Source organism: Artemia sp. Qi Xiang Cuo, chromosome 3 (genome assembly GCF_049724085.1).
Source record: "Artemia sp. Qi Xiang Cuo chromosome 3, ASM4972408v1, whole genome shotgun sequence".
Lineage (NCBI taxonomy): Eukaryota > Metazoa > Arthropoda > Branchiopoda > Anostraca > Artemiidae > Artemia > Artemia sp. Qi Xiang Cuo.
Window position 1 is genome coordinate 8816991 of NC_142796.1, and position 72089 is coordinate 8889079.

General features: G+C 34.7%; 1 protein-coding gene across 1 annotated transcript; it reads right to left on the bottom strand.

Moving 5' to 3' along the window:
* Positions 1-23589: 23589 nt before the first annotated feature.
* Positions 23590-32398, bottom strand: LOC148953727 (sulfotransferase 1C4-like). The gene is made up of 3 exons (XM_089086982.1): positions 32227-32398; positions 28252-28350; positions 23590-24575 (listed from the first exon to the last, which is right to left on the bottom strand). Exons 1-3 carry the CDS (start codon positions 32396-32398, stop codon positions 23755-23757), a joined length of 1092 nt encoding a protein of 363 aa, XP_088943108.1. The 3' UTR covers positions 23590-23754.
* Between the last annotated feature and the right edge of the window lie 39691 nt (positions 32399-72089).

Genomic DNA, 72089 nt, shown 5'->3' on the forward strand with positions numbered 1-72089 from the left:
ATTGTCAAGCCATTATCTTTACCACACGGCAAACAGTAGTGAGACATTGCCGATGGGCAAAGAAAATTCATATCCAAAAAAACTGCGTCTGACTTTTCATCGGTGTGCTGTCCGGTCTGATCAGTTTTCATGATTCAGTCCCCATGAAAAACATACCCACCCCGCATTGAGCTCTCTACAAACAGATGCTGATCCACATCGGCAATCAGACCTATTTCTTATTTACTGATTTTAAGTATCAAGTCCATCACCAGATGAGGAGTGGAAAAATAATAACATATATCCAACCCAAATTCCCCATTGATTTTATCCGTATTTTTGCAGACAATGTCCAGAAGAGTGAGTACGTCACTGGCCAAGTATAGTTTACAATAATCCCACTCATTTTTACATCCGCCCTTTGCCCAAACCCTCTTAGCAAATTTGTAGTCACTAGTGGTGCACTCACTCTCAGTAAGAGAATTGTAAAAAGCTTCAATGGAAGGTAATGACACCTCATCTAGCCTCGAGCCAGAGTTGTAATAATCATATGTATATATACCCTTACACGTTAATAAATCATGCATTTCATAATCGGGGAAGCGCTGTTTGAGGAGGGGGAAGCTATCAAAATTGTCACTTTTCTGTACCTGAATTAATTGACTTAAGGATTTGGGGAAGAAGCTGAAAGAGTCTAAAAAACGGATTTTATTCAGGCACGTCTTACCCTTGTCAACTGTTTTCCATATGAATTCTAGCAGCAGTAGCTTCTCCGATGATTTGGGTATTATATTATATGAAAAAGAACCATCTATCCATGCGTCATCTACAACTCCACCCTTGACAATGTGGGTGAACGCCGGTAGAACAAACTTTAAGTCGTAATTGGAATTGTGTATAAAAGCAGGTACGAAATATTGCTGTCTAGCGTTTAAATTGCACGACTGATGTGCTACCCCTCTAAAGTTACTCCCCCCGATGTAATTTCCTGCCACAGATGATCGTGGTCGATCACCTTCCTCCTCCCCTCATTCCCAACACTATCATCAAATTTCCCCTTGCAAACCCAACATATTTTACGATTTTAAATGGCTAATCTGTCATCTGGTGATAGGAGCATAGGATAGTTTGTGTAACGAAGGCGCGAAATTGCACCGTTCTCTGTTTTGATTAGACTGACCAATGCCGAGCGCATGCAGTCTTCACCGTCGCCCAACATCTCAACTACATCCAGCACTTGCATGGTATTATTGGAATCTCATTGCGCGTGAGCGTAAGAGACCCCTATGGCTTCATGTATTTTAACACGATTTGGATTTGACGAATCGTACACGTCTGTGAGTCTCGCTTTGCAGTCCAAAGCAAACTTGTTGCTCTGTAGGAGCGTGTTCTGGAAATTCTTAAAATGTTAGATCGCTCTATCTCCGCTTACCGTTTCCACAGCCTGGTATACATGACGTTTACAGTGTTTGATGAGATGCTTTAACTTTAAATCAGTCCAAAATCTTGAGAGGCATGTCGGACAATAGTAAAATGCACCCTGTTTCTTACCTCCCCCAAAACCCTACTAATATCGGTCGTTGGATTAAAATGTCCAATTGAATCAGGCTCTGTGGGTGGCGTGTATAGAAGCCACACCCAATGTTCAACTGATTCAATTGAAGGGGCCCTCACTGGAAAAAATACGCCCTTCTTATCGGAACGGTGGCCCTCCTCAAATTCGGTTTCATACTGTAACACCGTGACACCAACCTTTAAATATGCATTAGCCCGCTTGAAAATATCTATTCCTTTTAGTTTCACGGTAAATTAATCATTTAAACAATTAAAATCTTCTTTTGGGGTCTTTGAACCCTCCCAACCATTAACTGCCATTTCATCCAACTTTTTCTTAGATGCATTATTGTGCAGAGGTCTGTATGCGGCAATTAAAAATACATACTTGAAACACTCTAGCCTCGTATCGAAACAGATTCGTTGTATCCCCCTACATCCCTCTCAATCTGAATGATATTTTAATTCAATTGCACTCTCCCCATGCTCACCTCTTACAATAAAATCCTTTTTAAATCTACAAATACTAACGTTTAAACTTTCAATAAATAAAACCACCGACCCACTACCCCCCTTGGTACAATTTTACCACTTAGTTTGAATGCTATTAACCCAATTTAGAAAAACATTCCCAAAATTTTATAAATTTGGGCGAATTGCCATCATCTCTGTTTGCAAGTATTTCGAATACCGCTCGCTTGCATTTTCATTAAAAAATATTTTTAGTGCTATTGACGCTTTTCCACTGACCCCCACCCCCACCCCCATCTGTTGTTCAAGAATAGCTCGAATCTTATTAGTATATAAATGTGTAATGGCCAGGGGATCTGTTATTATATCCCCTGACACTAGAGTGTTAAAGTGATCAGTAAATTTTGTGCTGTAGACCTTTGTGTGGTGCAAGGCAGAGTTTGAAAGAAAAAAATCTAGAAGTGGGGATACTTGTGATGATGTTATAACATTCTTAGTACTAGCTGTATCATTAACAAGAATAGTGGGGTTGGTATAGAATTGTCATTAGCACCACCCCCAGTATAATTAGGTGAAATACTCGGAGGTGGCATGAAACCATTTACGTCTGTTAGTATAGATTCTAGTGTGATTTAGAATAGCTGAGCGAGCCAGCTCGTCTTGTTCTTTGGCGGAATTTACTTACGATCAACTGATTTATATAGGCTAGTACTACTAACATCGCCTAAAATCTCTCACATAAATCTATCTGTCCATTCCGGGTCCTCCACCATGTCAATGTCACAAGTTAAATCGTTTAGGCTGGCAATGTCCCCAAAACAACCATTTAAAAAACCCCTATGCCACTCCATATTGTCAAGAACTAGTGTAGGCTCATCTCTAAACTCCATTGGTGGTGCGAGGATTGGTTCAGGTCTACTAAAAATTGATGCTTCATGACCTGATGAAGATGGCGCTGCTAATTTATTAATCTATAGAAAAAAGGGTTTATTTTCTATGTGAAATAACCATTATTGTATAAAGTTAAAAAACCATGTTCATTTTCACCCCATCCTCAAAACTCGTCTCCTAGCATTATTCTAACTAAATACTCGCCCCCACCCCCTCCTCAGAAAGTTAATAAAGATGCAATAGTCTATTTATGCTGAAGCATTTACAGTCAGGTGTTTACCAGGATATTGAATAAGTACCATTTTTTACAACTCCCTCAAAACTTAATTTCCCCCCTCCTAGCATTATTTAAGTAAATACTTGTATCCACCCCTTCCCCCAGAGATTCCAGAAAGAAGCGAAATAGTGCTTTCATTTACAATAAAAAAAAATACATTATATTCACGTATCTATGAGGGGGGCAGGGAAATTTATAAAAAAAGTTGGGGCGGGGGATTTATATTTTAATCACTTACAAACACTCTTATAGTGTTGAAAAAAATGGCGAGAAAAAGGACTAAAAAATGGTTGGAAAGAAATAGGTAGATATTTCTATAATCAGGTAGAAGGTAGAGGTAAAATGCTCACATTTCCAAATTCAGACTGACTGCAGTTGAGTGCCGGATGGTCCTGGCAAAGCATGATTGGGGATAGATGGGACGGTGATGTCTGTTTCTTGCATAGATGTGGTGGCGGCTGCGATGTCACTGGCTTGGGGGGTTGGAGCAGCGGGGCTCACCAACATGTGAGCAGCCATCCACTCTCTTTTCAGCTTTCTACCTGGCTGCATAGGGGCTGGCACGGATGGGGCTTGGGCAGGCAGTATCGGTCTGGAAGGGATGTGGGTGGTTCTCGATGGGCCAGCTATCTCCAGTTGTTTAATTGGAGTAGCACCATTAAACTAAGCTCTCTTTTAAGGGGAGGCAGGCATTCTTCAAAATTGTCCTTAAAAAGAAGACAAAATTTAGTATGAAAAAATGATCTCCCTTTTTACAGAATAAAAAATTAGTACCCCCGCTGCATCAAATCCAATACAATGATTTAAAATATAGATCTAAAAATAGTCAGCCATAAATATGGTATAATTAAAAGCTAACCAAACACTAAACTTCAGTGATGCGTGTCGGAATGACCACATTAGTTTTCTTGTCAAAGGGTATACGTGTCTGCACAAAGAATCCCCCCTCCCCCCTTACTTTTCATGCAAAGAAATAGTTTGTTTTTCACCTTACAACGAAGGTGTTAGAATTGATATATTGCCCCCCCCCCTCCCCGCCTTATATTTTTATAAAAGCCTCTTAATCATCTATGAAATCCATTTGCTTTCATCAAATACAATTGAAAATAGAATATCTCGTTTAATTTAACCAAAAAACAATCTCTCTTTCAAAGTGTCTTGAATTACACAAACGCATGTCGCATTAATCTATGGCGATAAGACAAGCGTGTGAAGTCTATTTCTAAAACCGACCCTTTTTGTAACAGGATTATAAACACAGGTGGTTTTATTTAGACCGGAAAGGAAAGTACACTCTATTTTAATAATGGGGAAAGGATATTTTTTGAACGGAAGAATTATTTGTAATGAATGAATTAAACTCGTAAACAGAGGGGGGGGGAAGATGAGGTTTACGTAATGTAAAAAAGAGGGTATTTTACGTGTTCTATTGACTATAATCATCATATTGTAGTAGTGGGATTGTTGGGGGGAGGGGTGGGGATAGGCCCCTGAAGTTGCATTTAATGAAGGGATGACTATGTAAAATGATTTTATTTAGAAATATATTAAGAAAATTTACTAGACTGAACTCATACTGTATATCGATGTATCCATAGCTTCAAAGTCAATAATATCAAATGTGTTATCTATGATGTGTTAACACATTATGAAAATTTAATCGTAAGGCATGAACATTATATACAAAATCTCAAGGACGAATGAAAATCATTCCTTTTATTTGAATCCAATCACCAATCAAGTTATCGTATATAGAATGACCTCCACTCTCTCTCTGATTGGCCCTAAAAAAATGGATGTTGTCTCAAGAACTAGTCTGGCTGTGTTGTATAGTGGCAATTAAATTCTTAAAACGTGTTTGACCACTTTATAGATTAGTCCGCCTTTTAAAATGTCCGCGTGAAACTGTACCGAATATTCTTGTAAAATTCCATATGTAAATGATATATATAGCAATAAACAGTCTGATTGTTATATACAATACTGACTATACTCTCAAAACGTGTTTGACCACCTTATAGGTATAAAAGGTTTGGTCGCTTTTTGCAATGTGCACCTGAAACTGTAGTGTATATTCTTGTGAAATTCCTTGTGCAATTGATATATATAGCAAAAACCAGTCTGATTGTCTTATAGAATTTCGATTATACTCTCAAAACGCGTCTGACTACTTTATAGGTTTGCACGCTTTTTGCAATGAGCACGTGAAACTGTAGTGTATATTCTTGTGAAATTCCATGTGTAATTGAAATATATAGCAATAACCAGTCTGATTGTCTTATACAATCTCTACTATACTCTCAAAACGTGTTTGACCACTTTATAGGTAAAGGATTGCTCGCTTTTTGCAATGTGCACGTGAAACTGTACTGCCTCTTTCTTGTGTAATTTCATGTATATTTTCAATCAATAGATAGGTTACTACTCGTGAGGTAAGCTGGTTACGCATATGAAAAGAAAAGACACACTTCAAAAAGGAAGCATTCCGAGTCAAGGTGAAGAATTGTTAAGTAAAATTATTTGTCATGTCAAATGACACTATAGCAATTCTATTAAAAGTTTGGTGATGAAGATGGTGAATTGAGAATATGGGAAGTGAAAAATAAGCTTATTTATGGATCTAAACAGCAATAACTCCGGCATTAATGTTTCATATCATAATATTTATAATAGTTTTGTATTATATTAATATTAATTATACGAAATGGTAGTAAAGGCAGTCAAATTTTTTACATCCTAAAAAGTTATAATTCTCACATAAATCATCTTAAGCTAGAGAACCAACCTTTAGAAGTGTTTTTCTACGAACCTTTATAAAACTATTGTCACCCGAATTCTTAAAAAAATTTGTCGCTATAAATGCGAATTTGTTCAAAAATGCAAATTTGTTCTAAATGCGCAATTTGTTTACGGTCAAACCTTAATCTCAGAAAACCTTCACCTGAATTTCTTTATTTTTTTTTACATTTTATTCTGCTAATACACCTTTAGTCTCATGCAGGGACGCACTTAAAGAAGCCTCACCCCCCTCCCCAGAAATGAAAAATGTTCTTGAATTTCTCGGCACTTATTATTGAAGTTATTAAATTAAATTGTTTTTTTTTTATTTCCTCCGTATTTTTTTGTTTTATTCATCCCCCCCCCTGAAAACAATTCTGGGTACATGCCTGGTATCACGTTCATAGAATCTACAGGAAGCTGTATCGATATCATATCTGATATCGATACATTTATCTGTTATTGGTAGTATAATACCAAATTATAGCTTTCGTCAAAAGTGATACCACAATAGTGCTTACAACACAATCAGCATTTGAGCCGTTCAGAAGCCAAATTAATGTTATTTTTTCTATATTTATGCGTTAAGTTTTAAAAGGCGCCTCCTAAAAGGAAGTTGCAAGATAACTTAAGATGTGTTTAGTATTAATTACTAAATAACTATAATTCATTCACGAATTGATTAATAAAAGATCTAAAGCCGAACTGGCTAGCCGTGACAAAAACAAAGAAATAAATATAAAGACGACAAAATGGGTATATGGCCGGTATATGAAAGTGAAGAGAAACAACAAAAATCCAATGAATATTTTACCCGTGTGTAACAAGGCGTCTTCAGCTTAAAAAAAAGAAACTAGAAGCTAAAACTAAAAAATATAAATAAAAAACATATATAAAACTGAAATAAATTAAAACAAATTACATAATATATCATTTTTTACATTTACAATTTGCAGCTACCTTCATTAAGCCACGAAAGTAACTCAAACTCTTGGTGTGAGTTACGTGGTTGGATCTTTCCGACATTGTTGGATTTTTGGCCCTCTTGTCAGACCAAAAAAAATTGTGTCAGACGTCAGAATTTTGTTGGATTTTTAGTAAAAAAAAATGGATATTTGTCGGATTTTTAATTGTTCTAGATTTTTTTTTACTAGATTAGAGTTTTCAAACTAGCGAAATGGTTGGACCGTTTTCTTACTGATTAAAAAAAAAACGTATCACTAGTTTAAGAAAGGCAAAACTTTTGAAAATTTGTTGCAGTTTTGTTCTACAGGAGTTTGAAATACAAGTAGACCTCCTTGATATGGTTGAGTGTTGTGATGGGAAATCGGAAACCATTTTCAACCTTATTTGAGATGTTCTTCAAGAAAAAGATATGCCTACAGAGAACTGGGTTAGAATCTGTGCAGACAATGTAATACTATGTTTGGGTGTGATAACTCGGTTGTTAGCTGAATCAAAGACAAATTTCCATATTTGATATGTGTCAAGTGCAGCAGTCATTCAATTCATTTAGTTGCTTCTTATGTTTGCCAACAGTTGCTAAGCCAATTGGAAGATCTGAGTTACGCAATATATAATTACTTCAGCATGAGTGTCAAACGACCCTCTAAGTTCGAATTGCACCAGAAGTTTAAAGACACCCCAGTCTTAAATGTGCCTGCCTCAGGTTAGACACGTTAGCTGTCTCTTCGGATATCCGCTTAGCGACTAATGCATAATTGGGATGCACTTAGTAGGTACTTTCAGGGAGTAACAGCTGAGGATCCAACTCACGTGAATGACAGGGCATCGAAAGCCCTAAAAAATTCACTGCTTCGGATTCAATTTGAGTTCCAGCTCTATATGCTGGAGCGGTCTGGAGACTTTAATCTTTTTTTCCAAAGTGAAAAAGCATTGTTTCACAAAATAAAATTAGAGGTGGAGATACTTCTAAGAAATCTGACAATGAATTTCATGAAGACTAGCTACATTAGATCAACCTTGCTATTGAATCTCGACCCTGAAAAAGCAAGTGAATACCTTCCAGCTCAAGATGTGTTCTTGGGGATGAGAGCTCACGAGTCTCTTCAAATCTTGCAGTCAAATCCGAGCACAAAAGCAGATCAACGTGAAGTGAAAGTCATCTATGAATGTGCTCGTAAGTTTTATGTGGAGACGATGAAGAAAATCAAGCAGTGATTCTCGGTTGAGGACGAACTGCTTACGTTGTGTGGGATCCTTGACGCTGCGAAAGCTTTGAACGTAGGTGCAAATGGTCTTCTGCAAAAGATTCTACTGAGATATAGCGCACCGTCGTGGGATGGAAGAAAGATAGTAGAAGAATGGTGGAGTTCACTGCTTTTTGATCTTCTAAATGTGACACATGTCTGTGATTTTTGGCGTCACAAGGGTTCTATAAAAACACCAAATTGTACTCAGCGGTTCTTTAACATAATCTGCATTGTCCAATACCTCCTGACCTTACCATTTTCGAACGTTGTTGTAAAGCGGTTCTTTTCAACCTTGAAAGACGTTAAAACAGATCATAAAAAGTCGCTCAAAAGTATGACCCTTGCCTCAATTATGCAGGCCAAGTTTGGCCTGAAAAGAAAAAGACATGTGTCCCATGATTTAGAGGTCTATGCCCCTCTCATAAAACTAGTCAAAACTGTAAAAGCCAACGCGACGGCCAAGAAGTGCGTTCAGTGTAGTTAAAAAAGTGCAGCTAAAAAAAGAAAAAGAATGATGAAAGTTTGTTTTGTATTTGAGGAAAAAAAGGGTTTTTATATGAATTTTTTTTTAAATATATGAGTTGATAAAGACTAAAAGTGACTGTGAATTAGGTGCGTTTTTTTTTTGAATGGTAAAGATACATTCCCATTATTCCCATCATTCCCGGTTATATTAGTTCAGGTTATATTAGTTCAATTTGTTTTTGTGTCGTAACTTACCTAAACTTAAACTTGGAGCATGACCAGGCGTTTTCCGCCTTACCTGGCATCCGAAATTCAGATGTTTAGAGGGAATTTATTTCACCCTGAGCTCCCCGAAATCACATGTCGCAATTTTGGGAAATATTAAATATAAGTTGTGATTGCTTAACATGCTTGACATTTTTACGCTCATAAACATAAGCCAATCGGGCTTAAATTGATTTAAAACCAACATGATTCTAATTTTAAGAAAATATGTGGCTTTTAAGACTTATTTACTTAAGATGAGGCACAGACTATTCAGCCCAACTCGGGACCAAGAAGCTGATGGACTAGATTCTGCCAAAGTGATTTGTCCTATTTAAGCAGCTGAATGAGTTAAAGGCATTACTTGTCCCACTTTAGCCATATTTCCGGAGACCGCCAAGTAGTTCGACGTCCTATTAGTCACTTGGACATCGCCAAGTAATTTTTTTTTATAACGTTAGACTTGATATGGTCTCCTGGTTTTTCTTCGAGGGGGAGGGAGGCACCACAGTAAGAACTTGGCGTGTTTGGGTCTCCTCCGGGCGTCGCATTATTGTAGCCACCACTATTTTTAGTATTTATTCCGCTTTCGGTGCTGAGTCAAATAAGAGAGCACCCTCATCAGCATATTCGAGGTCAGCAACACTTTCTTTGGCTGAAAATGCCAAGCTATCTTCTTCGTTCAATGCTTTCTTCATAATTCAATCTACCGTAATATTAAAAAGAATTGGGGACCCCGGATAGCCTTGGCGAACACCGTACTCCATTTCAAAGAGCTCTGTCAACTCTTCATATATTCGGATGCTGTTCTTCGTATCTTCATAACAAGTTTTGAACATGTTAACCAATTGAATTTGGACAGCATCTTGAAGCACTTTTGCCAGAGTATAGGCTGGAGTATAGAATCAAATGTGTTGACGAAGTCGAGAAAGATGGCGATGGTTTCTTGTTCGTGAATGAATCAATGATGAAGGAGCAGTCGCAGGGTAAAAATAAAATCAACACATCCCATTCCTGGGTCGAACCCAGCCTGGTTATTTCTTGTTCGATGTTCTCGCTCCTTTCGGAAACGGTTTATGACAACTATTGTAAAAATCTTCACGGCTTTGTCAATCACTGAAACTCCTGGTAATTCTAGCAATCGCCTTTATCTCCTTTTATGAAGATAGGAATTATAGTGGTGTTGCGCCAGTCCTGGGAGACATAATCCGCATTCCAGATTCTTCTGAATAGGTTCGTCAGGGCTTCCACGACTGTTGGGCTTGCTTTATAAATTCTACAGGTAGGAGGTCCTTGCCTGAGGATTTGTGGTTTTTCAAGTTTTCTATGGTATTTGTAATTTTTTCTGTTGACGGTTGGCATGTATCACATTGGTACTGTTCTTCTAGTGGCAGGAAGTGGACGAGGGATTTGGCTCGACGCTTTTGATATCCTAGGTTTTTAACCATTCCGATTAAAATGGCTGTCTTGAAGTTTTAGTTATATTACATGCATCTTCCCAAGAGCACAAAGGGTTGCAGAGTGAGCGTTGTTCTGTGTGTCACTGAAAGTGGGCAACGCATTCAGAATTTACGATTGGATGACTTCCTAACTGTCTTCAGCCATCTGCTCGATTTAATGAGCATGAAACAAAAAATGAATATACACAAAATAAAGCAGAAGAAACCATGACTCATCCTTAAGTCTCTCTTATTGAAGTGTGTCAAAATTGTTATGTAAATAGTGAGTCACTTCACACAATCTATGCGCCATATTCATGTGTAGTATTCGTAGTTATATCTGTGTTATGCTCATAACTAATAGTGGTATCAACATTGCAAAAAGAAAGGCTTTCTAAATGTTACTAATAGCCTAGAACTTATCATTTATCGTTTCTTTTTGGTTACACTGCGTTATTTCTAGATGGTTTAGAAAGTAATGAGTATTTGCCCGTGTGTTTTCATGTAAGCGCTTCTTGTTCTTATGCCAAAATCATAATATCTGTCCCTCATTTCAAAAATAAATGTTTTGCAGATTAAAATCGAAAAACAGCCCTTAATCTTTGGCAATGCTGACATAAACTGTGTATTTCAAGTTGAAATTGACATCTGAAATATTTTTTTCAGGGGCTTCAAAGATTTGATTTACTTTAACACTAAAGGCTTAACAACCGAGCTAAATGAAAGACATTTATCTACACAGGGGGGAGGGATTGGATATTTCCTCACATAAAAATTACAAACTATGACTTATATTTTTATATGGATTTTGATCCCCATCCTCATAGAAGTAGCTTGTGACACAACCTATAGAGATAACAACAACTAGCTTATTAAGAGACTGAAGCTCTGTCTTTTTTCCTTCGGCCGCAAATTATGAATGAGAGGCTTTGAGAACCAAAAGTTGCATAATTAAAATTGTGTTTTCCAAATAATAAATTCAGGAGCAATCATCAACTTAGTAAGTTACTGATTTTCTTTTCTTATTTTCTCCTATTCATGGGCTGGTTCTATTTTCTAGACACTTTTCACGGGACAGATGGACCTTTGTCTGTGGAAGATCGAAGACATGGAAGTTCTCTTGCCAAAGCATTTATTGAGGCAGGAAAGGAACTAGGATACGATGAAGTAGATGTAAATGGTGGAAATCAAACAGGTAAACTCGATTAAATAGAATATTAAGTATAATTTTGAATCGTCTACTCAACTCCTCAAATTCATAGAATGGAAAATCTGAAGTCAAATCAATAAGCCTCTCTAAAACTATAAATTTTGATTAGCCTTTGATTCACCTGTGATGTACTTGTTTGAAAATTTACTGAAGCTTAGTCTGAGATTATCCAAATAGCCTGTCAAATGACAGGCATAAAAAAGAAAACGAAAACCTGGAGTATAGTGTTTTGTGATGACTGTAAAAAAAATAGTTTGCCTCCCTCCTTCTAAATTTTAAGTCTGCTTCTCTCCCTCCCATCCTCCAAATAAAAATACCAGGACCAATGAGCAGCCTAATTTTTATAATACAGTTATAGTTTCTGCGTACGCTTAGAACTTGATGCAGCAGCCTTTGGAAATCGCGTTTTAATGTTTCAAAAAGGAATAATTTATGAAAGATACCTAAAAATTGGAAAATTCGAGTTTTTTTTTAACCTAAACAATAAGGATACGACTGAATGATAAATGCACTAAGGATTGCCTACATGTACTAGGCTACAGACTATAATATTCTCCTGTTTGTCTGTGACCAGAGGTTCATTTGACAAGAATATTGTTTCTCTCATTTTTGATACCAAGCCTAGAATAATAGTAAAATGATTATGTAGGCCATAATAGTGGCAACAAAACATAAATAATCAATATTGTCAGCAATAATAGCAAAACAAAAAACTGCTTGAGAGTAAAAATTTAGCTACAACATATTATATTGACTGTTTCAAAAACAACCCCCCTCCCCTTCCCTTCCCTTAGAAGCTTTAACTTTTGAACGGGTAAAAAACAACAGCTTTTGCTTTTGACAACTGTTAAAGGATCGCCTGAAGCTTCTTTTGGCTGGTTTTGTAAATCCATGTGAGCTTTTCACAGTTCCGTAAAAGGAAGAGTTGGAGGGTGGATAATTTTGGAACATCTGGTGTAATAATAATATACACTATTATATAATACAATGTACAGTAATAACGTTTTATTACATCGCTTGATTGTAATATACGAGAAAGAATTGATTGAGATTTTACTTCGTAAATGACATTGCTTTTATGAGCAAGCAAATTTGTAAGAAATACAATAGAAAATTACTAGACAAAGTTATGTATGACTTGTACTTTAGATCTCGAAAAAAAATTAACTTAGCACTGTGCTCACAAAGCGTACTGATAATTAAATAATTGTCTATTGACACAACGCATTAATAAAATATATTCAAAATGCTGTTGGCTGAGTGAAGATCTAAGCCTAGATTTTACAAACTTCAGGGCGAAAAGTGTCAAAAAACAGCAGGATACTTTCGTGTTTGAGGAAAGCACCAACATTGGCTGAAATTTACTTTCGAGCATGCTCTTTAATATGGCTCGATTACACAAGCGAAATATTTCCTCGGGACGCCGCTAGGTCGCTTGAAATCCAAGATGGTGGACGAAAATACGAGTTTGTCAGAATGAGAAGACATGACCGTTCGAATAGACTAGTATAGGGTAATCTATGGCACAGGTTTCGAATATGAGTTTAAAAATTACTTAGGTTGTGCCGTAGTGCCGCTAGGTCACATGAAATCCAAGATGGCGGGTGAAAATACGAGTTTGTCAAAATGAGAAGACATGGCCGTTCAAATAGACTAGTAAAGGGTAATAGATGACACAAGCTCCTAATATGACCTTAAAAATAACTTAAATTGTGCCGTCCGCTAGGTCGCTTGAAATCCAAGATGGCGGACGAAAATACGAGTTTGTCAAAATGAGAAGACATGACCGTTCAAATAGGCTAGTATGGATTGATCGATGGCATAGGTTCCGAAAATGAACGCAAAAATAACATAAGTTGCACCGTAGTGCCTCTAGGTGCCAACAGCGGTCGTTAGTCAAAACATGACACATTGCAAACGGCTTAAATTTGCCTTCAGGCCGACTGCTTTCGTTCAACCTATCATCTAGCGGTCAATTTCATGGTTGCTATAATTTCATTGTTTCATCGTTAAAGAATTTGAATGTAGTCTTTCCAACTCTGATACTTATAAAGACGGACACCATATTGAGGTTAAGTCCCACCAGAAGAACGTTTTCTATTCTATTGATCGTTTCCAGTCTCGAAACAATTATTTTAGAAATGGGGAATCCTTTTCTGGAAAGAACGACAGATCTCATTATTTTAATTACGAATGTTGAACCAGGAAAGCTGATTTCAAACCTCAAAGCCCTGGACAAACAGCAGTACGAACAGTTTGTGAAGGAACGCCTCGTTGAATGTTTCGAATGAATTACAGCTTTTTTGGTCAATAATTACATTGTCATCTTTGGGGGGGGGGGGTTAAGAAGAAAAGACCAGCCTCAGTGAAAACTCAGCTCAGCACCGCTAGAAATGATGTTTCACTGTTTGCAGCACTTTACCTGGGCTATGTTGCTCGAGGAGGTGACATGGACGCCTTCTTCAAACACGGAAACAGTCAGTATTCACCGGCTTTTACGTCTAATGGCCAGATTCGTTTTGGCAACAAGGCTCAACTTCTAGATTTCTTAATCAGCTTAACCCCGGCTGCTGAGGTTAACGTTCCAAATGTTACAGCGAAACTGATAGACGGAGCTGCTCTGGTTCAAATGTTGATCCCAGGGAATTCGAAGACCTTTGGAGAGTATAAAGAAAACGTGTTATTTCCCATGATAAAGTATCAGCTCAGATATTTTGAGAAACTTGACCTCATAATCAATGTTCACGGATTGGATAGTTTAAAGTCTTCTGTCGGAAGTCAGAGATCAGGGTTCATGACTAAAAGTTATTCCAAACACGCAAATCCCATTGAATTGGAAAGAATTCCTGCAAGTAGATGCAAACAAAACAGGCTTGTTTAACCTGCTGTCCCATGCTGTCGGGAAAAGGTCTCCAACGTCAAAACGAGTATATTGCACTGCTGGAAAAACGTTTACAGCCAACCAGGCATTCGAAGAGCAGAACCTCATCCAGTTATGTTCACGCGAAGAGGCTGACACCCGCCTTTTGCTTCACACTTGTGACGCGGTTTTACAAGGACATGTGTCGATTCTCATACGAACGGTTAACACAGACGCGATTGTGATTGCGACCTCATGCTTTGATCTCATTGAATTATCCGAACTATTTATTACGTTTGGCGTTTGTACCAACCTAATGTACGTTCCCATTCAAGAAATAGTTTGATCGAACGGACCGACGAAATCACAGGCACTTTCGTTCTTCCACGTATTTACAGGATGCGATACCGTTTCTTCTTTTATCCACCACTCAAAGAGGCAGCTCTTTGCGAGTTAGCAAAATATGCCAGGACTGACGGAGACTTTCCTTCAACTGACAAACCAGCCTTCCTAAGTGACAGAACTGCAAGTGCACGACCTTGAACGCTTTGTCATGAAGAAATACGACGTAAACCAAGACTGCGATAACGTGAGTTAATTTAGGAAAGAAACCTTTCTACGACGAAAAACCAAGAACATGCAGAGGCTTCCTCCAGCTAGTGCTTCACTTTTACAACATATTCTTAGAGCTGCACTACAGTCAGGTCATGTGTGGAGTCGCAGCCTGGAATCAACACCCACCTTTCCCAGTTTTTCTGATTTGGCTGGGTTAGAGGCATCGACGGAAAGTTGCTTCCCAATTGTTTAGGTTCTTTTCTGCCAGTGTCAAAAGTCTGTACCGAGACAGTGGGTTGTGGTAACGAAAAAGGGTGTGAAAGAAGGTGCCGCTGCAGGAAATTTGATCTCAACTGTAGCCCACTATGCTGGTGCAAATCAAAGCGCTTTAATTAACATGTGATCAATTTTTTTTACAAGAAGATTCGATTGATCTCTTTGTGTTCCTGATAAAATTGTAATTCTTAAATGCTCTAATCCGTTCGTTTAGCTTCTGTTGATTCATTTACAATAGATAAAGAGATGAACAAATTTCAAGTATTTAAATGATTTTGGGTTAGCAAACGGAAACAATGGCCATAAATTGGACGCGTCTTGGTCTCATACATAGGCAATTTGCACTGTACAGACTGTACTGCTATTAAGCACATGTCGGAATGACAGAACGATATTTAAAACTGCTGCATTAATTACTCCACTCCAGCCTGTTATATCGGGATCATGAACCTCGTGCGATTCAGAAAAGAGACTTTTTCTTCCGCCATCATCGATTTTAGACCCCAAGCAGATCAACGGCTCAACTAAGGTATATTTATGTGCATGTACGTGCGTTTTCAGAATCTGAAGTATCGATTGCTCTTGATCGGCCCATTTGAAGTCATTACTTCTTGTTTTAACAAAACTTTTTTTTCGACCGCCATCTTAAATCTGAAGTGCCTAGCAACACTACAGTACAAATTAGGTTAGTTTTACGTTCATATTCAGAACTTCTTTTCATTTTGACAAACTCATATTTTCGACAGTCATATTGGATTTGAGGCATCTAGTGGCATTATGGTACAACTTAGGTTATTTTTAATCTCATATTTGGAACCGGTGCAATCAATTACCCCATACTAGCCTTTTTGAACGACCATGTTTTCTTATTTGGACAAACTCGTAATTTTCATCCGCCATCTAGAATTTCAAGCCACCTAGCGGCTATCCGAGGGAAAATTTCACTTGCGTAATCAAGCCGTATTAAAGACCATGCTCGAAAGTACATCTCAGCCAATTTTGGTGCTTTCCTCAAACACGGAAGCATTTTGGTGCTTTTCGCCCGCACTAGGGTTGAAAAAGCTCTTTCACAACTGACTTGTGTTACGGGGGTTGTCAAAAGAAAATTTTGCACTTTATAAAGTTCTGTTCAAGTAAATGAGTACATTTGTAGTCAAGTATAACTTACACATTCCTTGCGCTCTTTTTTCACGATTAATTTGTTCTTCATCATTAGAAGCATTGTCAGTATCACAGCAGTCAAGTTTTTGTAGTTTTGGCTGGTCTTCAAACTTATCTTGTGGTGAATATTCTATTTCTGGCTAAACGTCAATGAGTGACTGCAATTTTTCTTGTAATTTGCCCTTGTCTAGCTCTTTTACGAGAGGCCAATATCTAGCTAATGCACTTTACTTTAGTTTAAGAAAACGTCATCGATCAAAATAAGCTTGGTCCAAATGTAGTTACTTCTGAAAACCTCGTGTTCATAAAAAGTTTACTTTATCCATGAGAGCATAAAACACTTTTATCTTGAATTTTTCATCCGTCAAGGTCATCCTGCAGTGCCGTTTGCAGTCACAGTTTTGGTTAGGTAAACTTATAAAAATCATTTATGAGGCTACGCGAGAAGGATTTCCGTAACGGGGATATAGACGGATGATGGAGCTCATGAGAGAACGGAGACCCAGACCATCTCACAACCCCGGAACGACTCCAATATTTTATACCCACGAAGATAGCTTCGTTAGCGCCTTCGTCAGGGTTTCTATAAGTTGACCGTAGAATATTTTTGTTATTCCGTTACTGATTATGGGAAGCTTGAATTCAGTGCTTAGCTCGTCTGGATTCAATGACGGCTTTTGACCGATTTTTTTTTCTCAAGAGCTGAAGGCATAGAAAGAACAAACTTGTTAGCTGCTTTAACTACATCATAAAATTGATCTCTGTTTCTCTCCAAAGCGTTTTTGGTTGAATCTACAAACGACCATGCTTGAGAAAAGTCCAGATTTCTAATTGTAAATAATCAAATATTAGTGTTATTGAGCTGAAGATTTTCAAAAATAGCGTCATTTCTAGTTTTGGTATTGAAGTCTGTTGAGCCACTTATAATACTTAAATCTGCCACTAGGTCAAGATTTATTGGTTTAGGCTGAACTGTTTCTTTGTTTGAAATTGAAAACCAATAAGTGGAGGATCTAAAGATTTTCATTTTTGCTTCACTTTTGGACCCCCATCTTGTAACTCTAATAGACGTCAGTCGGATTTTTGGATTCTGTTCCGTGCAAATACCAAATATCTTGTAAGACTCTTTGATAAAAACTTCAGTTTCTTGTAGAAATCCTAAAACATATATGGTTTCAGGTCAACATCGAGCAGCGTCAGAAATGACAAGATTAACACGTGTGCATAGCACCATATGGAAAATTTGGCCGAAAGACCTTAAATTTGGCCGAAAGACCATTGTACTGGTCATTCATGTTGCTTGCACGGTCAAACGCGTGTGCAATACAGTGTGTTATATCCAAACCCCTTTCTTCCAATAGTGACAAAAATGTTTGCAATTGACCTTCACCTTTCGTTTTTGGCACAGTCTTGAAACTCAATAGTTCTCCCTTAACTTCCTTCCATATCAGGTACATCAAAACAATTGCACACTGAACAAAACCAGATTTACCCATAATGGTGTCCATGATGGCTGTAGAACCCATAACCTACTTAATTTCACTTACAAAGTCATTGATTATTACGTCTTTGATAATTAAATTTTTTTTTAAACTGTTGATTTATTTAAGAATTTAATTTGTGTTCCTCTTCCATCTTTCGGTTCGTTCTTGGTTCTCTCTTCTCGGGCAGATCTACTTTTATCAGAGACTGTTTTTATATGGTTTCTAAGATTTTCATTATGGCTTGAAAGCAAAAGAAAAGGTTCCAAAAAGTTCCCAGGATTTAGAAACGGGTCATTCAAGGTGTTCCCTTCTTCATTTCTTTTGCCCCTAAAAGATAAACCTTGCCTACCATTTAGTTTGACAACATCTATAATATCATTTAAAGCTTTTCTTCTTTCAGCTACTTCTAATTTTTATTTGATTAGCTGCATGTCAAATAGCGCATAGTTTGTGTTCTGCTTACTATTCCGACCTAGAAAGTTTTTTATTGTTTTTGTATGGTCCTCTAATTTTTCAAGTTCTTCTACTGTCCGAAATACGCCTGAAGTTGTTAAAACTTTCACAAAACACTGAATAACCATCCGAGTAGGCAAGACAGACACTACAGTATAATATCTTTTCTTTACAGTTGTAATCTATCTAGTTTTTTGTAAACATTTGTCTAAAAAGTTCTTTTGTATTGAAATAAATGTTGATGCCGTGATTTTCCATCTTCGTCTTTATGTGATTAGTTTAGATGAAAAAAAGAAGAAAAAAAAGAATCCACGTGGTTAATCAAAGGTTTCTCAAAAACCTGTATATTTCGTAATATTTCCCCTGATCAAAGGAAGTAGTAGGGAATTTGGCAACCACTACGTTTTGCGTCACCCCACTGGTATCTGTATTCATACTTGGATTAAAATCAACATCCCCTGTTTCAAAATTAATGTTCGCCGGCAGCAGTTGTTTTTCGTCTTCGACGTTGCTACTTTGACTTATAGACAGACTGGTTTCACGAAGATTTTCTGCATTTGCCCAAAATATTGTTATTTTAGAACCTGATGATGCAGCCTCTTTTCTTTAACTAGATTTTTTTTTTCTGTAATAATAATCAGACTTCTTTTTTGTTCTGTGCTGGTTCCATTATGGTCTATTAATCGGTTCAACTTCAATAAACGACAGAGAAATAATTTTTTCCTTAGACTGTATTTTTAGTACATAGGATATAGGATATAGGATGCTTTAAAAACCTTTTAATAATCGAAGATATGATTCTTTTGGCAAAACTAAGGAAAAAGTCCTAATAAACATTAGTCAAAAAATGCTTTGTTTGCTAGCTAGCCCCCATTCTATATTTATATATATATATATACATAAATATATAAATATATTCAGAATTGGATAAATTTGATTTTGACTAGTGTACGAAATAGCATGTACAAAATTAATCCAACAGATTCTGAGAAAAATTCAATATTTTATAATTCCAATATGAAACAAGCAACTGCTAATATACAGAGTGAATTTATAATTGTACCAGTTGATAAAGCTAGCAATAATTTTGCCATAATTTGTCAGAAACTCTATTGTGATATTTTATCAAAAGAGTTACAAACAACAAATACATACGAAAAGGCTCATATAGAGGAGAATAGTTTAATTGAAAATATAGAAGCAAGAATTTTTTTAAAAAATTCAATATTAAAATAAATGATAATGATAAAAAGTTTCCTTTCTTATATTGGACGATAAAATTTCATAAATATCCACAAAAACCACGTTTTATTGCTGGGGCAGCAAGGTGTCCAACCAGAATTGCGGCTACTGACCTATCTTTAATTTTAGGAGAAATTAGAAATAAATTTAAAGCATATTGCTCCGGAATTAAAAAATTTTCTAACTTTAACCCATATTGGAGTGTTAATAACACGTTACAAGTGATAGATTCTTTAGAGAATGTTTCAGCTAAAAGAGTCGAGTAATTTGATTTTACTAATATATAAAAAAATTTTTAACTTAATTTATTATTATAAAAATTTAAAATGGTCATAAATAAATATTTTATTTTATATAAAATAGAATTTTTGAAAATTGATACTTTTAATAAAAAAGCCCGATGGACGAATTTTTTTAGAAGTGCTATTAATTCAAAATGTTATAGCTTGGATATCGTATGTGATTTATTGGAATTTGTTCTATTTAATACTTTTATAAGATTTAATGGGAATTTATGTAAACAAACTGTTGGCATTACTATGGGTGGGAATGCGAGTCCATTCATAGCGGACCTGTTTTAAGTCAATTAGAATACGAATTTATGATAAATAAAAATAGCCCAAGCAATGTAAAATATAACCTTTCAAATAATAAAAGATATCTGGACGATCTCTTAGTAATAAATTGTGCAGAGTTTATTGAGATTTCATAAAATATTTATCCACAAGAGTTAATTCTGGAGCCTAGCTGAGGGATGGGACACTCTGACCATTTCTTAGATTTAAATATTAATATTTCAGATAATAATAAATTAGTTTTTAAAATATATAATAAAACAGATGATTTTAAATTTGAAGTAATTAATTTTTCATTCCTTGAAAGTAATATACATTCAAATACTACTTATTCAGCTTGTTATTCCCAATTATTTAGGTATGCAAAAATATGCAGTAATTACACAGATTTTAAAAATAGATGTAAAAAGCTGAGCAAAAAACTTATCTTAAGAGGTTGTTCTGCCAATAAAATTAGTTGTCGATTCAAAAAATTTAGTTTTATATATCATGAATTTTTAGTTGATTATACAAAAAATTATAAAGAAATACTTAATGATATTTTAATATAATTTCTCTTTCGCTTTTCTTTTTTAGAATTTTGAATTTGTAGACTGTTTTCAAACAAGCTTGAGGATCTTTAAATCTGTAATTGGTTCCGGATACCAATATAAGACACATCTGGACCAGTCTTCATTTGTTCCAGAATGGTCTTAGCTCAGCGACCTCTGGGATTTTATTAAGGAAACAATGAAACACTTTTTGTATGTAATTTTTAATAGCTTTACTAGTATGCCAGTATTTCCCAAGTTTTACCTGACATAGGGATACCATATAGATCTTATGGTAGAGGCTCCACTGTGCCGGGTAAAGAAAGTAAAGCCTCGAAACCCGTTAAGGCACTGGTATTTCTTCTGATGAGCCCTAATGTAAGGTTCTACTTCGAAATATTTCGCTAGATTTAAGGCGCTTTTGCTCGTAAATTTACAACGTCTTACATTTATTGATGACGACTTTGCATGGATTTGGACATTTCTATTTGGTTGATGGTTCGGTTTTTCTGTTTGGTCCTAGGTAGTTGGATAGATGAGTAAGGCCAAAACCTCGTTCAATTGCACATTTGTCTCAATTGGTGTATTTGGAGGAATTTTTTTTTTTTTTTTTTTTTTTTTTTTTTTGCCAAGTAATTACCTCTTAAACATCGAGACATACTACTGAGGTACTTAGGCAGATACAATCATAAAAGTTGCACTTGCACAATTGACTTGTAGTGTAACGTATTGGACATTAGTTTCAGGTATATATCATAACCTTTTGCAACTAACCATGGCTGACATCTTAACTCAATCCAGACAAACGAAATCACTATCAGTATCCAAAAACAGCCAAAGACAGAAAGGAAGGGGAAGGGTCGATGGTAGATGGGTTTACCGAACATTACGCAATCAGCCATACTCCGCAACGATGCTAACGTGCATTGCATTAGTCATATAGAGCATGTGTCCTGGAAACACTGCGTTATCGACAAGAGGCGCCGTGTTATGGTATCTAGTCCCGAGTGCATTGCACCATAGCACCATTTACGCGAAATAATGAATACAATTAGGGTGGGGCTTTTGCAAGGATTCTGAGGAGGAAAACTAGCTGCTGAAACTATGAAAACGTCTTAAAACTCGCTTTAATTGCAGACAAATCAAGAAAAATTGTACTTGGCGCTGCTAGGGCGCAAAATAATATTTTTAAATCTTTTTTTTTTGTCTGATTGTGCCAAGCACCATTTTTCTTGAGGTTACACCTCCCAGGTGGTAGGTTGACACCGACACATTTCGCCTATTCTGGACTAGAATCTAGTCACGTAATAAATTCATGCGAATCGAGCAAAAGACAGTTAGATGATTTTTAAATGTTTTTGTCCTTAAGTCATTAAGATGAGTTGGAATTTCAAATAACCAGTTTTTTTTTTTTTTGCTCAACGATTTAAAGGTTTATATAGTATAAAGCAATCACCCGAATTTTTGCGGGAAAGAGAAAGAGAGAGAGGTTGATTTTCACAAGCAACCTTAGCTCAAATGGCTAATCTTACGTTTTATATTCGAAACATCATTAAAAGGGTACGATCTAAGCAAAAGTCTAAAAGGGTACGAAATATGTCTGTTTTAGCATCTATGTCACATGACTGTTTGGCTGGGCTTCTGGGGGTAAGATGTCACGGTGAGCAAGGTTAGATGGCAGCATTCTGCCAAACTTCTGAATAAGTTCGCCCAGCCGGAGTCCTTGAATTTGGAAGTTGGACGAGTATCGTATTACGAAATGTCTCTATTAATAAGGATGATCATATTCGCCTGTTTTTGGACTGACGCCAATTCCTGCGTAAAATAGGCGGCTCTGAATACTCACTGACCGCAGGCAGTATGTTCGAGGAAGGGTCGTACAAAGCACAAATACGTCGTCTTGCACTCTGTGGTATAAAACCTAGATTGAAGTAAATACTACAAATGTCAGTAATAATAGATCCTTTCACAGGCTTAATTTACTATTTTCCCCCCATATTTTACCGTCAAATTGTTAAATTAGAAAAATGTTACTGCTACTTTAACGAATTTTCGAAAACATGACAGCACTTTAGTGTATCATTACCGCAATAATAATTAGACCAGAACGTGGCCTTAATAACAATATGCCGGGAACCATATTATGATTTCTGGTTCACGGGTATTGCGTCGTGTGCCGTTTAACCTAAGGATACAAGGGTAGTTTAGGTGTAAATAAAACTTGCTCTCTACAATGCGGAGAATTAATTACTTTGACTCTGATTAGAAACTGGTTGTTTCAGATGAAAGCAACAAGTGATTCAACCTGTATACATACCTCTTATTTGTAGTGAATATACCCAATAGGGTTGTTCCATGTATATGTATATATATATACATATATATATATATATATATATATATATATATATATATATATATATATATATATATATATATATATATATATATATATATATATATATATATATATATATATATATATATATATATATATATATATATATATATATCCGCAAATATCTAGTGAAAAGTAGCAAGTAATTTTTTATCCTCATCACTCAGGGTTTATTCCTGTTTTATCCGAGATTTCGCCAATTCTTTTTTATAGTTAAAATAGTAGGGCTTCTAACCTCCGGTATCCGGGAGCCGTCAGCGCATAAGGAAATTTCCCGAAAATAAGCGTTCAGATCACACACAAAAAATATCCATTGATCATGATTTTACAGGACTCTGCATACGAACAACTCTATCTACCAAGCTGTTACTTACCAAGTAATTGAAAGCAACAAGTGGTTCAACCTTTACACATATCTCTTATTTGTAGTGAATATATCCAATAGGGTTCTTCCGTATATATAATTATCCGTAAATATCTTGTGAAAAGTAGCAAGTAATTTCACTAGTGAAATATATGTATTCATATCACACAAAAAAAATAGCCATTGATTATAATTTTACAGGACTTTGTTTACGAACAAATCAATTTATCAAGCTGTTTGCTAACCTAGAATTTTTTTTGTCTTATCAATGTAATTAAAACTTTCAATTTACACTTAGAAAGAACAAAAATATAACTAGTCTTGAGCTTCAAGGTCATACTTGAATATCAAACTTGTGTCTTTTGAATTGTCTTCAATCCATTTGTCAAATCTGGCATTCATTTCTATTGTAAAATGACTCCTCCAGTCGCCAGTTTTTCCTTTTCTGACAAAATTGCCATCTTTCTGAAGGAATCCTTGCTTCTGCAACTCAGTATTATTTACGGCAAGGTTTTTCTTGAAGCTGTCAATAACTAGATGATTTTTAAGTATTTCATAATCTTCGTCATTGAATTCTTTTCCAAGGAAGGCTGATATTTTCTTTAGTTGAGTAATTAAATCAGATTTCATATCCTCGTAGAATAAGAACAAAAAGTTAGGATGGTGACGCAGGTTCCATGCTGCTTTAACTTGTGGCCAATATGGTGAGAACATTACTTCATCATTGATAAAAAGATTCATGAATTCTTCGAAAGATGCTGTAGTATCTTGAAATTTGATAAGTTTATGATGGTAGTACCAGCTAACACATACATCTTTAGGATTCCGTGCGACATAAACAACTTTACAAGTTTCTAACAGCTTGGGAGGTAACAAATAGAATGGCAGATGGGTTTTGATAAACCTAGGTGACTGCATGGCAGCAATATCTTTAGGGGGTACTAATGGCCTGGATAGTGGGTTGTTTTTCCGTTCAGGTAAGATTGTACTCTTCGCATCTTCCTGTATTACTGCTTCTTCGGGCGGTAAACCTGCCATCTCAAGGAAGGGAAAACGATCATTTAGGTTGGCTTTAGCGTTTTCATAGGCCAAGTTATTTGCCAAAAGCCACACTTGCTCCTGTGTCCAAGTTGTCCCTGTAATAAAAAAAAAGTGTCTCAAATAGCGAATTCTAAAAGCCCTACAAGAAACTTTGTTTATTGGAAAGCAAAAACCGCGAGCGAAAATCAAAAAGCTCGAGAACTATTGATAAGGCTTTCTCTCTCTATCTTTCTTTCTCTATCTCTCTCTGCCTTTCTGTTCCCCTCTCTGTCTCTCTCTCTCCCTCGCTCTCTCTCTTTCTCTCTCTCTCTCTCTCTTTCTCTCTTTCTCTCTCTCTCCTCTCTCTCTCTCTCTCTCTCTCTCTCTCTCTCTCTCTCTCTCCTCCTCTCTCTTTTCTCTCCCTCCTTGCAAATCGCGGAATTTATGTTCGTTGCAGGTCTAGTTGAGGTGTGCTTTAACAGATTTTTAACTATTATTTGATGCCACCAGTGAATTCACATTTTAAAATGACCATTCTGCCTATCACGGCTTCTTTTCGTGCAAATTGAAATCAAAGTTTGGAACAAAACTAAATCCGCTGTTTTAAAAGCAGTGTTGGTTTAAGTCGCCTAATCGAGTCAGTGGTGGGGAATTCTCCGTCCAAGCAAAATGAAAACTTAGTAGCCTTCACAAGAACATTCTGCCACTGAAACATTGCTTCTGTTGCCTTTGTCTTCTGTGGTACTTGAAATGAGGATAAAGACATCTGCAACTTAACACCTTAGGGTCGTTCTTTGAAATTGATTTGTCGTAATATTCCATCCTATTTTAAGTATTTAGGAAACTAAACTTGGAATTATGAACGTCAGCTTTTAAGCTGTGGAACTTTATTTCCGTGCACCGTGGGATATGAGCGAATTTAAGTGAATGTTCTGGTTTTATGTTTGATGTTTTCTTAATATTCTTTATGGTCCGTAATTATCCTTAATACCTTTGCTGAATAGGCTTATCACAGTCTATGGCCACAGTTTTCTCGTTTTTTTTTTTACCATTTCTTGAGGGGGGGGGCTTCCTACTTCCAGGTATGAATAATAGTACTATTTTAAGCTTTTTCCGTCAGGGCTTGGCCCTTTCAAGCAAGATCTGGCCCCTAAACCCTTTAAAAGCTGTAGCTTCAATGCTCAATGTCGTTGTCAATTGTTCTTAGAATTTTGCCATTATTTTTCCTGGTATATTTAAGAAGTTTGGATTAACCTGCATTCCTAGATATATCTATGAATCCTACCAGCCCACTGACGTTTCACCTTCATCATAATTACTGACTAGGAATGAAACTTCCTTTATCATATACTAAGATTATTGCTTGATGTAATTTTGAGCCAATCTTAGCAAGGTTAATATTACTGTTACGTCCGAATATGATTAGACACCTTTTTGTGCTTATTTCCAGTCCAGTCCATTTTTCAGTTACTCACTTTAGATGAATCAATGCGGTGTTTTAAAGATCCTCAAAGATGTCTCGTTTCAATTGTGATCTGCAAGGCCGTACCCAGGATTTTTTTTTTTGGGGGGGGGGGTAGACAAAAAACCCTCGAAAAATGCCTACAAAATTTGTTTATATCCATTTTTGTTGTGTTTTTACGAGTCAAACAAACATTTGTTGTTGTTTTTTTTTGGGGGGGGGGGACAAACCACCCTAACCCCCTTCTGGGTACAACCTTGGTGATATGTGTTTGGCAAATTAAAAATATCTATAATCAAACAGTCCCTGGTAAGTAAGGAACTGTAACGAATTATAAGGAGCACCTCAGAAGAATTCAGCATATCAGTTAATGTGGAATTTTGTATTTGTGCCTGAAGAAACATCACTGATGCGTTCTTTTTTTTTCTTTCTTTGAGGGGTGATTCCATCGAACTAGTGGTCCTAAGAGATCGGGAGAGGGGCCATTCGAACAGAAAGCAAAAGTTCTAGTGCCTTTTTCAGGGACACAATTGATTTGAGGGTAACTAGCCCCCATCCCACACCCCCTTTTTCTCCAAAGACATCCGATAGAAAATTGTGATTTCCATTTTGTTCAGCATAGTTGAAAGGTCCAATAATTATGCCTCTAGGGATGACAAGACCCCTCTAGCCCCTGGGAAAATGGCTCTAAGTTCTGCAATTTGATGTTTGTTCACATATAGTATTTGTTATTGGAAAATACACGGGATTGTTTGGGCGCGAGGGGGGGGGATTTTCATCAGGAGAAAAGTTTCAGAAGGAATTTTTGAGGGGAAATTTTAAACCGGGGGGAGGGAAGGGGGTTTTATGGTATTATTTGAAAAACTCGGAAATTCGATTTAATAAAAAGCTAGTTTTTCAGATGAAAGTAAGGCGCAACATTTGACATTATATTAAACAGATAATATTTCATATATAAGGGGGGCTACCTATTCCTCAACCCTTGCTCTTCATGCTGAAGTTTTACTTTTTGTCCTTATTTCTTAAGTAAGACTGCTCAAACACAAGCGCCGTTGAATTTGAATGAGAAGTATTTTTAAAGAACTTTAGGGCTTTAGAGTAAGGATTAAGGAACGGGTAGCCCCCCCCTTATATACAGAATACTTTCTGCTCGTTTTAAGTTTCAATGTTGCGCCTCACTTAACTTGTTTTTATGGGATCGCCAATCAAAGTCTACTCGCTAGCGTAGAGAGTAAAGAGTGGTATTTTCGCATAATTGCTTTTTGTGTTCTACCCACTTCGGATGAAAAGGTTGGTCGTTGAAACTAGGAAAGAAACTCATTCGTTCGGAATTTCAAATTTCTAGAACCCACTTTGAGTGTCAAAAGAGATTGAATGACAATCAGTCCCCCTCTTGTGGGGACTGGTTGTTTAGCCCCCTGAGGGCTAAACAATATTTACTCCCCCTTTGTTTTACCCCGGCTATCTCATGGCCCCCGTGACATCTATGCAAAGTTTTCAAATTGTCATTTTGCTCAAAATAGTCAAAAGGTAAATATTCCCCCGGGATGACATGACCAACAATACCCCAGGGCCAATAGCCCTAAACTGTGCAACAGGGAATTGTCGAATCGAAAACTACCTATTATCAAACAAGTTTTATTATCAACCAACCGATATAAATAAAATAAAAACAAGGAAAGAGAAAGAAAAAGAAAAAAACAAAACATGGCAACTTAGGGCAGGAGATGAACAAAGGAGTAAGTTCGACATGATTATTCCTTTTAATCTCTATTTGCTGTTCATTCACACTAATTTCTGTTCTTGCTAAGTTTCACTTCCAGTATTTCACTTTCTCCTCGATTCAGGTTTTAGTATCCTACCGCTATTTAACTCCTACTTAACTTAACTATTTAACTTCTGCCTCCATTGGATTCTTTTTTGGAAAACTTTTGTTTTCCCCGTTAAAGAAATAAGCATGAATGACATATTTGTTTAAAGAGGGTTATATGAAAATTGAACTATTGGGAACTCTAGCCTTATTTTACATACGATCTGCAGCATTTTACTCTGAGGTCGGAGATACTGCACCGATTAAGGGCTCAGAATGCATAAATTAAGTTTGTATTTCTATGAGCTATTCTATTTTAATTATTTAGAGAAATAACTTTGAATCGCTTATCACAGACCATCAAATGGCGGAATGTGTGTTAAGTTCATTCATTCTACTGCCGAATGTGAGCTATTTAAGGTCAGCATTCCGATACCCATTTGTTCTGCTTCTTGCGTGATCCACCTATACGTTCAAAACAGCCAATTTTATGTTTAATAGAATAAAGGAAACATTTTACCTGACTTTGGAAATGTAACTACCCAAATGTCAGTGCTATCCAGTGGAAAATTGTATATATCTTTTGCATAGTTTTTATAGTTAGAGGAAATAATAAATCCTTCCTATTCTGTTTTCATCATATTCGCACTTATTGGAAATGCTTCTGCAATCCTGCGCTGGAGGTCCTCTGGTAAAGGCTGAAAGTTGACGTCAGGTCCTTGGCTGGACATTGTGAAACTGAAAAAAGAAAATGATGCTAGTAAAGTAAGTCGACGTGTCTATGAACAATTTTCTGGCACTCTTTAGTTTCACCTTTTCAGTGCTGTGCAAACATATAATATAATTCATTTAAAATTGGTGCAGATTTTATTGTTCCTTTTCGTAGACTAAACTTTGAAAACTATTTTTCAACAATGCGTGTTTTGGTCCAGTACTTAATCCGCCGAATGAAAGAATGAACCTTAGCCCATTGTAACCGAAAATTCGAAAACATGTTTTGAAAAAGCTGACAAGTGAGGAAGAAACGTCATTTTAAACCAGATTCAGAAATAGCAACTGTTATTTCGAATAATCCTAATGATCAAAGTTTGTTGCGAAAACAAAATCTTTGGTATGTTTTGAAAATAGCCTGAAACGCTGCAAAAATGGTATCGAATTGAAATGAAAACTGGTGCATTGGGGTCACCATAGCCGAAATGATAATTTTAGGAGAATTACAGTCCCCAATCTTGACTAAAAAGGAAAATCACTGTACGCATTGGAAGCAGTGATGTGTCTCTTTTTAATTCTTACTTCCCCCTTCTTGGTCACCGGGGGTGCTGAAACCATAGAGGGATGTTTAAGGGCCCATTTAAATGGAAATTGCTTATCTAGCGCTTTTTGCAAGTGTTAAAAACTTCATATTTCAATTAAATGTAATTTTTGACAAAAAATGCATCGTCATGTATAAATTGATATAACATGTGTATCTTTTGACAAGGGTATGATGTCATAATTGATTGATTATGTCACCTGATTCCCAAAATGTGGTTTCGTTCACTTTTTTTAAAACTTAGTTGAGTTAAGAACGATGGTGTCTCCCAGACATAAAAAAACCATTGAGCTCGCAATATAAATACTGTAAATCAAACACGCTAAGAGGGCCAACATATTTCACAAACACTGCTTTGATTTTCACCAAAATTTCAGCATTTGAATATTTCTGAACTTGTTGATTACATATCTGATGCTAATATAGTGATGCAGATGTCCAAAATCAAAACACTTTAATTGTATATTGCACAAATGGTGGATATTGCACCTAGCCAAAATCACTGACGTGCGCACATTTTCAATGTACGCCATTGGAGGACCTCAAATGCGTCTGTTGGGGCCTCGTTTTTTTTTTTTTTAAACCGCTATCTCTTATCCAAAACTTTTCACATACAGATATGTGTTACCTCTTTCGATGCATGATTTTTCAGGGAATATTTAGAAATGGTCATAAGTGATTAACTGCTGGGTTTATTCAAAGTCATTAAGATCGAAGCATGACTGTTCAGGTGAATACGCTAAGGATATATCTCAGTACAAAAATCCTTTGTTTTCAGATTCCAGGGTTAATTTGGCCTCTGTGGGTGAGGATATCGAAATAATTCAGAACCAAACTGATTAGAAGGGAATATCGGATCCCATCCAAACTTGCTTGGGAAGTCAAAGCGGGTACCAGAGTCATCTCTTTATGGTCAGCTTCATTTGACCTGTGTGGGTAAAGGTGTCAGGAATTTTTTCGTCTACTTAACTACTGTGTGGACTGGCAGAGTTTATTCAGCATTACCCGGCCAAAAGCTATAGATAGGGTTCCTAATGGAAGTGGGAGGGGCCCTTCCCTCTTTGAGAGATGGTCTGGAGGGTAACTGTCCCCTCCAGACCTCAGTCCCCCCTGACCTCAGTTTGCCCCCTCCCCCCCCCCCAGCTGAAATTTAGTTTCTGCAGAAAATTGGTATAAAATTGAGATTAAATAAGCATCAAGAGGAACAGGTCAGTTTTCTTTAGTATATATTTACCCTTATGGTGCTATATGGCTCGTTTTTCATTTTTCACTTGATATGGGAAAATTGGCCAAAATTCCCCCCCCCAGGATTTGAAGAAATCACACCACTGATTGGATTCCAATGAAATCTGGCAGGGATAAGCACCTATGACTGCTGTTGGGCATTTAGAAGACTTGACCCTATCTCGATATATGTTGTCACTTATGTTGCTCTTCAACTAAGACCAATGAATCGCAGTTGTTGTAGCACTTCACGGGATCTTGGTCACCGATGGTCTAGTTTTGGACACTTCCAAAGTGGGCTGGCTCTTCTGGAGTATTAACCCCACTATGAATAATGTCGTAAAACTGAAACAACCTTAAATTTAGAAACGGATTTTACGCTTAGTTCTTCTAAACAATAGACAGAATGTAAAAAACGACCATCGTCGAGGGTCAGATATTCTTATGTTGAACATTTTATTGGACACAAACTCAGTAAACTGAGCAAAGCTACAAATCTTTAGAATAATGATAATGGTTGGGCTTGCAAAAGGATTTGAAATTACCTCTCTTTCAAAAAAGCCATAATAGTGCTTAATTACTCGTTGCATATATAAAAAACTACGAATGTACAAATGGTACTTAATTCCTATTTTGGTCAGGATGTGGGGTCTACAAACTCCTTCTAACCCCATTGTTATTAACTAATGGAAAATAAAAAACCAATAGACGCTTACAGTTTACCTACGAATGTTGCTCACAACGTCTCAAATTTATGATTGTCGTGGTAAGACGGTTGTAAATATTTTTTTGTCTAATGATCAATATGAAAACTAAACACTCACTAATCAGTAATCATTAGACAAACAAATAGTTTCAGCCGTCTTCGCACGACAGTCATAAAACATAAAGCTTTATGTAAATAAACTAATTCCCCTCATGTTTCATTAAATTATATACAAAAATTTGTAAGAGCGCATGAGCTATTATGAAAGATAGAGGGGAGTTATGCGAAATTCCGATTCTTTACAGATTTATTTTATAGTGGAAAGGGGGGGGGGGCATGTTTAGTAGTGGGAGTCCTATGGCATGAAACTTTCAGGGATTGTTTTCTTGGTTAAGAAGATCATAAAATTTTCTTGTGGGAGAGGGATGGGCTAGGGACCAATCCTAAAAAATTTTTTTCCTTGTCAGTTTGAAACTTGCAACCGTAAGCCCTTGGGCTAATGGAACTAAGGTAGAAAAAGTTATTCAAAGAATTGGTAGCTTTGAAATTTATTCCTTCTCTAACAAAGGGGGATAAAAAAAAAGAACCGATTTTTTCCGGTTGGACTGAAGCTTGTTTGAAACTTTTTGTTTAAGGGGGCCCAAATACATCATAAAAATTCTGCTTCCTCTCTAAATCCAGCTACAAAAAAAGAGCCAGAAAAGTACTAAAAACTTCTACTGTCCACCTCAAATGGAAGGAGCTCTTTTAGAAACTTGGGAGGGGGGATCATTTGATTGAAAACTGAAATTTCGTGTGTCCTTTTATAAGGTCAAAAGCTATTGGAGGGCGATCACACTCCAGCTTTTTTATTTTCTACTATCTGGCCGTCCTCTAACCCCTATAATATCGAATCAAGTTTTGAGATATCTATTTGTTTAAAAACTTCGAATCGTTAAATAGGTCTGGCTTTGGGGTTGATATCATCCCACAGTCTCGAGTTTAATTTTTTCTTACCCTGCTATGATACCTAAACTCCAAGAAACGCGAAAAAAGAATAAAAACATAAAAATAAATACTATAAAACATTCTACACTATATATTCTGCCTATATTTTAGAATATTGGTACGATATTCCAAAATCCCTTTTTTTTCTTTATTTGTCATACTGTCTCTGTGACTGATCAATTTCGCATCTGGGGGGGGGGGTTCTGGGGGGGGGAGGATGAAACTAGCACCAAGTGACTTAGTATTCTCAAGATTAATTTTCAAACCTTGTCCTGTAGCGTGAATTATCGAAGCCTTACAAAATTCATTTCTTTTGCTATCATTTGTATCTAAGACACTCAAATCACCTGTGTAATCTAAGGACAGGAGTTTCTTACGTTCTGAATTGATACCGTGTTTTCTCGTAGTCTTTGCCGTGTTACTGAGGACAAAGTCCATCAGAATAATCCATGTAAACGGGATTGTACACAATCAAATGCCAGTTCATAATATATAAAACTTCCAACCAAAGTGATCTGATATAATCGCATTTCTTTAGAGTGAAAATTTGGTCGGTGCACCTTCTTCCCTTCCTAGAACCACATTGTTTTTCTATTCAACCTTTATTTACAATTTCTCTCAGTCTAATGAGTATCACCAAGAAACCTTCTGGCTTTTTTGCGGTTTGATTCCTAAAATTTCAGTTTCCTTTCTTTTCGTTTTTCTTTTTTAAATTCGGAATTTCGTTAAACTGTCAAGTACTGCGACAATTTAAGGCTGTAGCTAAAAAAAAGTGCATCTTTAAACCTTTGTTTGAAGTTTTGTAAGTTTGTCTTTCAACGGACATTATATTTTGACGGTTTAATTAGTTCTATCGAAAAAAAAGAACATTAGAAGACAAAACAATTGATATAAAGAAGGCTCCCAATTATATAAAATATAAATTTTAATTTTATGAATGTCGATGTTGAGTTAGCCCATTTCGTTATAGATACCCGTGTTAAACTGTACTCAGCTGTTAACCTTTTTTTTTACTTTTTCACACTATGTCACCCTTCGTTATGCACAGCTTTGGTCGGTATTAAAGGTATATCATATGAGTAGAGATGACCCTATAACTAGTGACGGGGCACCAAATATGGGCATAGAACCACGTGGTTTATGGTTTTCTCACTGAGAATGGAAAAACTGTATTTTTCTCACTTGAAAAAACAGGAATTTTCTCACTTTTATGGATGTTTTTATGGTTTTTGTCAGTGAGAATGAAAAAACAGGAACTTTCTCACATTTATGTCTGTTTTATGGTTTTTGTCAGTGAGAATGGAAAAACAGGAACTTTCTCACTTTCATGGATTATTGAGTCATTAATCAAATTGTTTCCGGGGAAGTGAATTAACGTCTGACAGATGACGTCAAGTTAATTAATGTCCTTGATGTATTTCCAAAGAGAATGTTTCCGGGGTAAAGTTTAGATCACACATCACAAATGATGTCATGATTGATTGATTTGACACGAAAGGGGAATTAATTTGTTGTTTCTAAGGGGAATTATTGATTCACGAAAGGGGAATTAATTAGTTGTTTCTAAAGAGAATTGTTTCCGAGCGAATGTCTATTAATGTCTTTGGAGTTCTACCAAGAGAATTGTTTCCGAGTGAATGTTTTGATCTTAGCAATGAAGAGATTGATTCACGAAAGGGTTTCCATATAATTTGAAATGTGTCAGCAAAGAGATGACAAAACAAAAGGAACACGCTGAAATTACGTTTAGGGATTATTTGGGCGAAAGCGTTTTAGACATTTTATGGAATTATTTCGGCGAAACAGTTAGAGACATTTTAAAAGATGATTTAAAAGATTATTTTAGAAGAGGATTTGAGGGTGAAACTCTGTGGTCGTTATAATACACAAGTTCCATTTGAACAGTGTTGTGAGGTCCTCTACCCCAACCCCAAAGGATCCTCATACCCCACCTCAACCCCGAAGGAAGCCCTCAGTCCCCAAAGATCCCCCGGGCTCCCAAAGGGCCCCCGGATCCCCAAACGCCCTCACCTGGTCCCCAAAGGTCCACCGGGCTTCCAAAGGACCAATCGGCCCTCAAGTGTCCCCCAGACCCCCAAAGGCCCTCCCCAGAGCCCCAAAGGACCTCCCCGGGCCCCCAAAGGCCCACCCCCGGTCCCCAAAGGTCCACAGGGCTCCCAAAGGGCCACCCGACCCTAAAGGGCCACCCCAGACCCCCAAAGGCCCCCCCGCCCCCCCAAGGCCCCGGAGCCCCCATTTTTTAATACTTTTTTATGGCTTTATTTTATCTTTTCAGAACAAGTTATTTTCTTAATGTGCATCCAAAACCCATTTTACAAGTTGAAGTACCCATCCTTTTCACCCACAACTTTACTATACTGATTATTGAATGCTCCAACACCAAGCAATACTTTTCAAAGGCATTTCAAAACAAGTTCTTTTCTTAATATCCCTCCTAAACCCATTTTACAAATTGAAGTACCCATCCTTTACACCCACAACTTTACATTACAGATTTTTTAATACTCCAACACCAAGCAATACTTTTCAAAGGGCATTTCACAACAAGATATTTTCTTATTGTTCTTCCCAAACCCATTTTACAAGTTGAAGTACCCATCCTTTTCACCCACAACTTTAATTTACAGCTTTTTGAATGCCCAACACCAAGCAATACTTTTCAAAAGGCATTTCAGAACAAGTTCTTTTCTTAGTGACCGTCCTAAACCCATTTTACAAATTGAAGTACCCATCATTTTCACCACAACTTAGTTATAGGTAAGAGTTTGAAGTTTTACCTTAGAGACTTAGCTTAGAGTTTTAGTTTGGTTTAGTTAAAATTTTAGAGGTTTTTAGCTTAGAGTCTTAGCTTAGAGTTTTTGTTAGAGTTCTAGTTTAGTTTTAGTTAAGACTTTAGAGTTTTTAGCTTAGAGCCTTAGCTTAAAGTTTTAGTTTGGTTTAGTTTTAGTTAAAAGTTTAGTGTTCTTTTTAGCTTAGAGTCTTATCTTAGAGTTTTTGTTAGAGTTCTAGTTTAGTTTTAGTTCAGAGTTTAGAGTTTTTAGCTTAGAGTTGTAGCTTATAGTTTTATTAAGAGTTGAAGTTTATTTTAGTTACAGTTCAGAATTTAGAGTTTTATGTTAGAGTCATGGCTTATAATTTTACTTAAAGTTGTAGTTTGGTTAAGTTTTAGTTAAGAGTTTCGAGTTTTAGCTTAGAGTCTTAGCCTAGAGTTTTTTTTAGAGTTGAAGTTTAGTTTAATTTTAGTTAAGAATTGGATGTTTTACCTTTGAGTTTCAGTTAGAGTTCTAGTTTAGTTTACTTTTAGTTAAGAGTTTAGAGTCTTACCTTAGAGTCTTAGCTTAGAGATTTAGTTAGAGTTCTAGTTTAGTATAGTTTTAGTTAAGAGTTTAGAATTTTAGCTCAGAGTTTTTGTTAGAGCTCTACTTTATTTTAGTTTTAGCTAAGAGTTTAGAGTTTTTATCTTAGAGTCTTAGCTTAGAGTTTACGTTGAAGTTCTAGTTTAGTTTTAGTTAATAGTTTAGAGTTTTAGCTTAGAGTTTTTGTTAGAGTTGAAGTTTAGTTTAGTAATAGTTAAGAGTTTAGAGTTTTAGCTTAGAGTCTTAGCTTAGAGTTTTTTTGTTGGAGTTCTAGTTTAGTTTAATTTTAGTTAAGAGTTTGATGTTTTACCTTTGAGTTTGAGTTAAAGTTCTAGTTTAGTTTAGTTTTAGTTAAGAGTTTGGTGTCTTACCTTAGAGTCTTAGCTTAGAGTTTTAGTTAGAGTTATAGTTTAGTTTAGTTTTAGTTGAGAGTTTAGAACTTAATCTTAGAGTTTTTGTTGGAGTTCAACTTTATTTTAGTTTTAGTTAATACTTTAGAGTTTTTTTAGATTAGAGTCTTAGCTTAGAGTTTTTGTTTACGTTATAGTTTAGTTTAGATTTAGTGAATAGTTTAGAGTTTTATATTAGAGTCTTAGCTTAGAGTTTTTGTTAGAGTTGAAGTTTAGTTTAGTAATAGTTAAGAGTTTATAGTTTTATCTTAGAGTCTTAGCTTAGAGTTTTTTGTTATAGTTCTAGTTCAGTTTAATTGTATTTAAGAGTTTGATTTTTTAACTTTTAGTTTCAGTTAGAGTTCTAGTTTAGTTTTACTTAATAGTTTTTTTTTTTACATAATAGTCTTATATTTGAGTTTTAGTTAGAGTTCTAGTTTAGTTTAGTTTTAGTTAAGAGTTTAGAATTTTAGCTTAGAGTCTTAGCCTAGAGTTTTTTGTTAGAGTTCTAGTTTAGTTTAATTTTAGTTAAGAGTTTGATTTTTACCTTTGAGTTTCAGTTAGAGTTCTAGTTTAGTTTTAGTTAAGAGTTAGGTGTTTTACCTTAGAGTCTTAGCTTAGAGTTTTAGTTAGAGTTCTATTTTAGTTTAGTTATATTTAAGAGTTTATAATTTTATCTTAGAGTCGTAGATTAGAATTTTTGTTAAGAGTTCTAGTTGACTTTAGTTTTAGTTAACAGTTTATAGATTCTATATGAGATTCTTAGCTTATAGTTTTTTTTGAAGTTTTAGTTTATTGGAGTTTTAGGTAATAGTTTCTAGTCTCATCTTAGATTTTTAACTTTGAGTTTGTTTTATAGTTATAGTTTAGTATAGATACATTTAGGAGTTTTTAGTTTTAAATTATAGACCTAGCGTATAGTTTTAGTCTAGGTTAGCTTTATTTCAGAGTTTATATTTTTTTAGCTTAGAGTCCTAGTTTAGAGTTTTTTTTAGATTTGAAGTCTATTTTAGTTATAGTTAATAGTTTATAGTTTTATAATATATTATTATATTAGAGTTTTATTTAGACTTCTAGTTTAGTTTTATTTAATAGTTTTGAGTTTTAACATAGAGAACTAGCTTAGAGTTTTATTTTCGTTTATTTTTATTTAAGATTTTAGATTTTTTTATCTTAGAGTCTTAGTGTAGAGTTTTTGTTAGAGTTGAATTTTAGTTTAGTAATAGTTAAGAGTTTAGAGTTTTATCTTATAGTCTTATCTTAGATTTTTTGTTAGAGTTCTAGTTTAGTTTAGATATAGTTAATAGTTTGGAGTTTTATCTTCGAGACTTAGCATAGAGTTTTAGTTTAGTTTAGTTTTAGTTAAGAGTTTAGAGTTTTTAGCTTAGAGTCTTAGCTTAGAGTTTTTGTTAGCGTTCTAGTTTAGTTTAGTTTTAGTTAAGAGTTTGGTGTTTTAAATTAGAATCATAATTTAGAGTTTTAATTAAAGTTATAGTTTGGTTAAGTTTTAGTTAAGATTTTAGAATTTTATCTTAGAGTCTTATCATAGAGTTTTTGTTATAGTTATAGTTTAGTTTTAGTTAAGAGTTTAGATTTTTTATCTTAGAGTATTATATTATAGTTTTTGTTGAATCTATATTTTATTTTTAGTTATGATTTTATTGTTTTATATTAGATTATTAGATTAGAGTTTTTGTTATATTTTTAGTTTAGTTTATTTTTATTTAGGAGTTTAGATTTTTAGATTAGAGTTGTAGCTTAGAGTTTTAGTTAGAGTTGAAGTTTAGTTTAGTTATAGTTAATAATTTAGTTTTTATATTTGAGTCATAGTTTAGAGTTTTTGTTAGATTTATAGTTTATTTTAGCTAATAGTTTTATCATATAGTCATAACTTAGAGTTTTTGTTGAAGTTGAAGTTTAGTTTAGTCATAGTTAAGAATTTAGAGTTTTTAGCTTAGAGTCTTAGCTTAGAGTTTTACTTAGAGTTCTAGTTTAGTCTAGTTTTTAGTTAAGAGTTTAGAGTTTTATCTTAGAGTCTTAGCTTTGAGTTTTTTTGAAGCTATAGTTTAGTTCAGTTAAGAGTTTTGAGTTCTGCCTTAGAGTCTTAGCTTAGAGCTTTACTTAGAGTTGAAGTTTATTTTTGTTATAGTTAAGGGTTTAGAGTTTTATATTTGAGTCTTAGCTTATAGTTTTAGTTTGAGTTCTAACTTAGTTTAGTTTTAGTTAATAGTTTAGAGTTTTAGCTTAGAGTCCTAGCTTATAGTTTGTGTTAGAGTTCTAGTTTAGTTTAGTTTTAGTTAAGAGTTTTGAGTTTTAGCTTAGAGTCTTAGCTTAGAGTTTAGGCTAGAGTTCTAGTTTAGTTAACTTCTAGTTAAGAGTTTAGAGTTTTAGCTTAAAGTCTTAGCTTATAGTTTTTGTTAGAGTTCTAGTTTAGTAATAGTTATGAGTTTAGAGTGTTAGCTTAGAGTTTGTTAGAGTTCTAGTTTAGTTTAGTTATAGTTAAGAGTTTGGTGTTTTACCATAGAGACTTAGCTTAGAGTTTTAGTTTAGTTTAGTTTTAGTTAAGATTTTAGAGTTTTAGCATAGAGTCATAGTTTAGAGTTTTTGTTAGAGTTCCATTTTATTTTAGTTTTTGTTAATAGTTTAGAGTTTTAGCTTAGAGTGTTATCTCAGAGTTTTTGTTAGAGTTCTAGTTTAGTTTAGTTTTAGTTAGGAGTTTAGAGTTTTTAGCTTAGAGTCTTAGTTTAGAGTTTTTGTTGAAGTTTTAGTTAAGAGTTTAGAGTTTTAGATTAGAGTCTTAGCTTAGAGTTTTTGATAGAGTTCTAGTTTAGTTTAGTTTTAGTTAAGAGTTTATAGTTTTATCTTAGAGTCTTAGCTTAGAGTTTTTGTTAGAGTTCTAGTTTAGTTTATTTATAGTTAAGAGTTTTGAGTTTTAAATTAGAGACCTAGCTTAGAGTTTTAGTTTAGTTTAGTTTTACAAAGAGTTTAGAGTCTTCGCTTGGAGTATCAGCTTAGAGTTTTTACTAGTGTTCTAGTTTAGTCCAGCTTTAGTTAAGAGTTTACTATTTTTATCTTAGGGTCCTAGTTTAGATTTTTTTTTGTAGTTTTAGTCTAGTTTATTTTTAGTTTATAGTTTTTTCTTCGACTTATATTTTTAATTAGAGTTCTAGTTTATTTTAGTTAGCTAAGAGTTTAGAGTCGTAGCTTAGAGTCTTAGCCTAGAGTTTTTGTTAGAGTTTTAGTTTAGTTTATTTTTATTTATGATTTTAGAGCTTTACCATCGAGTCTTAGCTTAGAGTTTTAGTTAGAGTTAAAGTTTAGTTTAGTTACTTTTAAGAATTTAGAGTTTTAGCATAGAGTCAGAGCTTAGAGTTTTACTTAAAGTTATAGTTTGGTTAAGGTTTAGTTAAGAGTTTAGAGTTTTACCATAGAGTCTTAGCTTAGAGTTTTTGTTAGAGTTCTAGTTTAGTTTAATTTTAGTTAAGAATTTGATGTTTTAACTTTGAGTTTCAGATATAGTTCTAGTTTAGTTTAATTTTAGTTAATATTTTATTGTTTTAACTTAAAGTAATAGCTTATAGTTTTATTTAGAGTTCTAGTTTAGTTTATTATTATTTAATATTTTAGAACTTTAGATTATATTATTATATTATATTTTTTGTTATAGTTATAGTTTAGTTCATTTTTAGTTAATAGTTTATAGTTTCTAGATTATAGTCATATCTTATATTTTATTTTTAATTTATATTTTAGTTCAGTTTTAGTTAATAGTTTAGAGTTTTAGCTTAGAGTTTTTGTTAGAGTTGAAGTTTAGTTTAGTAATAGTTAAGAGTTTAAAGTTTTAGCTTAGAATCTTAGCTTAGAGTTTTTTAGAGTTCTAGTTTAGTTTAGATATAGTTAAGCGTTTGGAGTTTTACCTTCTAAACTTAGCTTAGAGTTTTAGTTTAGTTTTAGTTAAGAGTTTAGAGTTTTTAGCTTAGAGTCTTATATTAGAGTTTAGTTTTAGTTAAGATTTTAGAGTTTTTAGCTTAGAGTCTTAGCTTAGAGTTTTTGTTAGAGTTCTATTTTAGTTTAGTTTTAGTTAAGAGTTTAGTGTTTTACCTTAGAGTCATAGCTTAGAGTTTTAGTTAGAGTTCTAGTTTAGTTTAGTTTTAGTTAAGAGTTTAGAATTTTATCTTAGACTATTATCTTAGAGTTTTTTTTAGAGTTCTATCTTAGTTTAGTTTTAGTTAAGAGTTTAGAGATTTTAGCTTATATTCTTATCTTATATTTTTTGTTGAAGATATATTTTATTTTATTTTTATTTAATATTTTATATTTTTATATTATTTTATTATATTATAGTTTTTTCTATAGTTTTAGTTTAGTTTAGTTTTAGTTAATAGTTTATAGTTTTATCTTAGAGTATTATCTTAGAGTAATAGTTAGAATTGAAGTTTAGTTTTGTTATAGTTAATAATTTAGAGTTTTTTGCTTAGAGTCATAGTTTAGAGTTATTGTTAGAGTTCTAGTTTAGTTTAGTTAAGAGTTTAGAGTTTTATCATAGAGTCATAGGTTAGAGTTTTTGTTGAAGTTGAAGTTTAGTTTAGTCATAGTTAAGAATTTAGAGTTTTTATCTTAGAGTCTTATCTTAGAGTTTTTTGAAGTTCTAGTTTAGTTTAGTTAAGAGTTTAGAGTTCTAACTTAGAGTCTTAGCTTAGAGTTTTATTTAGAGTTGAAGTTTAGTTTAGTTATAGTTAAGGGTTTAGAGTTTTAGCTTGGAGTCTTAGCTTAGAGTTTTAGTTAGAGTTCTAGCTTAGTTTACTTTTAGTTAAGAGTTTAGAGTTTTACCTTAAAGCCTTAGCTTAGAGTTTTATTTAGAGTTCTAGTTTAGTTTAGTTTTAGTTAAGAGTTTTGAGTTTTACCTTAAAGTCTTAGATTAGAGTTTTAGTTAGGGTTGAAGTTTCGTTTAGTTTAGTTATATTTAATAGTTTATATTTTTAGCTTAGAGTCTTAGCTTATAGTTTTAGTTAGAGTTATTGTTTAGTTTAGTGTTATTTAATAGTTATAGCTTTAACCTAGAATCTTAGCTTAGAGATTAATTTAGAGTTGAATTTTATTCTAAACTAGCATGACCACAAAATTACACAATATTGCATAGAAATACCAAAACCATAGGTTAGGCTAGGTCAGGTTAGGGTAGAAGTTAGGTTTCTCCACGTTTTAGTTAGGTTTGATTAGGTTGGCTTATCATGAGCGCAACTATATCTAAACTAAACTAGAACTCTAACAAAAACTCTAAGCTAAGACTCTAAGCTAAAACTCTAAACTCTTAACTTTTACTAAACTAAACTTCAACTCTAACAAAAACTATAATATAAGACTATAAGATAAAACTATAAAATATTAAATAAAAATAAACTAAACTATAACTATAAAAAAAACTCTAAGCTAATACTCTAAGCTAAAAAAATCTAAACTCTTAAATAAAAATAAACGAAACTAAAACTCTAAGCTAGTTCTCTAGTTTAAAACTCCAAACTATTAAATAAAACTAAACTAGAACTCTAACTAAAACTCTAAGCTAAGACTCTATTCTAAAACTATAAACTCTTAACTATTACTAAAATAAACTTCAACTCTAACAAAAACTCTAAACTAGGACTCTAAGCTAAAAAACTCTAAACTCTTAACTAAAACTAAACTAAACTAAAACTCTAAGCTAGGTCTATAATTTAAAAATCAAAACTCTTAACTTTATGTAAACTAAACTAGAACTCTAACAAAAACTCTAAGCTAAGACTCTATGCTAAAACTCTAAACTATTAACTATTACTAAACTAAACTTCAACTATAACAAAAACTCTAAGCTAAGACTCTAAGATAAAACTCTAAACTCTTAACTAAAACTAAACTAAACTAGAACTTCAACAAAAACTCTAAGCTAAGACTCTAAGCTAAAAACTCTAAACTCTTAACTAAAACTAAAATAAACTAGAACTCTAACAAAAACTATAAGCTAAGACTCTAAGATAAAATTCTAAACTCTTAACTAAAACTAAACTAGAACTCTAAATAAAACTCTAAGCTAAGACTCTAAGTTAAAACACCTAACTATTAAATAAAAATAAAATAGAACTCTAACTGAAACTCAAAGGTAAAAATCAAACTCTTAACTAAAATTAAACTAAACTAGAACTCTAACAAAAACTCTAAGCTAAGACTCTAAGCTAAAATTCTAAACTCTTAACTAAAACTAAACTAAACTAGAACTCTAACTAAAACTCTAAGCTAATACTCTAATGTAAAACACCAAACTCTTAAGTAAAACTAAACTAGAACTCTAACTGAAACTCCAAGGTAAAAAATCAAACTCTTAACTAAAATTAAACTAAACTAGAACTCTAACAAAAAACTCTAAGCTAAGACTCTAAGCTAAAACTCTAAACTCTTAACAATTACTAAACTAAACTTCAACTTTAAATAAAACTCTAAGCTAAGAATCTAAGATAAAACTCTAAAAAATTAACTAAAACTAAACTAGAACTTCAACAAAAATTCTAAGCTATGACTATCATCTAAAAAAACTCTAAAGTCATAAATAAAACTAAAATAAAGTATAACTCCAACAAAAACTCTAATCTTAAGTTCTAAACTATCAAAAAAAAATATACTAAAATGGAACTATAACTAGAACTCTAAGATAATACTCTAAGGTAAGACACAAAACTCTTAACTAAAACTAAACTAAACTAGAACTTTAACTGAAACTCAAAGGTAAAACAAACTCTTAACTAAAATTAAACTAAACTAGAACTCTAACAAAAAAACTCTAAGCTAAGACTCTAAGCTAAAACTCTAAATTCTTAACTATTACTAAACTAAACTTCAACTCTAACAAAAACTCTAAGCTAAAACTCTAAACTATTAACTAAAACTAAACTAAACTAGAACTTCAACGTAAACTCTAAGCTAAAAACTCTAAACTCTTAACTAAAACTAAAATAAAGTAGAGCTCTAACAAAAACTCTGAGCTAAAATTCTAAACTCTTAACTAAAACTATACTAAACTAGAACTCTAACTAAATCTCTAAGCTAAGACTATAAGGTAAGACACTAAACTCTTAACTAAAAGTAAACTAAACTAGAACTCTAACTGAAACTCAAAGGTAAAACATCTAACTCTTAACTAAAATTAAACTAAACTAGAACTCTAACAAAAAAACTCTAAGCTAAGACTCTAAGCTAAAACTCAAAACTCTTAACTAAAACTTATAAAAACAATAACTTTAGGTAAAACTCTAGGCTATGACTCTAAGCTAAAACTCTAAATTATTAACGGTAACTAAACTAAACTTCAACTCTAACTAAAACTCTAAGCTAAGACTCTAAGGTAAAACTCTAAACTCTTAACTAAAACTAAACAATAACTCTAACTAAAACTCTAAGCTAAGACTCTAAGCTAAAACTATAAACTCTTAACTATAACTAAACTAAACTTCAACCCTAACTATAACTCTAATCTAAGACTTTAAGGTAAAACTCAAAACTATTAACTAAAACTAAACTAAACTAGAACTCTGAATAAAACTCTAAATTAAGACTCTAAGCTAAAAAACTCTATACTTTTAACTAAAACTAAACCAAACTAAAACTCTAAGCTAAGTCTCTAAGGTAAAACTTCAAACTCTTACCTATAACTAAGTTGTGGTTGAAAGGGATGGGTACTTCAATTTGTAAAATGGGTTTAGGAGGGACATTAAGAAAGGAACTTGCTCTGAAATGGTCTTTGAAAAATATTTCTTGATGTTGAGGTATCCAAAAAGCTGTAAAGTACAGTTGTGGGTGAAAAGAATGGATGCTTCAAGTTATAAAATTGGTTTAGAATGAACATTAAGAAAAGAAGTTGCTCTGAAATGGTCTTTGAAAAATATTTCTTGGTGTTGAGGTATCCAAAATCTGTAAAGTATAGTTGTGGGTGAACGGATTGGTACTTCAAGTTGGAAAATGGGTTTAGGAATGACATTATGAAAGGAACTTGTTCTGAAAATATATAATAAATCCTTAAAAAAGTATTAAAAATGGAGAGGGGACTCTTTGGAGGGGGGCCGGGGCGGGCGTTTGGGGATCCGGGGGCCCTTTGGGAGCCCGGGGGATCTTTGGGGACCGAGGGCTTCCTTCGGGGTTGAGGGGGGGTATGAGGATCCTTTGGGGTTGGGGTAGAGGACCTCACAACACTGTTCAAATGGAACTTGTGTATTATAACGACCACAGAGTTTCACCCTCAAATCCTCTTCTAAAATCATCTTTTAAATCATCTTTTAAACTGTCTCTAACTGTTTCGCCGAAATAATTCCATAAAATGTCTAAACGCTTTCGCCCAAATAATCCCTAAACGTAATTTCAGCGTGTTCCTTTTGTTTCGGCATCTCTGCGCTGACACATTTCAAATTATTTGGAAACCCTTTCGTGAATCAATCTCTTCATTGCTAAGATCAAAACATTCACTCGGAAACAATTCTCTTGGTAGAACTCCAAAGACATTAATAGACATTCGCTCGGAAACAATTCTCTTTAGAAACAACTAATTAATTCCCTTTCGTGAATCAATAATTCCCCTTAGAAACAACAAATTAATTCCCCTTTCGTGTCAAATCAATCAATCATGACATCATTTGTGATGTGTGATCTAAATTTTGTCCCCGAAACATTCTCTTTGGAAATACATCAAGGACATTAATTAACTTGACGTCATCTGTCAGAGGTTAATTAACTTCCCTGGAAACAATTTGATTAATGACTCAATAATCCATAAAAGTGACAAAGTTACTGTTTTTTCATGTTCACTGACAAAAACCATAAAACAGACATAAATGTGACAATGTTACTTTTTTTTCATTATCAATGACAAAAAACTTAAAAACATCTATAAAAGTTAGAAAATTACAGTTTTTTCACATCTCAGTGAGAAAACCATAAACCACGTGGTTCTATGCCCATATTTGGTGCCCCGTCACGAGTTATAGGGTCATCTCTACTCATATGATTATTAATGTAGCAACAGAAACTTATAGAGAGATAAAATCAGTTAGGCCTATCTGCTAAAAAGTAGAAAAATAATAAAAAGATCTGGAGGATGTAAGAGACAAAGGAAGCTACCCCGTTGTGAAAAGGTAAAAGAACAACATTTTTTGAAACTAATGAGTGAGTTAAGATCACTGGTCATGAAAGGCAAATAATATGTTCTGTCTTAACTTACTAGCCGTAAGTGGGATTTGGTACTTTAGTAGAAAATTTAGTCCTGAGTGCATTTGCTAAAGAGAATCTATTCCTACATTCCAAAACACGGAAGGGGAAGAGGAAAGTGAATGAGAGGGGGCGACGAGGGAGTGACAACAATATATAAATTAAAAAAATATATCTTTGATTCTGAGTCTTAAAATACCAGCGTGATAAATGCACACCTTTTATTTTATTGATTAACTTTAATTATTGACTATTTATTTATGAATTCTTTACTGAACTTGTATCTTATTTATATGCTTAACATATAATATGCTTAGATGCACAAATTTGATTCCTATTTCTGAAATAATTGAAGCCATGTAGGGTGGTAAAGATGAGTATGAAGAATTCTTATAGCTTTATTTTCTATTACCTCGAGAGATTTAAGATGGATAAAGAATATAGTAATCTTGATCCTAATTGGACAATATTTCAAGTGCTTTGATTTACCAAAGACTATAAATTCTGTCTAAAAGAAATGTCTAAGATTAAGAGAAAACTTCTGATTTGATAATTTTGTTACACCCTGCAAACTCTCAATCAACAATGAAGGGGTTTAATCTTCCATAGTCACCACTGCTTCGTTAGCATACATAAGTGCTGAACTATTAAAAGTGTTGAATTAACAAGACAATTTGGAAGATCATTAATATAAATCTTACATAAATAGTGGCCCCAATACTGAGCTCTGGGAAGCCCCAATGTCATCCAGTGATTTACTCTGTGACAGACGGCTTGATATTAAGTTAAACTTTGCGGCTATACAAATAAAGCGTAATTAATGAGATCTAATTCTAATCCCCGATTTCCGAAGTCTTATTGTTTTTCATGCAAAATAGCAATAATAGTGTCAGTTGCAATTGTTGAATAACAAAGGAAAGCAAGTCTATTTCTTGTGTTTTTACCTATGATTATGTATTACACATGTTCCTTTCATTTATATATTCTTTACAGGGTTTACAACTCCTCAGGTCACGATGAAAGATGGGCAAAGGTTTAGCAGCGCACGGGCCTATCTTTATGATGGAAAAACCAGAAGTAATTTGTTTGTGCTGCCATAGGCATTTGCCTTCAAGGTGATTTGCATTTTAAATCAATTAAAAAAAAATACTTTTCCTGAAAGGAACATTTTGAAAAGTAAGTAGCCAAAATAAAACCTAAGAAGAGTAAAAATAAAATCACATCAGACATAAGGTAGTGGTCGTCCTAGGTCTTGCGTTGCGAGTGATATTCGGCTTTCTACCAAAAAAGGACTTCGTCAGTCAGCTAGCTCGTCACCGTGCATGCATTGTTGAGTCATACTTCATACTTGTTGATTCAAATCAAAATTTTCTTTGGAAGTCCCTTGATCGACCCGAATACCACATCTTTGAATGCTCCCAATTCTTCTAATGTCTCATTATTTGAGTTGGAAACAAATTTTTCGAATGACTTCGCCGCACTAGATCCAGTTTTAGAGTCTAAATTTCAATCCTAGCTTGATGAATTTCTCTCTCTTTACCTGGAGTCTCATTACATTGTTACTTTGCGAGCCATACTTACGACAGTCTCTAAGCTGGCACTGAAAGCTTTGTTTGGTATAGATAGTATTCACTATGCGTTAACCACGGAACCCCTTTGCTCATGTCACCTAGGCCTGCATATGCAGGTGATTTTTGATACTTTTACAATACCGTCGTCTGTTTGCATTGGTGATGTCGCCCCTATCCCCAAGAAAGGCTTATCTAAAATTCAGGTTTTGGCCTTCAGGCCTATAAAAATCTCAACTGAAATCTGTAAGCTTTTTAAGCTGCTTTATGTTGATGAATTAAAGGAGAAATGTAGCGTTCCGCCAAGTAGTTTAGTTTCCAGAACAAAACAGGACGTGCTGATGCAATTAGTACCATAGCTCATTCCTTGATGGATGTTGAACTGGCTGGAGAAAGTCTCCCTCTAGCAGCACACGATGTTTGACGTGCATTTGACTCATTTGTACACGGAGCGACGGTCCTTTACACGGCAAAAAGAAGTGTTCATTTCTCTGCTATTTGCACCGTGAGAAACTTGTATTTGCGGTTTAAAGTACGCAACTTATATTCACGGCTGAAAGTATGCATTAGAATTACAAATCTACTTCGGTTATCGCTTACCAATTCACCTAATCACGTTCTAATCACATCTCAGTACGTGCTCCACGCAACACACTCACTTGTCCCAGTAGCCTACCGAATGATCTGGGTAGTTTTGTTTCTGTTTATAAAGGTATGCGTTAAGGTTATATCACTTGGCCTACTTTATTTAATAACGACGTCTTAGACACTCAATCAAATTGCGTATCCTCGTGCATTGAGGCAGCAACAATCTTGACACTAGTCAGTTCTGTGGATGATGTCTTTAATCTTAGCTGGACGATACAGCGTATTGAGTAACGCTTCCGCATACAAGAGTGAAAATACTAAGCTTGGTTTAGAATTTAACTGTGCATAATCTGAGGTTCTTCTTTTTAATTGGAATAACTGGGGTCCTACTCCGTTAGTCCAGCTGGAACATTTTTTAGTTAAGCCAGTTGAACAACTTGTTTACCTTGGTCTTATTGCACCATCCCTAAAGTAAACCCCTTCGCTGTACGTCTCATGCCTCAGTTGTCCTAAATAAAAAAAATGTTTAAACTGAACAATCCTTGCTAAACTGTACAATTTAACAGTAACCACATTTCCAATACATGGCACATTTTGGAAGGTTTTGACACAAACAGGTAAACTTTAACTCCGTTCAGTGTATTTCAAATTTGCAATGACTTATAATTCTTAATGATAACTTTGCTCAATTTTGGACATGATTACTTGGCTAATGGATTGGTTATACTGTTTTTTCCTAGGTGATTGGATGGATGAGTGAGGTCAAGACCTATTTCAGGGGCTCGTTTATCTCAATCGCTAAAATAGGACAACAGTTTTATTATTATTATTTTTTTTGCCAAATAAGTATCTATAATATATTATATATTACGTATATATATATATATATATATATATATATATATATATATATATATATATATATATATATATATATATATATATATATATATATATATGTAATATATAATATATTATAGATACTTATTTGGCAAAAAAATAATAATAATAAAACTGTTGTCCTATTTTAGCTATTGAGATAAACGAGCCCCTGAAAAAGGTCTTGACCTCACTCATCCATCCAATCACCTAGGAAAAAAAAAAGTATAACCAATATCCATTAGCCCCGGGGGTAGAATATAGAATATATGGCCCCGGGGGTAGGCGTTGAAAGTTACGCCCTGGGTTCATTTATGGTTCTTATGGTAGGGATGCTGGTATAAACTTCAGATAGGGTTCATTTGATTGGAAATAGGAAGTTCTAATGCGCTTTTTAAGAGTCAAAAGAGATCGGAGGACAACTAGCCCCCTCCCCCCAGGCTCTTTTTCCCCAAACCCATCCGATAAAAATTTTGAAATAGCCATTTTGTTAAAAATCGTTTAAACATCAGATAACAAAAACTCCAGGGTCGACACAAACCCCCAGAGCCCGGGAGCAAGTGTTTTAAGTTGTGTCCCGGGGGCATAAAAGGTTTTTATGTAAGAAATGGTCGTATAAACTTCTGAGGGTGCTCATTTTATTGGAAATTGAAAGTTCTAGCTACCTTTTCGTGAGTCAAAAGGGATTGGAGGGCTCCTATCCCCCCTCTACACACATCCTCTTTTTCCCAAAGGCATCCGATCAAAATTTTGAGATTGACAGTTTTATTTGAAATAGTCCAACGATCAGTTAACAAAAATTTCGGGGTCAACTTTTGCCCCCCCCCCCTAGAGGCGGGGGACGGATTGTAACTTATGCCCGGGGGGCCTATGAAAGTATGGGTGTTGTGGAAGGGATGCTCGTATAAACTTCAGAGGGCTCATTTGATTGGAAATTGAAAGTTCTAATTCGCTTTTTAAGAGCTCTGACGAGGATTAAAATTATATACCTGGGGGTATATAAGGTTTTATGTAAGGGTTAGTCGTATAAGGTTCAGAGGTAGCTGATTTGATTGGAAACTAAATTGATCGGAGGGTATCTACCCCCCACACCCTCTTTTCCTTAAATGCATCCGATCAATTTAAGATAGCCATTTTCTTTGAAGTAGTCCAACGATCAGATAACAAAAACTTCAGGATCAAATACCCCTTCCAGAGCTCGGGTGAACTAAGGGTTGTAACTTGTGTCCCGGGGGCATATAAGGTTGTTATGGAAGAGGTGGTCGTATAAACTTTGGAGGGAACTCAAATGATAAGAAATTCAAAGTTCTCTTTTTAAGAGTCAAAAGTTTTCCGATGGCAACTATCCCTCCCCCCCCTCTCCCCCAACAACCCTCTTTTTCCCAAATTCGTCCGATCAAATTTTTTATATAGCCATTTTATTCAAAATAGACCAAAAATCATGTAACAAAAATTCCTTGGACAACACAGCCCCCATAATGCGAGGGCAACTGTTGTAAATTGTGTCCCCGGGGCAAATAAGGTTTTATGGAAGGAAAGGTGGTATAAATTTCATAAGGGGCTCATTCGATTGTAAATCGGAATTTTTAGTGACTTTTTTAAGAGTCAATCGGATGGCTACTAGCCCCCCCCCCCTACGGCCCTTTTTTCCAAGTGTTGTAAATTATGCACCGGGGGCATGTAAGCTTTTTATGAAAGGGGTGGTCGTATAAACTTCAGAGGTGGTTCATTTGATTGTGTATTGAAAGTTCTAGTTACGTTTTTAAGAGTCAAAAGTGAACGGAAGGAATGTACCCCCCCCCTCTTCACACACCCTCTTTTTCCCTATTGCATTCAATCAAAATTTTGAGATAGCCATTTTGTTTGAAATAGTCCAACGATCAGATAACAAAAACTTCGGGGTCAACATCGCCCCCCCCCCCACACCAGAGCCCGGGGAAGGGTTGCAACTTATGCCCTGGGGCATATCAGGTTTTTATGGAAGAATTAAACTTCGGAGGGGACTCAAATGACTATAAATTGAAAGTTCTAGTTTCTTTTTTTGAGAGTCAAAAGTAATTTGATGGCAACTACCCCCCCCCCTCCCCCTCCACCAACCGTCTTTTCCCCGAATGTGTCCAATCGAATTTTTGAGATTTTTATTTTGTGTAAAATAGACCAAAGATCATATAATAAAAACTCCGGGGTAAAAACTCCGTCATTAGCACTTTACTGAAAACGAATTATATTACAAATATCTTCTTTTGCCCTTATTACACCATTGAAAATTAACATAAAAATTGCAGTAAAAATTAAATTTTAAACTGATAAGCTTTCAACAATTAATATCATTATATATCAAATATTCAGTTTACTTTTATTTGTTCTTTCCAAGACTTTTCAAGGAAAATATAGCTTCATTACGAACAATAGTTTGGACACTGCCCCCTTCCCTAACTGTAAAAGTCTAAAGCCTACTACGTCATTGGTGCTTCATTGAAAACGAATTATATTACAAATATTTTATTTTCCATTTATTACAGCTTTGAAAATGAAAATAAAAAATACAATGAAATAAAATTTTGAACTGATGATCTTTCAACATTTAATATCACCAAATATCAAACATTCAGTTTGATTTTATCTATGCCTTCCAAGACTGTTCAAGACACATATAGTTTTCAGTAAAGCGCCAATGACGCAGTAGGTTTTAGATTTTTACAATGAGAGAAGTAGGCTAAACCCAAACTCTTGTTTGTAATGATTTTTGTTCGTTTAAAGCTTGATTTGCATATTCAATTTAAGCTTTACTTGTTTTAATATTTATTTATTCATTTATATAAGTACCTGTTGTATATTTTTTGCAATGATTGCTTATTTAATTTCTGTTCATTTTGGGTTTCATTTATTTTTTAATAGTGATTTCTGATAATGTTTTGTTTTAAGTTATTTTAGATTTATGTTTATTCTTTTATTAAGTTTAATATGGCCTTTACTTTTCTTTAAAAAACTTCGTTTTCGGAAAGTTTTTTTTTTTAATTAATCACACCATAGAGCGATGCAAAATATTTCCTTATTTTCTTTTTGGTCGCTTATTAGTGTTGAGATTTGTATGTAAGGAGTTTTCCATTTTTAGATTATTACAGTAAAATCTGATGGAAAGATAAAGGCCACCGGTGTTGAATTTAACATATTCGGATTGACCAGACATGTACAAGCTCGTAAAGAAGTTATTGTTTCCTGTGGAACAGTTGGATCTGCCAAACTCCTTATGCTATCTGGAATTGGTCCGAAAAGACATCTACAGGATCTTAAAGTATTTATTTTATTCATGCTTAGACACAAGAGGAGTCTCTTCTAAAACAATGGAAAAAGGGCAGCCAAAAATTGATGTCTTTCCAGTAAAATCCCATGATCTCCTTTAAGGGTCTGGTTTCATGTATCCTTGGATACTTCGCTATAAAAATAATATTGTAAATATTAAAAAAATAAATATATATCAAAAAATACAAGAATCCTATGCAAGAAAAGTAGAGCTAGATTTTTTTTTTATATAGGATTAGTCTTGTCCCCGACGATCGACATGATTCTGGGTTTGGGTTTTATTAATCTGAAAGTAGTGGTTGCTTGAGGAAACTATTTTACTGGCTACCAATTCTTCCTAGTATCTCGAAGGAACAATATCTTGAAAAATTTATTAGCTAAATATAAAGCAATGATCAGTTTCCATGTCAGATAATTAAATTAAAAAAACAAGCTCGGTTCAAATGAAAGTAAAGAGGGATATTAAAATATAAAAGAACAGAAATTACTTTGTATGTGAGAGGGACTGTCCGCTTCTCAACCCCCCAGTCTTTACGTATGTAAAGGGCTTGAACTATTTTTTTTTTATTTAAAATCAGCTCATAATTATTACAATTCCCAGGAATCCTTCAAATCCGAAAAGGGCTACCACACCATCAAACGCGACTATTTATATAAAAAAGTAACTTTTGCACATCAGTACTTCGAGAAAAAAGATCCTTCAGCGTATTTACTTTTGGAAACAAATTATATTTATTCAAAATAAATAATCTTCTAAATGATGGGAGATCAGAGACCAAATTCATATTCATCTGCATATTCGTTCAGTTCATAAGAAATTTCACTGTGTTGACTTTAGATCTCTCATGCACGTCGAATTTCATTGCATAATTTTCATCAAGGTTGCAGCTCTTTCATGGGTGTTTAATCCCTATTTCTAAAATAGTACAAATTTTTCATGTTTTAATATTAATGATAAATAAAAGATCAAATAGGGATAAAATCCTTTTAATAGAAAGTGATGATGATAACAGTGATAGAAATTCACAAAAATACCAGATATTTCGGTCACATATACAGTGACCGTAATCAGTAGTAAAACTGTTTTTCTACTGATGATGGTCACTGTATATGTGACCAAAATATCTGGTATTTTTGTGAATTTCTCTCACTGTTATCATCATCACTGCCTATTAAAAGGATTTTATCCCTATTTGAATTTTTATTTATCGTCATGGAAAGGCAGTCTGGTCTCCGAAATTATCTAAATATTAATGATGAGCAACTCTAAATTAATACACTCTATATATTTAGAATCAGCATGAATAATATGTTTTGTTGTTGTACATACTATCATCAAAGCTTCGTTTTATAGAGTTTCAGCTTTTAATGAAAGGATTGTTCTTTTGCTTACAGTTTCTTGTTACGAGTTGTCTAATCCAAGCCTACTGCTCCCTCATTTGACACCCGTTTGTCACGTTTAGGTTCAATATTCGTATGGCAATGCTTTCTGTGAGAAAATCATTTCTGACAAATTGCAGCGCTTCAAATATGGATTAGAAGGGGGCTGAAATGTAAAAAAATAGTTATAGGGCTATCTTTTCTGCGACTTCCAAGGCTAGTTTTTTGATCCTCCTGACAATCTCTTGATTATTGGACCCCCTACCTTTACGACTAGATTCACAGCAGGGTATTTGAGATTCCTCGGAAACAATGAATCATTTTACCTTGTTTCTCTTACCCTTTTTAAGTATCGAACAACTCTACTTTCTTTTCGTTATTTTTATCAGTTCTTGGAACTCAACTTAAGGGTGTGTTTGTTTAAGCCTTTGACAGTATATCCTGAAAATTAACTTAAAAAATCGTAAGAAAACATGTTTCCCTAGCAAAATCATGCAACTATGGTTGCAGTGCAAATTATGTTCTGGTGTTGAGAAGGCATGAGAGTTGTCAACCCTTCTCATGTTAATTTCTGCTCGTTTTGATTTCGACTATTGCCAACGTAATAGCATAGTCGTTTTGGGATATTGCTGAGATGTCTTATTAGCAACCAGCATAAACTCTGTAACTTTTGATTAGAGCAACAATTTAAAGCAACACTTAGTTTTAAAGAATAATGGATAAATCACATAACTGTGGGGGTTGACATATCCAATATCCCAAGAGACAATTACTGGGCCGTTTAACTATACTGAACAAAATGGCTGTCTCAAAATTTTGATTGGAATTTTTTGGAAAATTATGGGCTAAAGAGGAGGGATTACTGCCCTCCAATCACTTCTGACTATTAAAAGGGCACTAGAATATTTAGTTTCCAATCAAATAAGCTTCTTTAAATGTTTCAATGATATTACTTGCTTTGATATAGCAGCGCTACCTATGATATTGCTTATATGCTCTTTCGAAAACCTGCATGCATATAGTCTTTTCTGTTGAATTGAAACTCCGCCAAAACATTCCCTAAAAGTGTCACGTTAGCAGCCTTAGCGCCATTAGTTATAATATCTGTAGAAATTGTATTAAATGTAGGATATACTCATAATGTCTTCTGGCTAGTTCAAAATCCGCCACAACTTACCGTAAAAGGTCTAATTTAATAATGTATGCCGCTCCTGGTATATTGTTTTGTCACCCTTTTGACACTCTACATGCTCATAGTTCAATTTGATTTAATTTAACATCAGTTTAAATGTTCCTTGAAAGCTTCAACTTTTTTTATTAAGCTTCAGATTAAAGCTTACTACACTCAACCGTTCCTGAAGCATTGCTGATACGTCCTTTTAACAACCTGTGTGGGCATAGTGTGTGTCAAAAATTTCACCTTAATTTATCCTCAGCTTTAGTAGTAGTAGCAGTAGTAGTAGAACCAGTAGTAATAGTAGTGGCAGAAGTAGTAGTAGCAGTAGAATTATTAGTAGTAGCCTTAGCTTTAGTTGCAGTAGTAATAGAGCAGTAGTTATAATAGTAGCAGTAGTATTAGGAGTAAAAGCAGTAGGATTGGGATGTAGACATTGTTTTTTGGTTAGTTCAACATTCCCCATAACAAGCCCTATAAGTATCAACTTCACACAAAGCTGTCCCTAAGATATGGCTGATATGCCCTTTTGACAAGCTGCATACAGACGGTATGTTGGGATTCAGTTCACCTTCCCAGCTAAGACCTCCCTGAAAATTTTACCTGCACACCCCTAGGCATATTTGTAATAGGACTCACAGTAGTAGTGTTAGTATTAGTAGTACTACTGTTAGTATTAATAGTAATAGCACTAGTACTAGTAGCAGCAGAAGTATTAAAGTATTTACTATTGGTCAGTAGTACATCCTTCTCATCAAGTCATGGAAGTTTAAACTTAATACTATTAGCCATTGCTATGACATTGCTGATATGTCCTTTTGATAGCCTATATACTCATGTTCTTCTTGAAATTTCAATGCTCTTAGCCCTACAAGTAGTTGCAATGGAAGTAGTAGTTGGGGTCGTAGTAGTAGTAGTAGTAGTAGTACTAAGTAGTAAATGTGGCAGCGGGAGCAGTACTTGTAAAAGCGTGCATGTATTGCCTTTTCGTTAATGATCGTCCCCTTTAAGTATTCTGTGAGAGTTCCAACTTAATACCATAATCAATTCTTGAGATGCGCTCTTTTGGCAACCTTAATGTACATAGTGTCTTTTTATTTAGGTCAAATTTACCCTCAATATTCTCTCTAATTTTTACCTTCCTAGACTTAGCCTTAATAGTGCTAGTACCGCAGTAGTTGTGGTGGTAGTGGCAGAAGTAGTATCAGTATTAGTGTTCAATTAGTAGTAGTAGTAGTAGTAATAGTAGTAGCAGCAGTATTATTAACAGTTGTAGCATATACATGTTGCCTTTTCGTCAATTGAACATCCCCCTCATGATGCCTTGGAAGTTTCACAAGTTATAAGACTGGAACGGCTTACCGTAAGCCATTCCAAAAAGATTCCAATTCCAAAAACTATAGCTGTTACAGAAGTACATTCTCATGACCAAAGTTCTATTTGCTTGTCGAATGATTCAGAATTTATTAAGTTTTGTACTTTGAACCACCCACTTGGAAAAAAATGAGGTGGTATCATGTTTTTTTTTACTAAATGCAACCTTTTCCCAAAAATTATTCTTGTTCCTTATTTATCTGAGTATGATGAAATCCTTTGGCTACGTATTAGACCCAAAGTACTCCCCCCGTCCCTATAATATAATTGCTAGATGTCTTCTTTTGCTCGCCAAACCAAAATATTGATGCGAAATGCATATTTGTCTAGCAACTGCAGACCAGCACTGATTTCGTTATTTCTAAGTACCCAAATGCTGGACTTTTTCTGGTTGGTGATGCCAATGAACTTAAGATGAATTATATTTGCTCCTCTCTCAAAGTTAAGCACACCAATTTTAACCTGTATTTCCTAGGGAGTGCCTTATTTTACCTTCCTATACCAATTTTACCTTATTTTACGAATATTACCTTATTTTACCAATTTTACTTGTCGAAGTTTTTTTTTTTCGGTAATTTTACAGCACTAATTATGAGTGAGATGTTCAACTGGCCGAAAAACAACATGTATCTGCTACTACTGCTATTAATACTCTGCTACTACTGTTACAACTGCTACCACTACTATTATGAATCTAGTACAATTAGCGCTACGCCTACAAAACTGAAAATTTGACAAAATACTGACGTGGAATTTGAACTAAATTTGGGCACATCTCATTGTCAAATGGGTGTATTTCACAAATAGATCTGGGTATTAAGTTGGAACTTTCAGAAAATGCTTAAAGGCGCAGATGAATTGACAGAGGTTATGAGTGCCTGCCATTACTAACACTACTACAGCTCCTACTTTTACTAATGCTACTACTGCTACTACTACTATTACTGTTACTACTACTGTTTTCAGTTTGAATTTTAACACGCATTTGTATCTGCTGATCTTATGTTTAAAATGGCCTTTACTTTTCTTTGAATAACTTCTTTTTCGGGAAGTTTTTTTTAAATTAATTTTTATTCGTTTTTGATTTAAAAAATTTTTGAGTTTTTGAAGATTACTTTTTTGAAAATAAAACTTTTTTTTTAAAAATAAAAACATTTTTTTTCAAAATCAGATGTTCATCGAAGTATCAAAACTAATATCAAAGTAACACTATCAAAGTAAAAAAATGGGTTTGTGTCAACCTCAGAGTTTTTATTATCTGATGTTTGAACTATTTTTAAAAAAATATCTATTTCAAAGCACCACAGCTGTGCGCGCTCCTCCTCCGCCAATCTCTTCGAAGCTCTCCTCTTTACCCCCTCCCAAGAAGTTCAAGTTTCCTCTAAATCCTCCCTTGCGACCTTTTCCCACCCCATTTGGTAACGACATGCTTATGGTTTGCCCTAGATGGATGGCTAAAACGGACGATCTTTGGCAATCTGTCATCCTTCATCTGCAAAACCTGTCTTAATCACCTCAACCTCATTATATTCCCTCATATAGGCAACTTCATTTCCTTCATTATAGCCATAGAAAGGCGGATAGAACCACATTTCCGCACTGCTTTTTTTTTATACATAGTCAGTCAAACGAATGCCCAAAACTATCCGTGTTTTTTTTCTGGAAAACATCAAACAAATTCTCTTCGGTCTTCCTAAGCGCCCATCTTTCAGAACCATACTTGACCACTGTCATCACTATAGCTTCCAATATTCTAATCTAGGCTTTTAGACTTGTCTTCCTGTTCTTCCAAGGTTTTCAACTATGAAGAAACACCCTGGGCCTTGGCTATTGTACATTTTACATCTTTACCGCGTTCACCATCTTTACTAATACTATTTCTACCCAGTTAGTGACCGTTTGATATGTCTTCTCATTACCCAACATCACCTCTACATCTTCATTCATTCCTAGTCTAAGTGACTTAGTACTATGAGTCGTCCTAGCTGAGGGGTTAGCGTGCTAGACTTGAAATCGTTTGTCCGTTGAGGACAGGCATTCTAGTCCTGGTGTCACAGGTTATTTGGTTTGGAACGGGAGTCAACGGTGTGAGTCTTCAAGCTCAGGCAGAGTCGACCCAGCTCCAAATTGGCACCTGGTGAAATCTTGGGGGAAATCTCGGGAAGCGTCAGATGATTTGTCCCCACCTACGCATTGTACTCCCGGCCGAAGGCAATGAATCAGGAGATCGGTAACTGCGCTACGCAGATCATTGGTCCGCTTGTGAAAATTTCTTTGTTTTTTAGTTAGAGAAAGTCTGCGTGTGTCTGTGTGAATTTTTTGGGATGAGGGGGGGGGGAGGGGCTTGGTATTGTAGAAGTGATTATGGAAACTTGAGAAGGATTTATTTAATCGGAAATTGAAAGTCCTAGTGCTTTTTAAAGGCCAAAAGGGATTGGAAGGCAACTAGTTCTCCTTCTGAGCCTTTTTCCCATGGACGCTACTTTACCCCCCCCCCCCTTATGGTATGGGACTGTAGTTCTCAGATAGACGTTTCTCTCGAAGTAGCATAAAGGTCCAATAAATTTTCCCGTTCCGAATGAGAGAACCCTCTCAGCTCTAGGGACAAGGTCCCTAAATTATGCAAATTGCCCATTGTTTGCTGCTAGGTTTTATAATGGAAAAATGGCGAATATAGTTAGTCTTCCGGTCGGTAAGTTTAGCCGATCGGCTTGAAGCTTACATGCCCTATAGACAGGGACAAATGATTCTTGACATGGTATTGTTTTTACCCCTCCCCCCGTCTGTATATCATTCCACATTAAGGCCCATCTGCTGGTACGAGTTCATGTGTGAAAATCAGACTAAAAAGTCGATATTAAAATCTAGAAAGAAAAGTCAAGTTGTAAATGTAAGTAATGAATAATAAAGTAAAATTAAAGTAATATGTGGCTTTTTTCTTTTTTAGGAGTAGAGATGCCTTATTGACTCCAGGGGGGACTCCTTATATGGGCATAGAACCACGTGGTTTTGGGTTTTTGTCAGTGAGAATTTGAAAAACAGGAATTTTGTCACATTTATGGATGGTTTTATGGATTTTGTCAGTGAGAATGGAAAAACAGGAACTTTGTCATTTTCATGGACTATAGAGTCATTAACCAAATCGTTTCCGAGCAAAGTTAATGACATTTCCTTCCTGTTGTTGTTCAATGCAAATGATATTAGTTTCCGGGAAACAGTATTTGTTGTTGTTGTTCAAGCCAAATGTTATGAGTTCCCAAGGTAACACCTGTACTGTCAGTCATTAATCAAATTGTTTTCAGGGAATGTCTGACAGATAACGTAAAGTTAATTAATGTCTTTGGATTTCGAACAGAAATGTTTCCGAGAAACAGTTAGATCACACGTGACAGATGATGTCATGATTGATTGATTGACACGAAAGGGGAATTAATTTGTTGTTCTAAAGAGAATTGATTCATGAAAGGGAAATTAATTTGGAGTTCTTCCAGAAGAATCATTTCCGAGCAAATGTTTTGATCTTAGCGCGGGAATCAGGTTTCCAAATAATTGAAATAAGCCAGCGCAGGGATGTCAAACAAAAGGAACATGCTGAAATTTCGTTTAGGGATTATTTAGGCGATACCGTCTTAGCTATTTTATGGAATTATTTCGACGAAACAGTTAGAGGCATTTAAAAGATGATTTTAGGAAAGGTTTTAGAAGAGAATTTAATGGTAAAACTCTGTGTTCGTTATAATACACAAGTTCCATTTGAACAGTGTTGTGAGGTCCTCTACCCCAACCCCAAAGGGTTCCAATCCCCCTACCCCAACCCCGAAGGAAGTCCCCCGATCCTCAAAGGCCCCCCCACCCCAAGCTCCCAAAGGACCCACCGGCGCCCCCAAAGGCTCCTGAGCCCCCATTATAATACTTTTTAAGGCTTTATTATATCTTTTCAGAACAAATTATTATTTTAGGGAATTATTTCGGCGAAACAGTTAGAGACATTTTAAAATATGATTTTTGAAGAGATTTTAGAAGAGAATTTGAGGGTGAAACTCTGTGGTCGTTATAATACACAAGTTCCATTTGAACAGTGTTGTGAGGTCCTCTACCCTAACACCAAAGGGTTCCAATCCCCCTCCCCCAGCCCCGAAGGAAGCCCCCCGATCCTCAAAGGCCCCCCAAGCTCCCAAAGGACCCACCGGCGCTCCCAAAGGCTCCTGAGCCACCATTATAATACTTTTTAAGGCTTTATTATATATTTTCAGAACAAATTATTATTTTAGGGAATTATTTCGGCGAAACAGTTAGAGACATTTTAAAATATGATTTTTGAAGAGATTCTAGAAGAGAATTTGAGGGTGAAACTCTGTGGTCGTTATTATAAAAAGTTCCATTTGAACAGTGTTGTGAGGTCCTCTACCCCAACCCCAAAGGGTTCCAATCCCCCGACCCCAACCCCGAAGGAAGCCCCGGTACTCAAAGGTCCCCCAAGCTCCCAAAGGGCCCCCAGATCCCCAAAGGCCCTCCCCCGACCCCCAAAGGCTCTCCCCGGGCCCCCCCAAGGTCCATTGAGCTCCCAAAAGACAACCGGGCTCCCAAAGGGCCCCCCCCCCCCTCGAAGGCCCATCAGGCTCCCAAAAGACCATCGGGCTCCCCAAGTGCCCCCCCGTCCCCCCAATGTCCTCACCCGATCCCCCAAGGTCCCCCGGGCGCCCCAAGGCCCCGTCGATCCGCGAGTGCCCCCCCAGACCCCCACAGGCCCTCCCAGGGCCCCTAAAGGCCCACCGGGCTCCCAAAGGACCCCCAGGATCCCTTCCCCCACCTTTTAAAATAATTTGAATTTTTTAACATGGTATTTTTTTTTTAACTTTTTTACGTATCTTAAAATGACATGAAATATGCTTACGGCTCTACCAATCGTACTCTGTGCTTGTTCAAAGACACGATGTGGCTTTTTCACTGGTACTCTATGGCAGGTTATCGACACTACCTAATTTATTGCATGCATTAAATCAGTATTTTTTACGCAGTGGAAGGATAAACACACAACTCATATCTGTAAAAAAGTGAAGATGAATTGTTCGACGAAAGTATGTACACATGAAAAAATCATCGTCTTGTTGAATGTAGACAAGGAGAAATACCTGAACTATGAAACGAGTGCAAGTGGTAACACTATTGGAAATGTATGCATGCGTTGTCATGACAGCGAGATGTTAGATTTCTTTGGAGTACCCAAGAATTTCAATCGTGTAAACGGCGGATATGCAAGAGTAACATTACCAGAGAAATTAGTGCTCAAAGAGAGTGCAAACTTAAAAATAATTGTCGATGATCGGGGACAACTCCTTGCTACGGCTTCCGGTAACACATTACCTGTTGATAAATCCTATCATCCTCTTTCCGGTATTAGCATTTTAAAGAGAACAAGAAGAAGACAAGCATACTCCTGCACCAACATCATAAATCATATCTTGTCAATGTGTCAAAACTGCCATCTATGTAAAAATAATGTGACAATAGACAGTGAAATCGCAGGCAGAATAAAAAGAACATTAGCAGACAATATCATCAGTGAATATAAAGATGAATTGACGGAAAGTGAAGCACAAGTGTACTAATAATGTGTAATAATGTATTTAACGTATTTTAATATTAATATTCTACATGTCATCATTTCATTAAAAATATTTTATGCATTATTTTGTTAAGTGTTCATTATTTTTAGGGTTTGTAAGAACGTTAACGTTCAGAATATCTATTAAAAGGTCAGAGATGAAAGAAAAAGAATTTTTAGAGATAGAGATGCTACTAGCAGACTCAATTTTTCATAGAAGATAGAAAAGTTCAAGTTCTCTTCTGAATTTTACCAAAGAACACGCTTCAATTCTAATTTCTCCAGAGAAAACACAAATCTTCCACGTCAGTTTTAAGTTAACCAAGACATGAAAAATTTAAAGTTCAATTCTAATTTTTCGATGGCAGATAGGAAAAGTTATACTATGATTTTGATTATTTTCTATGAAGGTAAAAAGTTCTAGTTCATTTTTAAATTTTCTCAACGAAGTGAAGAAAAGTTCAAGTTCTCTTCTGAACTTTACCAAAGAACACACTTCAATTCTAATTTCCCCAGAGAAAACATAAATCTTCCACGTCAGTTTTAAGTTCACCAAGACATGAAAAATTTTAAGTTCATTTCTAATTTTTCGGTGGCAGATAGGAAAAGTTATACTATGATTATGATTATTTTCTATGAAGGTAAAAAGTTCTAGTTCATTTTTAAATTTTCTCAACGAAGTGAAGAAAAGTTCAAGTTCTCGTCGGAATTTTACCAAAGAACACACTTTAATTCTAATTTCTCCAGAGAAAACAAAAATCTTCCGCTTTAGTTGTTTATTTCACAAAGACATAAGGAAATTTAAAGTTCAATTCTAATTTTTTGGTGGTAGATAGGAAAAGCAATACCGTACTTGTGAAATATTTTCCCGGAAGATAAAAAGTTCTAGTTCAATTTTAAATTTTCTCAATGAAGTCAAGGAAAGTTCAAGTTTTCTACTGAATTTTACCAAAGAACACGCTTCAATTCTAATTTCTCCAGAGAAAACAAAAATCTTCCGCATAAGTTGTTTATTTCACCATGACATAAGGAAATTTAAAGTTCAATTCTAATTTTTCGGTGGAAGATAGGAAAGTTAATACCATACATGTGAAATATTTTCACGGAAGATAAAAAGTTCTAGTTCAATTTAAAATTTTCTCAACGAAGTCAAGGAAAGTTCAAGTTCTCTTCTGAATTTTACTAAAGAACACGCTACAATTCTAATTTCACCAGAGAAAACAAAAATCTTCCACTTCAGTTCTTTATTTCACAAAGACATAAAGAAATTTAAAGCTCAATTCTAATTTTTCGGTGGAAGATAGAAAAAGCAATACCATAATTGTGAATATTTTCATGGATGATAAAAAGTTCTAGTTCATTTTAAAATTTCCTCAACGAAGTTAAGGAGAGTTCAAGTTCTCTTCTGAATTTTACCAAAGAACACGCTACAATTCTAATTTCTCCAGAGAAAGCTAAAATCTTCCACTTCAGTTCTTTATTTCACAAAGAGATAATGAAATTTAAAATTCAATTCTAATTTTTCGGTTGGAAGATAGGAAAAGCAATACCGTACTTGTGAATATTTTCATGGAAGATAAAAATTTCTAATTCAATTTAAAATTTTCTCAACGAAGTCAAGGAAAGTTCAAGTTTTCTTCTGAATTTTACCAAAGAACACGCTACAATTCTAATTTCACAAGAGAAAAAAAAAATCTTCCAATTCAGTTCTTTATTTCACAAAGACATAAAGAAATTTAAAGCTCAATTCTAATTTTTCGGTGGAAGATAGAAAAAGTAATACCATACTTGTGAATATTTTCATGGAAGATAAAAAGTTCTAGTTCAATTTAAAATTTCCTCAACGAAGTCAAGGAGAGTTCAAGTTCTCTTCTGAATTTTACCAAAGAACACACTACAATTCTAATTTCTCCAGAGAAAGCTAAAATCTTCCGCTTCAGTTGTTTATTTCACAAAGAGATAAAGAAATTTAAAATTCATTTCTAATTTTTCGGTTGGAAGATAGGAAAAGCAATACCTTACTTGTGAATATTTTCATGGAAGATAAAAAGTTCTAATTCAATTTAAAATTTTCTCAACAAAGTGAAGAAAAATTCAAGTTCTCTTCTGAATTTTACCAAAGAACGCACTTCAATTCTAATTTCGCCAGAGAAAACTAAAATCTTCCACTTCAGTTCTTTATTTCACAAAGAGATAAAGAAATTTAAAGTTCAATTCTAATTTTTCGGTTGGAAGATAGAAAAAGTAATACCATACTTGTGAATATTTTCATGGAAGATAAAAAGTTCTAGTTCAATTTAAAATTTTCTCAACGAAGTGAAGAAAAATTCAGTTCTCTACTGAATTTTACCAAAGAACACACTTCAATTCTAATTTCGCCAGAGAAAACAAAAATATTCCACTTGAGTTCTTTATTTCACAAAGACATAAAGAAATTTAAAGTTCAATTCTAAATTTTCGGTGGAAGATAGAAAAAGCAATACCATACTTGTGAATATTTTCATGGAAGATAAAAAGTTCTAGTTCAATTTAAAATTTTCTCAACGAAGTGAAGAAAAGTTCAAGTTCTCTACTGAATTTTACCAAAGAACACACTACAATTCTAATTTCTCCCGAGAAAATAAAAATCCCCCACTTAATTTCTATATTTCACAAAGAGATAAAGAAATTTAAATTTCATTTCTAAATTTTTCGGTGGAAGATAGGAAAAGCAATACCGTACTTGTGAATATTTTCATGGAAGATAAAAAGTTCTAGTTCAATTTAAAATTTTCTCAATAAAGTGAAGAAAAAGTTCAAGTTCTCTTCTGAATTTTACCAAAGAACACGCTACAATTCTAATTGCTCCAGAGAAAACAAAAATCTTCCACTTCAGTTCTTTATTTCACAAAGACATAAAGAAATTTAAAGCTCGTTTCTAATTTTTCGGTGGCAGATCGGAAAAGTTATACTATGATTTTGATTATTTTCTATGAAGGTAAAAAGTTCTAGTTCATTTTTTAATTTTCTCAACGAAGTGAAGAAAAGTTCATGTTCTCTTCGGAATTTTAGCAAAGAACACACTTTAATTCTAATTTCTCCAGAGAAAACAAAAATCTTCCGCTTCAGTTGTTTATTTCACAAAGACATAAAGAAATTTAAAGTTCAATTCTAAATTTTTCGGTGGTAGATAGGAAAAGCAATACCGTACTTGTGAAATATTTTCACGGAAGATAAAAAGTACTAGTTCAATTTTAAATTTTCTCAACGAAGTCAAGGAAAGTTCAAGTTTTCTACTGAATATTACCAAAGAACACAATACAATTCTAATTTCTCCAGAGAAAACAAAAATCTTCCGCTTAAGTTCTTTATTTCACAAAGACATAAAGAAATTTAAAGTTCAATTCTAAATTTTTCGGTGGCAGATAGAAAAAGTAATACCATACTTGTGAATATTTTCCCAGAAGATAAAAAGTTCTAGTTCAATTTAAAATTTTCTCAACGAAGTGAAGAAAAATTCAAGTTCTCTTCTGAATTTTACCAAAGAACACAATTCAATTCTCATTTCGCCAGAGAAAATAAAAATCTTCCAATTCAGTTCTTTATTTCACAAAGACATAAAGAAATTTAAAGTTCAATTCTAAATTTTTCGGTGGAAGATAGAAAAAGTAATACCATACTTGTGAATATTTTCCCAGAAGATAAAAAGTTCTAGTTCAATTTAAAATATTCTCAACGAAGTGAACAAAAGTTCAAGTTCTCCTCTGAACTCTACCAAAGAACACACTTCAATTCTAATTTCTAAAGAGAAAACAAAATCTTCCACTTCAGTTCTTTATTTCACAAAGGCATAAAGAAATTTAAAGTTAAATTCTAAATTTTTCGGTGAGAGATAGAAAAATTAATACCATACTTGTGAATATTTTCACAGAAGATAAATACAATACAGTTGAATATTTTCCCGGAAGATAAAAAGTTCTAGTTCAATTTTAAATTTTCTCAACGAAGTCAAGGAAAGTTCAAGTTCTCTAATGAATTTTACCAAAGAACACGCTTCAATTCTAATTTCTCAAGAGAAAAAAAAAATTTTCCACTTCAGTTCTTTATTTCACAAAGACATAAAGAAATTTAAAGTTCAATTCTAATTTCTCGATGGAAGATAGAAAAAGTAATACCATACTTGTGAATATTTTCACAGAAGATAAATACCATACATGTAAATATTTTCCCGGAAGATAAAAAGTTCTAGTTCAATTTTAAATTTTCACAACGAAGTGAAGAAAAGCTCAAGTTCTCTTCTGAATTTTCTTAAAGAAGTGAAAAAAGTTTGCCCAATTCTGAATTTTACCAATGGAAATGAAAAAGCTCCCACTTCAGTTCTTAATTTCTCAAAGACATGAAACATTCAAAGTTCTCTTCTAATTTTTCCAAGAAAATAAAAAGGTTACATTTCAGTTCAGGTTTTTTCCTCAAAGAGATAAAAAATTTAAAGTCCTATTCTAATTTTAAATTAAATTTTACCTGCTTTGCTTATGGATTTAACCCTCAAATTTTTAAACTAGAAAATAAGGGACTCGTTCTATTATTAAAGACAATCGTTCAAACTCGTTCATCTAACCTCCAAAACAATAGGTTCGGTGAGGAATAAATAAATATTAATAAATAAATAGAAACATTTCTACATTTTTAAATTAGGTTAGATTAACTTGTCTTGAGCTCTCATGATAAGTTAACCTAACCTTTTCCGGCGAGTATGGTTAGGTTAGGTTAGGCTAGATTAAGTTAGGTTAGATTAGGGTAGGTTAAGTTAGGTTAGGTTAGCCCACGTACGCGTCACTTAGTTTAGCTTAGGTTAGGTGAGAGACAGGCAAAAAGTTAGGTGTATGATTAGGTTAGGTTAGGTTAGATTAAGTTAGTTTAGTTTAAGTTAGGTTCGGTTAAGTTAGGTTAGGCTAGGTTAGCCTACGTACGTGCGCGTACGTAGGCTAACCTAGCCTAACCTAACTTAACCTAACCTAACATGAAAATATTCACAAGTACGGTATTGCTTTTCCTATCTTCCACCGAAAAATTTAGAAATGAAATTTAAATTTCTTTATCTCTTTGTGAAATATAGAAATTAAGTGGGGGATTTTTATTTTCTCGGGAGAAATTAGAATTGTATTGTGTTCTTTGGTAAAATTCAGTAGAGAACTTGAACTTTTCTTCACTTCGTTGAGAAAATTTTAAATTGAACTAGAACTTTTTATCTTCCATGAAAATATTCACAAGTATGGTATTGCTTTTTCTATCTTCCACCGAAAATTTAGAATTGAACTTTAAATTTCTTTATGTCTTTGTGAAATAAAGAACTCAAGTGGAAAATTTTTGTTTTCTCTGGCGAAATTAGAATTGAAGTGTGTTCTTTTGTAAAATTCAGTAGATAACTGAATTTTTCTTCACTTTATTGAGAAAATTTTAAATTGAACTAGAACTTTTTATCTTCCATGAAAATATTCACAAGAATGGTATTACATTTTCTATCTTCCAACCGAAAAATTAGAATTGAACTTTAAATTTCTTTATGTCTTTGTGAAATAAAGAACTGAAGTGGAAGATTTAAGTTTTCTCTGGGGAAATTAGAATTGAAGTGCGTTCTTTGGTAAAATTCAGAAGAGAACTTGAATTTTTCTTCACTTTGTTGAGAAAATTTTATATTGAATTAGAACTTTTTATCTTCCATGAAAATATTCACAAGTATGGTATTACTTTTTCTATCTTCCAACCGAAAAATTAGAATTGAACTTTAAATTTCTTTATCTCTTTGTGAAATAAAGAACTGAAGTGGAAGATTTTAGCTTTCTCTGGAGAAATTAGAATTGTAGCGTGTTCTTTGGTAAAATTCAGAAGAGAACTTGAACTCTCCTTGACTTCATTGAGAAAATTTTAAATTGAACTAGTACTTTTTATCTTCCATGAAAATATTCACAAGTATGGTATTACTTTTTCTATCTTCCACCGAAAAATTCGAATTGAGCTTTAAATTTCTTTATGTCTTTGTGAAATAAAGAACTGAAGTGGAAGATTTTTGTTTTCTCTGGAGAAATTAGAATTGTAGCGTGTTCTTTGGTAAAATTCAGAAGAGAACTTGAACTTTCCTTGACTTCGTTGAGAAAATTTTAAATTGAACTAGAACTTTTTATCTTCCATGAAAATATTCACAAGTACGGTATTGCTTTTCCTATCTTCCAACCGAAAAATTAGAATTGAACTTTAAATTTCTTTATCTCTTTGTGAAATAAAGAACTGAAGTGGAAGATTTTAGCTTTCGCTGGAGAAATTAGAATTGTAGCGTGTTCTTTGGTAAAATTCAGAAGAGAACTTGAACTCTCCTTGACTTCGTTGAGAAAATTTTAAATTGAACTAGAACTTTTTATCTTCCATGAAAATATTCACAAGTATGGTATTACTTTTTCTATCTTCCACCGAAAAATTAGAATTGATCTTTAAATTTCTTTATCTCTTTGTGAAATAAAGAACTGAGGTGGAAGATTTTTGTTTTCTCTGGATAAATTAGAATTGTAGCGTGTTCTTGGGTAAAATTCAGAAGAGAACTTGAACTTTCCTTGACTTCGTTGAGAAAATTTTAAATTGAACTAGAACTTTTTATCTTCCATGAAAATATTCACAAGTACGGTATTGCTTTTCCTATCTGCCACCGAAAAATTAGAATTGAACTTTAAATTTCTTTATGTCTTTGTGAAATAAAGAACTGAAGTGGAAGATTTTTGTTTTCTCTGGAGAAACTAGAATTGTAGCGTGTTCTTTGGTAAAATTCAGTAGAAAACTTGAACTTTCCTTGACTTCGTTGAGAAAATTTTAAATTGAACTAGAACTTTTTATCTTCCGTGAAAATATTTCACAAGTACGGTATTGCTTTTCCTATCTACCACCGAAAAATTTAGAATTGAACTTTAAATTTCTTTATGTCTTTGTGAAATAAACAACTGAAGCGGAAGATTTTTGTTTTCTCTGGAGAAATTAGAATTAAAGTGTGTTCTTTGGTAAAATTCAAAAGAGAACTTGAACTTTTCTTCACTTCATTGAGAAAATTAAAAATGAACTAGAACTTTTTACCTTCATAGAAAATAATCAAAATCATAGTATAACTTTTTCTATCTGACATCGAAAAATTAGAATTGAACTTTAAATTTTTCATGTCTTGGTGAACTTAAAACTGACGTGGAAGATTTATGTTTTCTCTGGGGAAATTAGAATTGAAGCGTGTTCTTTGGTAAAGCTCAGAAGAGAACTTGAACTTTTCTTCAATTCGTTGATAAAATTTAAAAATGAACTAGAACTTTTTACCTTCATAGAAAATAATCAAAATCATAGTATAACTTTTCCTATCTGCCATCGAAAAATTCGAATTGAACTTTAAATTTTTCATGTCTTGGTTAACTTAAAACTGACGTGGAAGATTTGTGTATTCTCTAGAGAAATTAGAATTGAAGCGTGTTCTTTGGTAAAATTCAGAAGAGAACTTGAACTTTTCTATCTTCTATGAAAAATTGAGTCTGCTAGTAGCATCTCTATCTCTAAAAATTCTTTTTCTTTCATCCCTGACCTTTTAATAGATATTCTGAACGTTAACGTTCTGACAAACCCTAAAAATAATGAACACTTAACAAAATAATGCATAAAATATTTTTAATGAAATAATGACATGTAGAATATTAATATAAAAATACGTTAAATACATTATTACACATTATTAGTACACTTGCGCTTCACTTTCCGTCAATTCAACTTTATATTCATTGATGATATTGTCTGCTAATGTCCTTTTTATTCTGCCTGCGATTTCACTGTCTATTGTCACATTATTTTTACATAGATGGCAGTTTTGACACATTGACAAGATATGATTTATGATGTTGGTGCAGGAGTATGCTTGTCTTCTTCTTCTTCTCTTTAAAATGCTAATACCGGAAAGAGGATGATAGGATTTATCAACAGGTAATGTGTTACCAGAAGCCGTAGCAAGGAGTTGTCCCCGATCATCGACAATTATTTTTAAGTTTACATTCTCTTTGAGCACTAATTTCTCTGGTAATGTTACTCTTGCATATCCGCCGTTTACACGATTGAAATTCTTGGGTACTCCAAAGAAATCTAACTTCTCGCTGTCATGACAACGCATGCATACATTTCCAATAGTGTTACCACTTGCACTCGTTTTATAGTTCAGGTATTTTTCCTTGTCTACATTCAACACGACGATGATTTTTTCATGTGTACATACTTTCTTCGAACAATTCATCTTCACTTTTTTACAGATATGTGTTGTGTGTTTATCTTTCCACTGCGTAAAAAATACTGATTTAATGCATGCAATAAACTAGGTAGTGTCGATAAACTGCCATAGAGTACCAGTGAGAAAGCCACATCGTGTATTTGAACAAGCACAGAGTACGATTGGTAGAGCCGTAAGCATATTTCATGTCATTTTAAGATACATAAAAAAGTAAAAAAAAAAAATACCATGTTAAAAAATTCAAATTATTTAAAAAGGTGGGGGCCGGGATCCCGGGGGTCTTTGGGGCGCCCGGTGGGCCTTTCGGGGCCCGGAAAGGGCCTGGGGGGGTCTGGGGGGGCACGCGCGGATCCACTGGTCCGTTGGGAGCCCGGTGGACCTAGGGGGAGCGGGGGAGGACCTTGGGGGGTCGGGGGGGCACTTTGGGAGCCCGATGGTCTTTTGGGAGCCTGATGGGCCTTCAAGGGTTCGGGGGGCCCTTTGGGAGCCCGGTTGTCTTTTGGGAGCTCAATGGACCTTTGGGGGGCCCGGGGAGAGCCTTTGGGGGTCTGGGGAGGGCCTTTGGGGATCTGGGGGCCCTTTGGTATTTGGGGGGACCTTTGAGTACCGGGGCTTCCTTCGGGGTTGGGGGAGGGGGATTGGAACCCTTTGGGGTTGGGGTAGAGGACCTCACAACACTGTTCAAATGGAGCTTTTTATTATAACGACCACAGAGTTTCACCCTCAAATTCTCTTCTAGAATCTCTTCAAAAATCATATTTTAAAATGTCTCTAACTGTTTCGCCGAAATAATTCCCTAAAATAATAATTTGTTATGAAAATATATAATAAAGCATTAAAGAGTATTAGAATGGTGGATCAGGAGCCTTTGTGAGCACCGGTGGGTCATTTGGGAGCTTGGGGGGCCTTTGAGGATCGGGGGGCTTCCTTCGGGGCTGGGGGAGGGGGATTGGAACCCTTTGGTGTTAGGGTAGAGGACCTCACAACACTGTTCAAATGGAACTTGTGTATTATAACGACCACAGAGTTTCACCCTCAAATCCTCTTCTAAAATCTCTTCAAAAATCATATTTTAAAATGTCTCTAACTGTTTCGCCGAAATAATTCCCTAAAATAATAATTTGTTCTGAAAAGATATAATAAAGCCTTAAAAAGTATTCTAATGGGGGCTCAGGAGCCTTTGGGGGCGCCGGTGGGTCCTTTGGGAGCTTGGGGTGGGGGGCGGGCCTTTGAGGATCGGGGGGCTTCCTTCGGGGTGGGGGTAGGGGCATTGGAACCCTTTGGGGTTGGGGTAGTGGGATCTCACAACACTGTTCAAATGGAACTTGTGTATTATAACGAACACAGAGTTTTACCATTAAATTCTCTTCTAAAAGCTTTCCTAAAATCATCTTTTAAAATGCCTCTAACTGTTTCGTCGAAATAATTCCATAAAATAGCTAAAACGGTTTCGCCAAAATTATCCCCAAACGAAATTTCAGCATGTTCCTTTTGTTTGACATCCCTGCGCTGGCTTATTTCAATTATTTGGAAACCTGATTCCCGCGCTAAAATCAAAACATTTGCTCGGAAACGATTCTTCTGGAAGAACTCCAAATTAATTTCCCTTTCATGAATCAATTCTCTTTAGAACAACAAATTAATTCCCCTTTCGTGTCAATCAATCAATCATGACATCATCTGTCACGTGTGATCTAACTGTTTCTCGGAAACATTTCTGTTCGAAATCCAAAGACATTAATTAACTTTACGTTATCTGTCAGACATTCCCTGGAAACAATTTGATTAATGACTGACAGCACAGGTGTTCCTTGGAAACTCATAACATTTGGCTTGAACAACAACAACAAATACTGTTTCCCGGAAACTCATATCATTTGCATTGAACAACAACAGGAAGGAAATGTCATTAACTTTGCTCGGAAACGATTTGGTTAATGACTCTATAGTCCATGAAAATGACAAAGTTCCTGTTTTTCCATTCTCACTGACAAAATCCATAAAACCATCCATAAATGTGACAAAATTCCTGTTTTTCAAATTCTCACTGACAAAGACCATAAACCACGTGGTTCTATGCCCATATAAGGAGTCCCCCCTCGAGTCAATAAGGCATCTCTACTTTTAGGGTGTATGGAGTAGCTGGTCTTCGTGTAATTGATGCTTCCATAATGCCTACAATTGTGAATGGAAATACCAACGCCCCAACCATTATGATCGCAGAAAAGTATCATTGAGTATCAGTATCATTGAGTATCAGTATCATTGAGTATCCCAGCCAAGTCTGGACACCTTATAACAGATACTCCAGCAAAATCAGAGCTTTAATTGCTAATTTAGAGCAAAATATGGCAGTAAAACATTCCTGATCACAAATATAAATGATTATTGTCCTTTTTATTGTTACTGTTTAACGCTAATAGCTAGATCAAAATATAAAAAAATTAAACCGATTTCCGAACTATATTCTTTGACGATTAAGTGTGGACATTAGGTTTTTGGAGCTTGTTAGCAGAATTTTATGTCTGTGAGTGGGTTAATAGGGTAAAAGGTGTTTACGCTGCCATTTTGGGTTCATAAGTTATGTGTTTATCGAGTTACAAGATTAGAGTGGGAGTCTGAAAACTGATTTTCCACTTCATACCACCATGCCAGTGCCAATTCATGAAAATGTATTGGGGAGTAAATTTGTTTGTTTTTCGTAATTTCTTAAACTAATATACAAAAAAAAGGTATTTTTATTAAAAATCACTGTCTGCGGAGCTCCTGTTGAAGTTTTAAGAAGCTTCACTTATCTTCGCTCCGTGGTCTCCAGTGGTAGCTCCTTAGACGAGGAGGTATGCAATTGAATATCCAAAGCCTCGTCTGTCATCGGAAGGCTCAACGCTCTCTGGAGAACGCCGCACATATCTAGTTAAACAACTATGCAACTTTATAACGCGTCCGTATGCTCTTTTCTGCTCTATGCAGCAGAAACATGGCCCCTTAAGTT

Bases quoted from the DNA above. Each gene is read 5' to 3' on its own strand.
- LOC148953727 (XM_089086982.1), bottom strand. From the start codon at position 32,398: ATGGACTTTGTCCTCAGTAACACGGCAAAGACTACGAGAAAACACGGT. The intron at 28,351-32,226 runs GTTTGAAAATTA...CAGAATAGGAAG, and splicing joins AATTCACGCTACAGGACAAG to GATTTATTATTTCCTCTAAC. The intron at 24,576-28,251 runs GTAAAATGTTTC...TTTTTATTACAG, and splicing joins AGTTACATTTCCAAAGTCAG to GGACAACTTGGACACAGGAG.